General features: G+C 36.5%; 2 protein-coding genes across 2 annotated transcripts; one reads left to right on the forward strand and one right to left on the reverse strand.

Annotated features, from left to right (window-relative positions):
* The first annotated feature begins 23,255 nt into the window (after positions 1-23,255).
* LOC104120632 (protein DETOXIFICATION 40-like) lies at positions 23,256-29,858 on the forward strand. The gene is made up of 7 exons (XM_009632438.4): positions 23,256-23,639; positions 24,423-25,054; positions 27,170-27,226; positions 28,116-28,354; positions 28,637-28,755; positions 28,851-28,937; positions 29,530-29,858. Exons 1-7 carry the CDS (start codon positions 23,298-23,300, stop codon positions 29,593-29,595), a joined length of 1,542 nt encoding a protein of 513 aa, XP_009630733.1. The 5' UTR covers positions 23,256-23,297; the 3' UTR covers positions 29,596-29,858.
* Positions 29,859-48,167: 18,309 nt separating this feature from the next.
* On the reverse strand, positions 48,168-48,611 carry LOC138893622 (uncharacterized). Its single transcript, XM_070178266.1, has one exon. The coding sequence runs from the start codon at positions 48,609-48,611 to the stop codon at positions 48,168-48,170; it is 444 nt and encodes a 147-aa protein (XP_070034367.1).
* Positions 48,612-72,089: the final 23,478 nt, after the last annotated feature.

Consider the following 72,089-nt stretch of genomic DNA (forward strand, 5'->3'; position numbering starts at 1 on the left):
CTTAAAAAAGGAAGAAAATATTTTTGGATTTTTGGTTTCAAAAAAAAAAAGGAAGCTTCTAAAGAAGTAATTAAAGGAATATATCTTTTTGGATTTTTTAAAAATTGGGGGCCGAAACTGATGAGGTTTGCCTACGTATCTCACATCCGGTGAAAATCAGACACGCGTAGTTCGGTTAAAATTGACTATGTACTTTTTTTTTTTTAATATGTAAATTAATCTTTAAGAACCATATGCACTAAACCACATCATTTTTTCTCTCTTCGTTCAACCAATATATGCTAAAGTCGGTCGACATGCAAGCCTCCCAAATAATGCAACAAGTAGCACATAACATGATATAATGGTTTCAACAAGGTACCTGTCCTAAAACAGAACTCGGCCCATGAGTCGAGCGCTGCTAAGTCAAATGCACATGATGCAAATAAAGCATAGCCTACTAGGGATATTTATTGCTTGTGGCTTGTTCTTCTAAGTTTGTAAATCCTAGAGGAGATAGTATCTAGACCTGGCTTACCCGGGCGGACAACCCGAGCCGAGGAGCGTCAAGCGTCACCAGTAGTAGAACAACATTGGCTAGCTAACGGCTCTCCCGCTTAAACACGTGTGACTAAATCCTTCACCAGAAGCTGGTAGGCTAACTGGCTTTATCTCAAGACAGAAATTTTGTGATGCTGGTAGGCAAACACAACATAACTAATTATCAGAAGACTCAGAGGGATGCGAGAGAAGATACAATTTATATGTACATTTCAACAATATCAAAACGGTAAAAACTCGACGAGTAACACATTAGGCCCAAGTAAATCACAATATATACAAAAATTAATAAAGCCAAATAAAGTCAATGTACAAGCTCGAATTCTTGAAGTCCCCAGCAGAGTCGCCAGAGCTGTCACACCTCTTTTCTACCCCCAAAAGATATATATGTCATATGGATTGGGTTAAAGAGTTTTTCCAATTAAAGTGACAAACTTGAGTAGGGATTATTTTACTTACAGAGTCGCCACTTGAAATTGAGTTTTGGGGTGTTCCAAGTCACATTTTATTTGAATCCCTAGTCAAAGGAAGGTTTGACTCTATTATTATTGGTCTGCGAAAATAAAGTCCGGGTAAGGAATTCTGTTGACCGGGAAGAAAGTGTAAAGCACTCCCCGAATCCCGTGGCTCTAGCACGGTCGCTTTATTGACTACATTTGACTTATATAATTTTTTGGATAAACTGTGATTTATTGGTTTCTATGTTTTATCTATCCGCTTTTAAAATATGGAATTTTTTTTAAGGGAATCACGTGTGTGAATTCGTTTTGTTTATTGTGCCAAAATCATGTCACGCGTACGTGTACACAATTAATAGTATTTTTATTATATTAATATTGTTTTGGTCAAAGTTGCGCGAACATATACTTCGATTTTAATTTTGAAAATCACAATTATGTCGCGCGAACGTATACATAATCACGGTAAACTAATTAAAAGCGCGCCTAAAGCAACTATAATGATGTTCATTATTCTTCCTAAACTTTGAGATTATTATGAGGCCATGACTTATGAATCAAATATTATTGTGGGAGAGATGGTATGTGATTGTGATATTATTGGGTTGGACAAAGTCTATTTTGGACCATACTACTTTAAATCATAACTTAAGTGTAAAGTCCAACAACTCCCAATTTTAGAATAACTTCTCCATGGCCTACAAATCTTTATCTATGGCCCAATTCTAGTTTCAATCCATTTAGAAACTGAATCATGCAAAATTTCATACTCACAATCATAACTTACTCATACTAGGAGACAAAATTAAAGCAACCAACTTCTCATACTAAACTCAAGCAAGAAACGAGAATGTGATGTTTACTAACACAAAAATATTTACTGTATTGAAACAAATTAGCTAGATTCAAAACGCTACAAAACTCATGTCGCGCAAACAACAACCTTCCAATGCATTAGGCAGCCAAACGACACAGATAAAATAAAACAAGTGAGCAATTCAAGATCAATGTGCCCAAGCAGAAATCAGTAATTTGCAATTAAAGCAAGTATTATAAATATTTGAAATCATTAAAAAGAGACTAGATAATGCTAAAAATGAACCTCAAAACCTTCCAATATATTGATAAGGGAACTTGTGCAGCAAATCGCTTATTAAGTGAATGGAATGTGAAACCAACGCCGTCGACCTCGAACGGAACCTCACCGGCAACCTCAAAGCTCGGCCGAAACTTTTAGAGAAGTGGCTGATTTTGAGCTAGAGTTTGGTGTATTTTTACTGGTTTTTGGGCCTGCTTTGAGACTATTTCAAGATGGTTTTAAGAGCTGGTGTATAGAGGGGTTTGGAGGGTGTTAAGCTGCTGTGTTTTGGAAGTTTCATGTGGCTTTTTGGGCTGGTTCGGGGTCAGTTTTTAGCTCGTTTTTGGAGCGTGTTTTGAGGTCGCTTTGGGGTGAATTTTAAGCTCCGATTTAGCTAATCCTTGCTGAGTTTTGGGGTGTTTTAATGGCTGAAGTTTCAGCTGGTTTTCATGGTTATTGAGTGAGGAAGATGAAGTTCTTTTGAGGTTGTTTTTGAGCAAGAAGGTGGACAGCAGCTGCTGCGTTTTCTCTTCTTCTTTTTTCAGATCTCCTTTCCTCTCTTTTTTGTGTGTTATGTGTATGTTTTTAATAGCTGAAAATGGGGTATGGGGTTTATGATAGGGGAAAAGCATGGGGGAAAAGGAGTGGGGACACGCTTGGGAAGATGGGAGCGGGAAATATTCAAGCACGGTAAAAAATTAGGTGTTCACACACGCCGCAACAGAACTGAATGTGGATATATTGTGAGAGCGGGTTGCACGCTGCAACAGAAATAATGGAAATAATAATTGGTTATGACTACTGAGTTACCTTTATTTATTATAAATGAATTACCTGATTGATTTCTATTATTGTTGTTGTTACTAATATTGCGTACAGGTTAATGTAAATGAACCGCCTTAGCCTCGTCACTACTTCGTCGAGGTTAGGCTCAACACTTACCAGTACATGGGGTCGGTTGTACTGATACTACACTCTGCACTTCTTGTGCAGATTTTGGAGTTGGTCTCAGCGGCGTACCATAGACTTGATCGGATTTAAGCTATTAGAGGAGACTTGAGGTATAACTGCATGTCGTTCGAAGTTCTGAAGTCCCCGCCTATTTTACTTTAGTTGTGTGTTTATTTTCAGACAGCTTTATTTTATTCAGACCTTTATTTGTATTTATTCTAGAAGCTCATGCACTTGTGACACCAATTCTGGGATGGTATTTAGATACCGTTATTATTATGGATTATTTCAAAATTGCTTCCGCATTTGCTTCCTTGTTATTAATAAATTTAAAATTGGATAATGTTATTCTAACGTTGGCTTGCCTAGCAAGTGAAATGTTAGGTGCCATCACGGTCTGAAGGTGGAAATTTCGGGTCGTGACAGTAACACACCATATAACTCTTCATATAAAGAGAGGTATGCTCATTTGAAGTTAGGTCTTGTGCGAACTCATTTGAAACTTTAGTCTATTATGAAATTTTCAACTTCAACATTCAATACTGAAACCTATCAAATAAAGTCCGTTTGACCTCAAATTTTGCACACAAGTCATAAGTGACATAACATACATATTTCAATTTGCATAATCGGATTCCAAGCTCGTTATCAAAAATTCAACCTTCGATCGAACTTTCCAAAAATCGTCTATTTTCCAACTTTCGCCAAAATGCGTCGAATTGTCCTACGGATTTCCAAATCCGAACACGCGCCTAAGTCCAAAATCACCATACGAAACTATTGACATCATCAAAATTCTATTCTGAGGTCGTTTGCTCAAAAGTCAACTCTTTGGTCAACTCTTTCCATTTAAGCTTCAAAATGAGAATTTCTCTTTCAATTAAATTCTAAATTTTCCGAAAATCAAACTCGATTACACCCGCGGGTCATAATACATATTATAAAGTTTCCCGGGACCTTAAATCGTTGAACGGGCTATTAATTCTTAAAATGACAAGTCGGGTCGTTACATTCTCCACCTCTTAAACATGCGTTCGTCCTCGAACGTGCCAAGAATCCTTCTGAGGACTTTAAATTACTGAGTGTATTCTTACACACACACTTGTGGGTGATTCTACGTTCCTGAAATTTAACACGGGTCCGACGATACCATCTCAATTGAGGTTATTTCTTTTCTCCATTCTTATAAGCTTTAAAGCAAATTCCTTAACTCTCCAATCATTTCCAAAAGGCCTGATTTTCAATTCGACACACGGTATTAGTCTCAACTGGCTATAGTAACTCGTGCCTACGCACACATCAACTTTCTTGATAATGTTGAAGTACTTCAAAAAAAAATCGGGTTGCTACATTCTTCCTCGCTTAGGATCATTCGCCCTCAAACACATAACATATTTATCTCTTCCTTTGCAAATTTCAATCCTCCAAATTTTACTAACTCCCAAATTTTTCAGAAATTTCGGCAAAGTCCTCCCCCCCCTGTAATTGGGCCTATCCACCTGCCAAAGTAACACCAAAACAACTCCTAACAACACATCCACAATCCAACAAAATACCACAAGGTATATATCAATAACACCAATCTCAGCATTACAAGCACTGCATTATCATAATGATATCAGGACATGAAGTACATCATATGTATGCTCATCACCACATCTCTGGTCTTAAAAGTTATTTATAATTAATTCCAGCATCATCAATTAATCTCATATTAATCACCACCTCATTTTCGAATTTTCACAACATTGACAACGGAATGTGAGGCATGAAGACCTCATGATTGCTTACTTGGATTGATGAGTCACATTTAACGCCACCTGGGCACTCATCTCATATGTTAAAACTCAATGTTTACAGCACGAAAATGGCTGAATATGCAGAGAAAAATATACAAGAATTATCAAATAAGCCTAACATGCATGACTCCCTATTAATACTATTGTACAATTAAATTTCACAAAGGAAAAATTTTAAACTCATAAATATTTTACCACAAGGACCTCATCCTTACATAAATTCCATCGCGGCTTGCAACCCGGTTTAAATATTTCACATCATGTACAAATGCAAGGATCACATCCTCAACTCCGAATCACAAGTATGTTGCACATTGTGCCAACTGAAATTTTCAATTTCCTTTCTTTCTTCTTTTCAATATATTTCATAAACAATTTTCACAACATATAATGAACCCTCATACTGGTAGGGCATATAATTCATAAATGAAATCAATTATTCTGAAATCACATCAAAACTCACAGTAGTGAGAAATAAAAAGTCACGTTTGGACTTATAGCCCTCAATGATGTACAAAATAAAAATGATAGACACATGCTAACATCATCAAACCTCCCAACAGGGATACACATGTGAGTGGTTCACAAAATTTCGAAGCTTACCCATAAGCAGAGCATAATAGGAGGACTCACCTCAATATTCGGATCCATATCAAATTAAGGGAAAATATCCTTTTTATAACAAATCGGGATCATACGTGTAACAGCACTATCTGGTATATCGGCCTCAACCAAATTATAGCATTTATAACAACGGGTCGGGCCTCCACCTCTTAGGCGCCCACTACCCGTTTGTCCTCCACCTCTAACTGACTGTGCACATGAAGTATTAACTGGAATAAAGCTTGTAGTTGGAGTGTTATGATGAAATCTACCCCTCCCAAGTCTGGAACAATTTCTCTTGATGTATCTAGTATCACCACACTCATAACAACCCCTCTGCGGGTTCGGCTTCTCATACTGAGTTTGTGCCGGATAACTGGAATAACCATTATAGGAACCCCATGTCGGTAGTGCATTAAAAGAACTTACTGGAACACCTCGAGTATTCTGGAATTGTTTCTATGACCCCCTTGATACTGAAATGTAGAATTATTAAAGACGCGGGAATACCGCAAGTCCCAGCATCATCCCATACAAATCTCATCTCTTAATCATATACAAGTTTCGGAGAACCTTTCAATACAACATAAATACATCTCAGGCCAAAATGCATATAACACATGACCCCGCAATCTGATCGTTGAAAGTGGACTCCCTCACTTGGCGTGAAGCCATAGGACACATTCCGATGATCCACAATACTAACCTTCATCGCTCGTAGGACATATGTCATAAGACACCTCAAGCCATTTATTTGGCGCATGCCATCCTCGTGATAGTTAAACTCGCTTCCTCCAGTGCCTTTGTTGTGTATGTACCCTCAGCTAAATAGAAATCCCATACGAACTACATAGTTTCTAATACCACCAACTATTTCATATCTACATCCACCACGTGACCCTACCACAATTGTGATGATTAGGCAATTAATTAAATCTTTTTAATATCATACTTATCAACCAGATGTCAGAACCTACTGCACCTCAATGTGCACAACTGAATGATCTCTCAATACTTCCGCATCCTCGACCTGGACGACACGTTGTAATAATCGTTGAGCAACCCTGGCCCCTTTATAACCCCTCTATAGTATCACAAACTTTTGGCACATAGTTAATACCGAGTACGCAATTTCATACACGAGTGGATGCAAAAGAACATAAGATATATGCTTCAAGGTGAATAAATGCCGCACGATAAGGAATGAAAGAAGTGAAATTTCCTAACAGTTCTGTAGCCTCTCGAAGATAAGTACAGACGTCCCTGTACTGATCCGCAAGACTCTACTAGACTTGTTCGTGAGTCGTAGAACCTATGAACCTAGAGCTCTGATACCAACTTGTCACGACCCAAAATCCCACCACAAGCGTCGTGATGGCACCTAGTCTCTAAGACTAGGTAAACCGACATCCATTACATTTTGAAGCCATTTTGTTTTTTTTAATAAACGAAACCAACAACGGAAATAACTATAACAACCTCCCAAGACTGGTAGTACTGAGTCACGAACTCTAACATAATACATGAAATGATTTCAATGATCGAATACTCAATACTGTTTGATTAAAAATTAATAGTACAATGAAATGAACAGACTCCAAGGGACTACGACGACCAAGCAGATCTACCTTGAATCCTTGCGATCACACTCTAACTCTGTCCAGGTCCGATACCTCAAATACGTGGCTCTGTACAAAAATATGTAGAAGTGTAGTATGAGTACACCACGGTCGGTACCCAGTAAGTATCAAGACTAAACTCAGTGGAGTAGAGACGAGGTACAGTCAAGACACTCACTAGTCAAATAACATGTGCAATATAATATACAAAATAATAGGAAGCAGATAACAATAAGGGCTACATAAAATAACCAGTAATATGCACAAGAGACAACAAGAATACCATTAATATCGCTTAATAATTAATAAATATAATTACACATAATAAATCAAATCCTTCAAATAAATATCTTTCACATATAATTCTTTCAAATAACTCTCTTTCAAATATAATTTTCTCAAATAATTACCTTTCAAATATAATTCTTTCATATAATACCTTCTACATAAAAATTCTTTCAAATAAATATTTTGAATATAATCCTTTCAATTAAAAAGTCACCATGTGACACCTCATTTCATAATCATAAAAATACGGGTCTTATCCCATTTTCATATTTTTCGAAAACACGGGGCTCAACTTATTTTTCATATTTTCACGGCACCTCGTGCCCATAATTAAATCATCATATTTCCTCTGGCACCTCGTGCCCTCATTTCATATCACAACTGCACGGATAATTCACGTGCCAAAGGTCATTATCATTTAATCACAGTACCCCGTGCCCACAATTCATATCACAATTGCACGGACAATTCACGTGTTAATATTCTCATTATTTACTCACGGAACCTCGTGCCCACATTTTATTTTATAATCTACCTGGCAATAGCCACAAGCTCTCAATTTCAACATAAATCAGATTGTCATCAATTTACCAACAACAAAAAAAATTGCACAAGGTATAAAAATAAACACAAGAATATCACGACATCACATGAAAATTATCAACCCCACATTATCACATATCGTCCCTGACAATAGCCACCATTATCGCTCTTATCGCCACCCTTATCACTCATATAGACACCCTTATCGCTCCGCCCAGACAATATCAATAGCCATCTTTATCGCTCATATTGCCAACCTTATCACTCCACCCAAATAATATTCCAACAAACACAACCACAATAAAATGCCACCCTTATACCCACATCATATCAACGGTGAAATGTCACCCTTATATCTTCAAAATAATAATTAACACAACACAACAATTTACACGGGAAATTATCATGGCAACATAACAAAATCAATTCATATCACAATTTGCCCAATGGCTACAACCAAAATTCCAAAGATACAATCAAGTCAATTAATTTTACAACAAATAGTCGAAAGCTCCACACAATGTGTACAATACCCAAAAATAATCAACAGAGATAGAAATTACTCAACATAAAGCAAAGTCTTTATTAACTCCAAATTTTCGATAATTATATAAACACCTCTTCTTAAGCTCATTTAATTAATTATTTGCATAGGGGAAAATCTAAAATGAAATTAAATTTCAATAATTATCAAACCAGTAAATTCACGGAATTTCATAAATAATCAAATAACAATCATATCAACTTGTCATATAACAACAGAGTCAACAACAAGGATTTAGGCACGATAAATAGATGATTAAATATATGCCAACAATTATCTAATTTACTACACAATATGCTCAAGACTTTAACTCAATAAAATTTGCACATATAAATCAAGTACGTACTAGTCACCTCGCGTACATAATTTTCAATTACACAAAATTGCACATAAGACTCAATGTCTAAGGGAAAATTCCCCCACTCGAGGTTAAGCAAGACACTTACCTTTTTGAAGTTAGGTCGATATTCCAAAATCGCCTTCTTGCTTGAATTGACCTTCGGACGGCTCCAATATTTCTTGAGCCTTCCTTACATTACTACGAGGTTCCGAAAATTCTAGTAACTTCAATCTATTTAGAAGCATAACAAAAGTGAATCATAATTAGGAAGATTTTCATGGTTTCAGCTCATTTGAGCATTTTATCAAACACTAGGTGTGCAAATTTGGTTACAAGGTTCTTTTACAAGATTTTCTTCATTCCACAACCCAATCTTTACTTATTTGATCTCAACAATCTTCTCACAAACCTTATTGGTACAAGAATATATACATAATACTCTTACACCCCAAGAATCATACTCCCAATCACCAATCTTTTACCCCCAAACTCGAAATTAAAGACTAGGGGTTGAATCTTACCTCTTTGATGAAGATCTTGTGATTAGCTTCCTTGATTCTTGAAGATTAGATGATTAGAATGTTAGGTTCCCTCCCTCTCTCTCTAAAATTCTCTTACCTCTCTCTAAAACACTCAGAAAAATACCCCAAAATAAGCCCCAAAGCCTATTTATCAAAATGGGGTCGGGTTATAAAAATAGAAAAATTAACCCTCCGAAAGCAGGTCTGCGGTCACATAATGGACCGCAAAATTGATCGCAAAATCGGTGCCCAGAACTGGGCTCTTCTGGTCCATTCTGCGACCAGTTTGCGGTCGCAGAAGCAGTTTTGCGATCGCATAATTGGTCGCAAAATTATATTTTTCCATCCTTTGGTAATTTGGTCATAACTTCTTGTGGGAGTATCCAAATGACGAACGGTTTAAAGAGTTGGAAACTAGACACATAGACCTTTCTTTTGATAGGTAACACAACATATAAATCTTCATAGAAAGAGAGATATGCTCGTTTGAAGTTAGATCTTGTGCGAACTCACTTGAAACTTTAGTCTATTATGAAATTTCCAACTTCAACATTCGATGCCGAAACCTATCGAATGAAGTCCGATTGAGCTAAAATTTTGCACACAAGTCATAAGTGACATAACAGACCTATTCCAATTTTCAGAATCGGATTTCGAGCTCGTTATAAAAAATTCAACCTTCGATCGATCTTTCCGAAAATCGTATATTTTTCAACTTTCGCCAAAATGTGTCGAATTGTCCTACGGACTTCCAAATCTAAATCCGAACATGCGCCTAAGTCCAAAATCACCATACGAAACTATTGACATCATCAAAATTCTATTCCGAGGTCGTTTGCTCAAAAATCAACTCTTTGGTCAACTCTTTCCATTTAAGCTTCGAAATGAGAATTTCTCTTTCAATTAAATTCTAAATCTTCCGAAAATCAAACTCGACCACACCCGCGGATCATAATATATATTATGAAGTTGCCCGGGACCTTAAGTCGTTAAACGGGACGTTAATTTTTAAAATGACAAGTCGGGTCGTTACAATAACATTCAACATAAAAGATTTTAATAATAATTAATTAAATATCTAAGTAAAATAACCAATGTACCTAAAAAAAATATTAAACCAGTATATTCTATTATTAAAAATATGGTGTATTTTGTAACTTAGAATTAACATATAAAACAAACACTAAGAAGATAGTATTATGTGACATACTTGACGGATAACCCAAGACGTAAAATATGGAAAAGACAATAAACTCGAACTTAGACCTAAACAAGTTTCAAATTTACCTATTAAAAACAGACTTAAACTGCATATACAATTAGTAGGTAAGACCACTTCTGGTTGATAACATTTCTTTTGTGAACTTCACAAAATTATCTCACTTCCATAATTTGATTTTTACCCTTTCATTTTAATTTATGCGACATAGTTTGGTTGAGCATGTAGTTTCAGAAAGAAAGATTTATTTTCGAAATTATGATCTTAAATATATCATAACATTTGTATAGCTATAAAAAATTTAAAATTTGTAATTTTAAACATGTCAATAACATTTGTGTAAATGTAAAAGCTTATTATTAATAATAAAATGAAAAGTAATCTGCGGCGTATAGTGACAAAGCCAAAAATTTCGCTAAGGGTGTTCAAGATTTAATATGCATTTATAAAAAGTAATTTTTGATTTACGTATATGGTATAATTTATTATATATCTATATTATTATATTAAAATCACGAAAGTCCTTAGCTAAATGTCGTTCGCCTTTTTTACCCTTTTAAAATAGAGTTTACATTGGACAAAGTAGTCATTTAATTATATTCCTAATATTTAGCACTTTAAATCAACTAAAATTTTATTTAATATATTTTTTCTTATTTGAACTATGTAAAAAGTACTAATATTTAAAGCTTTAAAATCAATTAATTAAGATTTTACCTTTTATACTAACCATAAAATCATAAAAGATCACGTTGAAAGGAAAACTATTTTTGTAATTTGATCACCATTAAACTTGTATTTAAGTAATACATTTTAATGATCAAATCACTATTTTCACTCAAGTTCGATAGGTTTGGTTAGTTGTGGTTTCTTTTCTACTTTGTTTTGCCTTTTGTTTTGGTTGTGATTCAAGCCTTATTCGTTGTAATCTTTCTTTTTGCTTGCTTTCTTTATTTGTTTTGTTAATAGTTTTAGTCTCATAATCCTATGTTACTCTAATATAATTGATGAAAAATCCAAATCTATTACTTTTGAATTACATAATTGAGTATTGTTTTTGATTTATTTTTTTGCTGGTTACATTGTATTGAAATATTTTCTTTATTAGGTCTTTCAAGTTCTGCCCTTGATAGAAATTATCAATTATAACTCACAGGTTCTTGGTTTGAGGGTTTTTAAGTACTCCTTTATGCCATGAATGTGAAATCCGACAAGATTTGATTTAATCTGAAAGAGTATTACAGATAAATTGAGGTATTCAATCTCATCTAACGAACATAGATATTCTTAATTAGCTCAGTCTTCCAGTATGCTCGGGTGTTCTTTACAAATAGTTCAATCACATAGTGCTCTCTTTTGTTTGCTAATTACAATAACTTAGTTTGTTCCACGATGTTTGGGCAAAGAGTCTGAGCCAGCTCGGAGCTCTAACACCGAATTAGGGTAGAAAAACTCTAATTTTCGGTATTTCACTCTAAATATAAATATAGAAAACATACCCATAACACATTTGCATAACTACAAAATTCTAAAAGTTACACACTCTTTGGCCGTTTGATGATTTTTTAGAAGTCTACAACAGTTAACAAATTCGAAAATTTATCTTCGATTCCCACTTCTTTTAGCCATTGCTTTCTCTTTAAATTTATATCGTCATATTTCATAATGGATAAAACTATACTCATTATTAGTTGTTATGAAAAATATTTAGTTATTCGAAAACAATTATGCATATGGCACTTTAACATCACAATTATAGAATTTTGACTATTTAAATAAACAAAAAGAAAAAAAGAAAAAGAAGCTAAAGTCGAAATTTTATTTTAAAAAATGCTTTTTATTCACGCCAAGGCTCTTTTCTATTAATTTTGTTTGGTGTCAATTAATGATTGTTCTTCAAAAAAATAATTGTTGGATAAAATTGTGCTAACACTAAAACCTCTTTCTAACGAAAATTTATATGGAACTCTAATACCAATTCATTAGTGTCCTATCTACTGTTTGACATTTGGAAGAGATATCAATTCAAACATGAATAAGAACACTTTTAACTACCTCTTGCAATTAGATGCGTTGTGTATACTTTTCAAACTCTTTATATGCATTTTTTAACCTTTCTCTTTTCATTTCAAGATTCTAAACTTGGAAGCTTCAAACTAAAAGGATAGACCATTTCTCATTTGGGCCCTTAATTTTGCTTTCTCTCTTTTACATCTTAAACTTACTAACCAAATTAGTGTTGCTTCCTTACGTTCGTGTCTTTTGCATGTTAATTTCCATTTCAATTAGGTGACGGATTTGCCTTTAATCTTTATTTTATAACTCAAATAATTTTTTTTTATAATAATTTAGTAATTTTATTAAAATATGTACTCATTGATATGAGGTACACGCGTAACGCGCGTACTTTAAGACTAGTACAATATAGTTTTTCGATGAAAGGTATTCAATTGACCATCATTCATTATATGTGGCTACACCACTGGTGGCGTAACCAACCAAGGTTCTATCGGGAATCCGAATGACTAATTTTTTGTCTCGAAAACCGCACTTAAAGAAGTTCAATGTGGAATTGGATATTGAAGGTTCTTTTTTAAGTTAAATTGCTTATAAATTTAATAAATTATTATTTTTAGGACGGATTAATAAAGAATACTATTATATAAACTGAAAAAGTAGATTATAAAATCCAAAAATTTCACATCGATAGTCATAAAAAATTGACTAGCAGAATTAGAACGCTAATCTTCAATTATTTTATGACTTTATGTGGCCAAGTTTTTAATCTCAATTTGTCATCCACATAAGCACTGACGTTTGTTTTTTATTTTTATTTTTTATCTCTATATAAATACACATCAATAGAACACTGCATTTCAATTCTCTTTACATTCTTTTCAACTTTCTCTTTCCACTTTCCACTCACTGGAATCTATGGATTCTATTAAAAACAACACTTACCAGCCATTTTTAGAAAACAATCGAACATCTAATTTGTCACCTCAGTTATCTGAATCCCACAATTTTGAATCAAGTAATAATCCCTAAACTGCAGACTTTTGTAGTCTCTGCGCTTCAACTTCCTGTCAAGGTAGAGTTTATTTGCCTCTTTTTGTTACATTCAAAAAAGTAAATGGTCCCATTTTTTAAAAAAGAAACTGAATGCTTTTTCTCTCTTAGGAATTGAAAGCTTTTTTTTTTTTTTTTTTTTCGAAATTTCTAGCCACCTATACTAGTTATGCGGGAATTATAATGCAAAGATTATTTATCCGATAATTATTACTAAAGGAACTATTGTTATGCAATGAATAATCATGAGTAGATTATTACATATAAGTTTCATGATTGTTTACATGAGTTACTTACTTTAAAAGTACATACTATTTATTTTTAAATAATTTAATTCCTACATTGCTAATATATGTATTTTTATTTTACGTTCTATTCCCATAAAATAATATATCAATTTTCACATAATTTAAGGTGGATATTATTTTTATACTGCCAACCAAATGCAACACTAGTTAAGCGTCAATTAGTTTTTCTTAAACAACCAGCTAAACACTTTATTATATTATGTAGAATTTTATGTTGATATTAATTATTCAAATACCATCAATCGACCGACCCTGAACTCATAGCAGATGGTTCTTACGAATTAAGAGTTTCAGTCTATTGGTGAGAACTTCACTTTATGTCACCTAAGTGTATCAATCTAATTTCACTTAAAACCATTTTTATTCTTCTCAACCACACTATTCTTGACTCAGTCCCAATCCTAAAAACTTCCAAAAAGAATACAAATAAATGAATACACTATTTCTCCCTTTTTGAAAAAAGGGAAAGAGGAAAAACAGGCAAAAGGGATTGAACAAAGAGGCAAAGAGCTATCAATACAATTTGCAACAACTTGACCAATTTATTATTGGATAAGAAATTTTGAGGTCGATGTTAGATTTTTGGTCAAGATATGAATCGAATAGAATAAAATCTTGGCCATACCAAGCATTCATTTCAAACTGGACGCTTTTAAATGCATCCCCAAAAATATCAAGGAGCAATACTCATTAATTACCTTGGATATTCACATCAATTCAATAAATAAATAACACATATTGTAACAAACCAGTTATCAATACTTCTATTGCTTCACCCTCGAAAGAAAATTACAACTCAACTCAAAACTATTATAGGAATTAGAGATGCTAAACAGAAATACAAATGATAGAGAAGAAGGGATGAGAAGCTCAGACTAAGAATGGGGATGAGAGGATACAGACACTCGAGAATGAAGATGAGGAGAAGCAGACATATTAATCAACAATATACATAATTCTTGAAGCCGTAGGCCACTCTCCTTTTAAACATTTGTCACGTCTTTCCCTACTCCACCTGGATCCCAAACGGATCTCTTGTTGGGTTGTCTTGTCCTTGGGCTTCTTTGTGGTCTGGCCCTTGGCCAACTTTCCAAATAACTGGCCCACATGTATTATCTAAATTATTCATGTTCACAACAATACTCTCCCCCTGAATTGAGAACCTTGCCCTCAAGGTTCTGCAGTAGAATATTCTGTTGGTTAGGCTAGTTATTGCAACACTTGAGCGTAGATATACGAGAAATTAGATATATTCGTTCAGCTTCGAAAAATTCAAATTTAAAGGCAACAACCCAAATATGCCGAAGCACTTTAAAAGGATCAAAGTATTGCCTTCCCAATTGATGATATTGTTGTAATCTCACGGAGTGCTGCCAATAAGTAGGAAGTTTGACAAAAATACAATCACCAACTACAAAGTGATCTTCAACTATACTCACATGCACGTCAAGCACCAGATGTGCTAGCTTAGCGGATAGATAAGAAAATATTACTCCTAGAATGCCAGCATAATAAGAGACAAGTGAATTACCTTCACGTTTAATAAATTCAACCATCTCCGTCGAACAGTCTATGAGTACCGTTAATTTGTGTTGCTGTTGAAATGCTCTGATTACTACAGTCAAGATCAGTAAACTAACGAATATCAGTCCACAATTATAAAAGCTCTTCTTCTGCCACTAACAAACTACACCCTCGTTATCCACAAAGTAACCAATTAGGTCCTCATAGTTGAAAATTAATTGCAACAATGACCACAATGATTGCACAATTGCAGCAAGAATTATGGCAAGATGTGACTTTCTCCCATGTAGCAATATTGTCATCCTATTGGATTTCCTTGACCGCATCCACAAACTGCACAAATATTTTGTGATCTCCACCTGTAAGGATTGAACTGGTAGCACTCGTGCAGGTCCTGCATCATCGAAAACATTCCAAAAAGCATTGCAAAGATTACAATCCTCTATAAAATAGTGCAAGGAACATTTGTAATATGGACAGGTTTGTAGATAAAACACTTTCGTTCTAGTACGAGAGAAATTCATTAACACGACTTGGCTGCTAGAGAGTGACGAACAGGAAGAAAATGCATATTCCTCACTCATTGGGCCAAACAAGAGTGATGTAAGAAGCTTCAGTTGCAATGTATCTGAAACATCTTTTTCCAATGCAAAATCAGATAGCAAAATGGAAGAATGCATACACCATTGCCGTCCAGTATCCCACACTTGAGTCATAGAGCTAGAAGCCATATACTCTGGATAACTTTTTAGAGTTAAGATCTCGGAGTTTATCCTTGCCGTGATAATATGCTTCCCAAGACAGCTCAACTCAATTTCTAGCTCAATTATAGGTTGGTTGATAAGAGTGTGAAGACTTAGAACTCGAGACCTAATAATAAACTCCAAATGATTCGATAAAACTTTTCCTAGATGTTCTGAATCCATCCTATGAGTAAGATTTTGTAAGATTGGGAAAAAATCTGCTAGAACCATTTCCTCTTTGATATTTGTAGTTCCCTTGAATAGGCTAGTAGTAAATAGCTTCTGTTGAACCACATTCTTTGAGCCTTTAACTTGCATATTGCCATATAAATAAATGGGCGTCAGAGGAAGTTTGAAATCATTAGATATGGAGTAGAAATAAAAATACCTCTTTACTTGTAAAACCCAATTCAAAGATTTCTCGTCGTTGAAACAACTCAGTACCATGTGATGACCCTGTACCATCGGAGCTTGAGATAAGTGAACCATGGTAGATAGAGTCCATATGAAGAGTCCAACATGAACAGATAATGAGTGTACAAAATTCAAATCTATAGCCAACATTTTATAGGGTAAAGTAGTATGGCGATGCGGTATTATGCAACCAAAAATTATAAGTCGAAAATGACATAGTGATAGTTGCTTAATTATTAATGCAAACTCTTCATCCCACACTAGTTCTTCATACCCAACAAATAAAATTTCATCAGAAATATACCTCGCAATATCTGAAACCTCATTAGCCAGCATAAAATTCTTATAAAAAATTTTCCACAGACATGGACTCCTGTGAATGTGAAGCAATATGACATTTTCAAATGCATGTGTGACTTCAGTAGTGCTCGCAATCTCTTTCGGCACTACATCCTCTCTACTAATCAAAGGTACCAAAAAATTAATTGTATTCGTTTCAGCTTCATTATCGCAAGCATTTGCCGCATCAGTTGGAGAGATATAGTTCTTGTCAACGGTTCGTTTGGGATGTCCATCAGGCACCTTGTCTTCCTCAGAATTGCCATCTTCTAAATCAGATTCATCAGCGAGTACCATGGAGCAGCAATTATGAGATATTTTGTCGAATACATGTCCTTCTTCTGAGAATTCCACCTTCTTAACCATCAATTCATTACCAATTTGTAGCTCTGTAAGAATCTCAACCTCAATATGACTTCCATCAGCGATATCGTACATGGAATCGACATCAATATGCTTTTCGGTTAACGCACTAGGTTCAACATCCGGTTCATCATCTTGTAAGGTTCTAGTTGCCTTATCCGCCATTTTCTCGAGCGCCTCGTATGCCAAGTTAAGGTTGTTGATGTCTAAGTGTTTATTCTAACACCGAGGCGAGGGTAAGGTGCTTATGTTGCACCGCGATGAAATAGCCACAGCTCGTGCTAGAAAATTTTCCTCTAGCTTTCACTAGTGGTGAACGGCTAATCATCCACTAGATGTTTCTCTGGTTCGAGTGCAAAAAATGCAGCTTCAGTTTCTCCTTAAAATGATTCAAATCAAAAAATTACTTATTTCGAAACAGCCAATCAAACCAAGCAAGAGCTTCGCCGTCAAGGTAGTGGTAAGGAAGAGGTAACCAGTCCTTCTCGGAGAAGCCAAGGTAGGTGAAGTACAACTCGGCTCGAAAATCCAACCCTCTGGGTTTCCATCGCTGAATCGATCTAACACCACCATTGTTGGAGTACGAACGATGAAAGCACCAATGTAACAAACCAGTTATTCAATACTTCTATTGCTTCAACCTAGAAAGGAAATTACAACTCAACTCAAAACTATTACACGAATTAGAGATGTTAAACAAAAATACAAATGATAGAGAAGAATGGATGAGAAGCTAAGACTAAGAATGAGGATGAGAGAATACAGACATTCGAGAAGGAAGATGAGGAGAAGCAGACATTTTACTCAACAATACGCATAATTCCTGAAGCCGTAGGCCACTCTTCTTTTAAACCTTTGTCATGTCTTTCCCTACTCCACCTGGATCCCAAACGGATCTCTTGTTGGGTTGTCTTGTCCTTGGACTTCTTTGTGGTCTAGCCCTTGGCCCAACATCTTGGCCAACCTTCCAAATAACTGGCCCACAAGTATTATCTAAGTTATTCTTGTTCACAACACATATTTTTACGGATATAGTTATCACTAGCAAGGGCGAATCCACGTATTAGTTACCGTTTCAATTGAACCATAACTTTTGTCCTAGACCTGGATTTTCAGTATAAAACTTAATAATATTTTTGAAAAAATTGAGCTTTAAACCCATAACTCAAACAAGGTGATGGGTGCAATGGTTGAAGTCGAAATCTTGAACCTAAATTAAAATCTTGGATTCGTCTATGATCACTAGACCATAATTAATAAATGGTGTACATATTTTTATTTAAATTATCGCTTAATTATGACAAAAGTGATATGGTTTAATATAAATATATGATACAATACTTTTTTAGCTTTACTTTGGTTAATTATGACAAAATTGATTATAAATTAAATTTGCACAAAATTCAGGCCCTTTTTTTTTAACTCATTAACAAATGTTTGTTATCAATCTTCTTGCCATTCCATAATGGCGTTATATAGCTGAAGGTCCAGAAATTGATGTCACAAACATTTGATTTTATCGTACTCAGTTGTTATAAAGATAATTTATTACTCTCCGTTCACTTTTACTTGGCACGTTTTGATTTTTCACGTCCCTTAAAAAATAATAAATGAAGTGCATAATTTACCATGATACTCATATTAATTGATGCATATTTTGTTGGATTTAAGAAAATGATTTGAAACAAGTAATAAATATTGTGAGTATAAGATGAAATTGTTTTTGTCATTCTCTTGATATGCGTAAAGTGACAAGTAAAAATAAAAATCTATTTTTAATATACATACCAAATAAAATTGAACGGAGGAGTACTATATTGCAACCCCCTCCAGTATAAATGCAGCAACTATTGATATTTACTTTATCTTAGTGTAAGCATAAGAATAGGCACGAAGGCTAGTAGCTTTTTCCTACTCATGCGTCCAAGTCTGCTGGTCCATTATACTAAATATAAATGTCTACTTTTACTCATCTAGTTTCGAAAATGAATGGATAATTTACCATTTTATACATGTTCTACCCTTATCATTTTCCAACAATTTGAATTGATAACACCCAAAGTTAGTTTTTAATAATAATAATTAGGTGTGATATAGTAAAATTATCATGTTATTTATTATTTCTTAAAGGGTGTGCCAAGTTAATAGCGGACAAGTAAACTTGGATGGAGGGAGTAGCTTGAAAGCGAACCAAAGACACATTTATAATTTAAATATTATGAGTTCGAAATTGAAATTCTATCACACTCCTAAGTTTAAGTTATTGATATTTTCAACTCTACAGTAGTTCTCCTAACGGAAAAATATTAATGTACATACTAACAAGCAACAAGTTTAGATTTTAAGCACGCTGTATAGAAAAATAATTACACGATTAGGTCACATAAAATTACCTATATGTAAGTGTATACAGTAACGGTGACTTCTTAATCTACACAATGTATTAATTTATTATAACAAATTAAAGTTTAGTGATAGTAGAATGTTTTTGTACTATTATATATCAATGTGTTATAATTTAAATTACAAAGTATATACAGGTGTGCTGGTTTTTTAATAAATAATCTAGCTGTAATAGTGGTGGTCTCATTGGCTGATATGGGAAAATAGTGGGACAATTGCATGTTTAACCATTCTCATGGATGATATTTAGAGATTGATCATTATTTATTTTGTCCTGAAATTTTAAACTAAAAATCTTAACTTTAGAATAATTCAGCACATTTTTGTCCCGAAAATTTCAATTGAAAAACTAAAATTCAAAACGCACCAACTAATTCTTAAATAACAACCCTTTAAAGTGGCTATGTGATATCATTTCTACGAAAATAATGGTGGTCTTTTAAAATGATTAAAACTGACTAAAATCTTATGGCAAATGTACTTAAAAAATGCACGACCGTAATGATTAATATTGAGTCCTAATCAGTAATTATATTATTGTGCTGCAGAACTAAGACAACAAAATTTAATTAGGAGTGTACGAATAAAATCGATAAATCACACCAATCCGATAATTCGAGTTAAATCGAAAAAAATTAATTGTGGTTTGGTTTGGTGTTGGAAAATAAAATCGACCATAATTGGTTTGGTTTTAACTAAAAAAAAGTCAAACAGAAACCAAACCAACCTGACATTACATTTATACAATTTTAAAAAATATTTTATGCATATAAATATTTATTGTAATATAATTTATAAATATTTTTTAAACTTGTTCACAGTTTTATCTTTAAAAGTATTATTTAAATTGGACTTAACATTCTTGAATGGTCTAATAAATTTTATAGCCCATAAAGTTAGTAAGTCAAATAAAGTTCAAATCAATACTAATGCTAACGAAGGAAATTCAATTCAACACTAAGAATGACAATAGTGTTGGATATCTATTTTTTAGTTTTGCATTGATTTATATATGTATTACCTAGTTTATCTTGTTTTATGCTTAGTTGTGTAATTAATATTACTTATTAGTTGTGCTTATTTTAGCACGACCTATATAGTAATTTTAGATTATGTTAATTTTTATTATAGTGTATTAATTAGTAGTAATATTTTCTTTGTGCAATTTTATTATCTATGTTATTGAATATTTTAGTGCAATGTTATGACTCATCTCATATTATTATTTTATTTTCTTGAAAAATACATTATATAGTTGTATCCTACTAGGACTAAAATAAATATTTGGAGCATAAATTATATATTTTGTGCTATTAAGACTTTACCGGAAAAAAATCCGAAAATCCTGACTTTATTGGTTTAGTTTGGTTTAAAAATTTAAAAACCCGACACCATTATTTTGGTTTGGTAATTGAAAAATCCGAACCAACCCGACCTACCCTAATGAATTTTTTTTTTCTTTAGGAACAACTCAAATCCCCTTAAAACAAATAATCTTGATTTAAAAATTCAAAAGTTAAAAAACATCTTTCCTTCACTAAATTTAGTGTGAGATAATAATGCAAGTATGCAACCTTAAAATCCTCTTAATTTATGATTAAGATGGTTCCTAGCTGCGTAAACCGAGGAATTGGTGTTGTCATGCGAAAGGGAGATAAGTACTATCTTCATTTATTGTTCTTATAAGATTGGTAAACGTTCACATCAACTATCTTTTCGAGAACAACCAAGGTTTGCGCTTCATTTTTAATTGAGGTTTCGGTCGAGTCTCGGGTATAGAATCACCTTTGTTAGGGAGCGTTATTTATGGTGTGGAACATTTCGACACAAATCCTATTTAATGAAACCTTATAAAAATATCAAACACCGAATGTAACCCCCCAAAAAAACTACTACTTAAGTAATTTTTTCGATTAGTAAATAGGAACGTAGTTTTCGAATTCGTGACACTGATTTAGGCTCTTAATCGCTGAACTGTCCCATGAATGATAAAAGTGATCATGATATAACTTTCGGGGGGTCGTTATTACCGGAATAAGAATAATAATCTCAAGATAGAATACGAAATTATATTTATCCCATATTTAATTATGACATTAGTTAGCTAATGCTGAGATAAATTTTAAATGAAAATGGTGAGATAAATTATCCCATATAAAAGCTCGAATAGCTATTCACCTGAGATATCTCAGCCTATCACATAACCTTGTCTATCCCACTTGGTAACGAAACCACCCAATGATTCATAAGTAGAAGAAGAAAGAAATAAACTGCTCTCATCCTTGTGAGGAGAGTTGTTAACCATCTTTAATTTCTAATGACACCTTCAACTTAGGATTTTGATTTGTACTTCAAAGTTTGAATTATACACTGTAGACCTTATTCTATTAGGTCAAAATCAATACTATGAAATTAACTAATAATGTAACCTTCGTTATTTCTACAAAAAGTTCAATCACAAATTTTAAGTAATATATCCCCGCTCTTGCTTTAAAAAGCGTAGCAACAAATTAAAGAATCCGAACCATCCAATTAAGGCAATAACCACCAAATTTTGAGATTCCAATGTCTCTCTGTTTTCTTTTTGGTGTGTGGTTGTGGAGAGGGTGAGGTGGAATATTTTACCTATAGTAGGTCAGATGGTTAGCTCCAAACGCTAGGTAGGAATAACATTCAAAATAAAAGATTTTAATAATAATTAATTAAAATATCTAAGTAAATTAAATAACCAATTTACATAATAAAATATTAAATCAGTATATTCTAAATTATTAAAAAATGTACTCTCTAACTTAGCATAAACATCTAAAACAAAAACCAAGAAGATAATATTATGTGACATACATGACGGATAACCCAAGATGTAAAATATGAAAAAGACACACTTGAACTTAGACCTAAGCAGATTTCGAATTTACCTAGTATTAAAACACACTTAAACTGCATATATTCAATTAGTAGGTAAGACCACTTCTGGTAGATAACATTTATTTTGTTAACTTCACAAAATTATTTCACTTCGATAAATTGATTTTACTCATTCATTTTAATTTATGTAACTAGTTTGATTGAGCACGTAGTTTCAGAAAAAAATTCTTTTTTTTTTGAAATTATTATTTTAAATATATCGTAACATTTGTATGACTATAAAAATTTTAAAACTTATAATTTTAAACATGTCAATAACATTTGTGTAACTATAAAAATTTATTGTTAATAATAAAATGAAAAGTAACTGGCAGTATAACCGAATCGATAGGTTCCTTATTTAAGTTAAATTATTTATAAATTTAATAAATTATTATCTTTTAGGACAGATTAATAAAGAATACTATTATATAAACTGAAAAAGTAGATTATAAAATCCAAAAACTTCACATCGATAATCATAAAAAATTGACTAGCAGAATTAGAACGCTAATCTTCAATTATTTTATGACTTTATGTAGCCAAATTGAAAACTTCTAGTGGTGGCCGCTTGTACTACTCTCAATCTCACTTTCTCATCCACATAAGCACTGACGTTTGTTTTTTATTTTTACTTTTTATCTCTATATAAATACACATCAATAGAACACTGCATTTCAATTCTCTTTACATTCTTTTCAACTTTCTCTTTCCACTTTCCACTATGGATTCTTCTAAAAACAACACTTACCAACCATTTTTAGAAAACAATGGAACATCTAATTTGTCACCCCAATTATCTGAAACCCACAATTTTGAATCAAGTAATGAACTTGAAACTGTACTTTTGGACACTGAAATACCATTTTGGAGTAAACTCCGTTTAGCTACATGGATTGAAATGAAGCTCCTTTTTTACCTTGCTGCACCAGCTGTTATGGTTTATATGATTAATTATATTATGTCTATGTCAACTCAAATATTTTCTGGTCATTTGGGTAATCTCGAGCTGGCTGCTGCTTCACTTGGAAATACTGGGATTCAAGTTTTTGCTTATGGTCTTATGGTATGGTTCACACAACATTTCTTGAGTACCTTTTAAAATTTATGGTAAAGTTGTCTTTATATGATACGTAGGTTACCGGTTCGAGCCCGTGAAATCAGCTACTGTCATCATCGGTCACGGATTCGAGCCGTGAAATTAACTATTGATGCTTGGATCAACGTAGGTAGGGGCGGAGCTAGAGTGCTGGTAGCGGGTTCAGCCGAACCTAGTAGCTTTGGTTCGAACCCTATATTTGTCTTTAAAAATTCAGTGAATATATGTAAATTATTAATTTAGAATCCAGTAGCTTAAAATGATTAGAATCCCGAACCCAATAAACTTGAAATCTTGGCTCCGTTTTTGCATCAAGTAGACTGCCTATATCACACTTCTTGAGGTGCGGCCCTTACCTGGGTTCTGCATGAGCGTGGGATGTTTCGTACACTGTCATGCCCTTTAAAATTTAGGAATAAGTGGAAATATTTTAAAGTTCTTTACTGTCTGATATTTGTTTGATATATTACCTGAATGGGAAACTGGAGTTAATTTCTGAGAACGAAAGAAATTGACACTGTTTGATGAAATAGGTGCTTTAACTTAAATTCTTTTTCTGAACAAGTTAAGAATAATTGGGTCCATTTTAAAGAGGAAGAAATTAGCAATACTAAGTGACATAGATTCTTTGATGTAATATTTGTTATTTTGAACAAATTTAGGAATAATTAGAGTCATTCTAAAGAAGGAAGAAATTGACACTCTTTAGTGAAATAAGTTCTTTAATGTGTTTGCTTTTGGAAATGACAGTTGGGAATGGGAAGTGCAGTGGAAACACTCTGTGGACAAGCATTTGGAGCAAAGAAATTTGATATGCTAGGAGTTTATCTGCAAAGATCAACAATTCTCCTAACTCTAACAGGAATTTTACTCACTTTCGTGTACATTTTCTGCAAGCCAATTCTAATATTTCTAGGTGAATCGGAAAGAATTGCTTCAGCAGCAGCCTTATTCGTGTACGGTCTAATTCCCCAAATTTTCGCATACGCGTTTAATTTCCCAATCCAGAAGTTTCTACAAGCTCAGAGCATTGTAGCACCAAGTGCATACATTTCAGCTGCGACTTTAGCGTTGCATTTAGTGATGAGTTGGGTTGTGATTTACAAGATTGGGCTTGGGTTACTCGGGGCGTCTCTGATACTGAGTTTGTCATGGTGGATAATTGTAATAGGCCAATTTGTGTATATTGTGAAAAGTGAGAGGTGTAGGCAAACATGGAAAGGGTTCAGTTTGCAGGCGTTTTCCGGCTTGCCGGTGTTTTTCAAGTTATCGGCGGCGTCCGCGGTGATGTTATGCTTGGAGACATGGTACTTTCAAGTTGTGGTTCTGCTTGCTGGATTGCTTGAAAATCCTGAATTGTCTTTGGATGCTCTTTCTATTTGGTAAGACCAAAAACCCCTGTCAATTGTTTTTGGTTCACAAGATAAGTTATATTTACAATCAATTGATTCAAGTTTAACTATCTTTAGTATACAAAGGGGCAGATTTATATGTGTAATTATAGGACACGTGAACACATGATATCTTCGTAAGATTAGATATTTTATGTACATATTTTCTAAAATTAGTATAATATTAACTGTTGGCACCCATAAAAACAATAAATAGTGCACTTGGTTGAATGTTGAGTTATTTATCAAGAGATATAAAGATCAATTCTCACTTGATATATTTTTTTTTCCTTTATTTACTAGTGCACCCATATACTAAAAATCATATATACGCCTCTGAGTATACTGTGGTAAAGAGGATATCGACATAAAAGTTGGATATCAATTTCATACTTATGATATTTTAGTAATTATAATCCCAGCCCTTAACTATTTAATTACCTCTAATTACTAAAGACCTGGTCGAAGTTCATTTTTTTCATTCAAGACTTGTCTTTTCGACCCAATTTTCCCTAGATAGTACTATCACTCTTTGCAAAAATTAGATTGAATTTTTGAATTTTTTTTGAAGATGAGTTTCAAGTTTGAAAAGTTGTTATTCATTTTTTCTCACAAAATTGTAATATTGTTTCAAGTGAAATGCATGTCCAAACATAATTTCAAATACCCTTTTTCAACTTAACTCCAAATACTATTTTTTTTTTACTTTCAAAAATCACAATTTTTATGTCCAAAAGCCTACTAAAATTCTGGTAGTTAACCTTGCATAGTAGTGCTGGATTTGTATGCAAAGACCTAATGTTTGTCCAAATTATTCAATGTTGCTAAAAAATTCCTAATTTTTCAATATGCTTTTATCTTACCTTTTACTGTTTTTATGTCACTGTCCTTTTCTCAAGTTGGCAGAAACTTCAACCTTTTCCCCCTTTGAGCCAACAAAAAAGCCGGAGATAATGCTTTCCAATGGAAAGTTTCCATATTCAGTCTATCCAATTTAATATGATGCTAATAAGTAACTGAACACTTTAAAATTATTAACTCACTTAGGACCCGTTTGTCCATAATTTCTTTTTTCCTTTTTTTCAATTTTGTTTTCAAAAATGTGTTTGTTCATGAAAATTTGTAAGTTTTTAAAGCCATTTCGAAAATGAGTTTTTCAACACCCAAACCACTTTTTCAGGTTTTTCGGAAAAAGTTTTTTTTCCACTCAAAAAACTGCAATAGTTTTTCAAGTGAAATGTATGTCCAAACATAATTTCAAATTTCAAATACCATTTTTCAACTTAACCCCAAATACTACTTTTTTCAGAAATCGTAGTTTTTATGTCCAAACGTCAACTTAGTTAAACATTAGTGGCAATGAAAGAAAATTATGATATTTAAATAATTTAGTAAGAGCATATTTTAGTGATTAAAAGTTATATATAATTATATTATTGGTCGAGTAGCTCCAGAATATTACTAGTAAGTATTATTTTTTCTTTATAGCATATATTCCCGTTCAGTTTCCAAGTTCTCAAGGCAAGATTTTTTCCAATAGTTTAATCCCTCTCTTTTTAAAGGGAAAAGAATGGTATGAGAATAGAATAACAGTGTTAAAAGAAGGCCTGCTTTAGTACTGACAATCTAATAGATATTATAAACTTGTTTTGAAAACACTGTTAACTTTTAGATTTGTGTACTGATTTGTACTGCTAGAGTATTACTCCCTCCATTCTAATTTATGTGAGGTTGTTTGACTCGACACAAGATTTTTAAAATTTGTGGTCTTAAAAGCTTAACGGGTAAAAGCTTTGCAGTGTCACAACATTTGTGTGTAAAAACTTCTCATTAAAGTTAAAATTGGTAAACTAGAAAGTTTAAAGTTAAATTGTTTCAAGATATAGAAATTTGTCATTCTTTTTGGAAGAGACAAATAAGAAAAGTGCATCAAATAAATTGAGACGGAAGGAGTATTATTTTCTTTGATCCCAATACTTTTCACATATTCCTGTTTATATTTTGAAAATTTTAAATCTATAATCTATATTATAAATAAGGTAGGTTACAAATTTTCAATAGCTAACCATTTTGCCTTTTCCTTTGTGGTTGGTGGAATAACTCAAGCATGACAATTTCTGGTTGGGTATTCATGATATCAGTTGGATTCAATGCAGCAGCAAGGTCAGTTTTCGCTTTAACTTATATTTTTCTCTTTGTTCATTTCTCCTTTAATTTCTCTGAGCCGGAGGTTTATTGGAAATAACCTCTTTACCTTCGCTTATACTAGGTTTGTTGTTGTCATTTCTCCTTTCTGTCATGCATTGATGCTTGTCTACATTTGTTATGTTGTAAAATTGAATTCTTCATTCAGATAATCTTGTTCTTTTTTGTGAACAAAATTCGTTTTTCCGCTAATGATTGTGTAATTCTATCTATCTTGTGTTTATGCACCTGGCAAAACTTTTCGGGCTGTACGTACTCCGTAGTATGTTTGCACTTTGTACTATACAAAGGAAGTGCAATGGCACTGGATATTTGTGCTGCATATTAGTGCAACACTATCTATTGTACTTGGTCCATGCATATCAAATTTAATAAAACATTTATATCTTTAACCATCTTTTTGCTACTAATAAAGGAGAATGCAGATATCTCTAATATACTATCTGAGGAAATTCGAAATATATATGGAAGAACTGATCAGTTTACAAAACATATAGAACTATTTTTCGTTCATCTTAATGGGAAAGGGGGTGGGGGAGCGCATAACCTCCTTCCACTTCAATTTTACCCTTTTTATTTTCTTGGTTGCCAAATCCTTTTTATTTTCTTGGTTGCATTTTAACCTAAAGAATTTCTTGCGCAATTCATGCCATTCTGTTTTTATGACTAGAAATTCTTTCTTTATTTTCATATAATATTGTTCTCTGGACTTTTTTTCAATATGAGGTGATCGTAATACAGTAGCTTCTTTAAGCTCCAAACTTGAGATATAAATATAAGGATAATTATGGATTGAAATGAAGTATCTTTTTTCTGATTTGCTTTAATGTGACATGCTGATGAACAGTGTGAGAGTGAGCAATGAACTAGGAGCAAGGCATCCAAAATCAGCAGCTTTTTCTGTTATTGTGGTTACATCGTGGTCTTTCATTCTCTCAGTGATTGCTGCAGCGATCGTTCTTGCATTGCGTAATCTCATCAGTTATGCCTTCACTGGTGGTGAAGTCGTGGCTGCAGCTGTCTCCGATCTTTGTCCATTGCTTGCGATTTCCCTCATACTCAATGGAATTCAGCCTGTCTTGTCAGGTAATTAGAATTTAGCATCATATCTTCGCCACCAAGTCTTTGATTATCCTAACTAGTTTGATTGCCAAAAACAGATCAGCTTCTGTTTGTTGGCTGGATATAACATTGTCATTTAAGCTCCTGCGACTATACTGTGTTAAATTTTTCTTTTTTCTTATGAATATATAGGTACTATAATGGATTTGAATCAGATTTAGGATCGATACATATTCAGTATGAAAGTAGAAATGAAATAAGCACCGAGATTAGATTATCTGATTAAATTGCATATAAATCTTGCAGGTGTGGCTGTTGGATGTGGATGGCAAACTTTTGTGGCCTATGTAAATGTGGGTTGCTATTACATTGTCGGAGTTCCAGTGGGTGTTCTTCTCGGCTTTCATTTCAAACTTGGCGCTAAGGTAATCACAATATATTCCATTAATATTCTCAAAACTAAATTGCTAGTCCAATCTATTATTATAGAAAAATGACTATATTATTGTGGTGTATGCAGGGTATATGGTCAGGAATGTTGGGAGGTACAGTGATGCAAACAATCATTTTAATATGGATCACTGCTCGAACCGATTGGAATAAAGAGGTAATTCAAATCTCTTTACTTTTTCTAATGCTTGTAGTTATCCTGGTAGAAATAGACACCATTCTTTCTAATGTACCATTCGGAAACATGCTCTCTACCTTCCCAAGGTAGGGGTAAGGTCTGCGTATACACTACCCTCCCCAGACCCCACTTGTGGGATTTCACTATTTCACTGAGTTGTTGTTTTTGTTGATATCGTCTTTTTACCAATCTATTATAGTTCATTTCCGGGAAAAATTGGTATAACTAATACACCAAGTTAAGATTTAAGTTAGTCATAAGAAGATATCCTGAATATTTCACAACATTCTTGTAAAGGATCTCTCTGCTTCTGTTACCAGTGATGCAATAAATCCAGAGGAATTTGGTCTTAGTACAAAAATATTGTGCAAACATTCTTTCCTTAAGCTAAACATGAATTACAAGTAGAGCCGTAGAGGCGGATCTAGAACGTGTTCAATGAGTTCAACTGATCCCGTTGTTTTCGGCTTGATCCATAAGCACATATGCAAAAAAAATTATATATATTTTTTTGTTTGTGTGTCATTCTGAATCCACTAACTATAAATTATGTATTCGCCTTTGATTGCAGGTGGAATCAGCTCAGTATAGGTTGAAAAAGTGGGATGACAAGAAAGAAGCAATTCTAGAGGAATAGAAGAATCTGGACAAAGAGGAGATTCATACCAAAGGGTTGTTCATGTTCTCTCACAAATGGGGATTTAGAAAGCTTAATGATTGAGGAATAATACCAAATTTTGAATGAAAATGACCAAGAAAATCATGAACTTGACATAGTGTAATATTTCCCACGCATTTAAGCTGATACTTCTCAATGACTTTTTGAGAATGAAGGCATATTTGTAACTTGTTTGCTATTTGTTTTCAAATTTGTTAATCCTTGCTTCTTTTTTTCGAAAATTATTTTTGAATTTTATCAATTGATATGTCTTAAGTTGACTTGAGACCCTCAAACATTATTAAGAAATGTTAAGAAATCACTATTGTTTAGTGGCTATTAACTTCCTATAGCTATCATTAGGGGTGTATAACACCCCTAATGAAACCGACAAACCGCATCAACCAGATAATCCGAGTCAAACCGAGAAAACAAACCCAACTATGGTTTGGTTTTGAAAAAACAAACCCGACCATATTTGGTGGTTTGGTGTTAACTCAAAAAAGTCAAACCGAAAACAAACCAACCCGACATTATATGTATAGAAGTTTTAAATATATTTAATACATAAAAATATTTATTGTAATGTAGTTTATAAATATTTCTCAAGCTTTTTTATAATTTTATCTTTTAATGTATTATTTCAAGTTTGAACTTATAATTTTTGGATGCTCCAATAAGTTTTATAGTTCATAAATGTTAGTAACTCAAATAAATCCTAAACCAAAATGAAATCAATACTAATGCTAATTAAACATTCAATTCAATTGTATTATGAATAAAAATAGTGTTGAATATCTATTTTTTAGTTTTTTCATGGTTTAGATAAAATGTATAACTTATTTTTCTTTTAATGGTTAGTCATGTAAATAATAGTACTTATTAGTCGTAATTTTAAATTATATTTATTTTCATTATGGCTTATTAATAATATTTATTTTATGTAATTTTATTATCTTTATTGTTGAATATTTTAGTACACTGCCATGACTCATATCATATTTATGTTATTTTATTGAAAAACACCTTATATAGTTCTGTCTTACTAGGATTAAAGAAATATTTGGAGCACAAATTTTACGTTTTGTACTGTGAAGACTTTATGAAAAAATTCAAAAATTCGAGATTAAAAAATCCGACTTTTATTGGTTTGGTTTGGTATTTAGATTTAATAACCTCATACAATTGGTTTGATTAATTGATTTGGTAATTAGAAAATTCGAACCAACCCGACCTATGTACACCCCTAGCTACCATATACATAATTACTTTCTATAGCTACTATTCGGTTGTTACGGTAGTGTATTCGCTGTATTCACGCTACTTAATTCATGAATACAGTAGCAAAAGTCGCCTAAAAATAGGGGTTACAACTATACGCGACTGTATTCACATGTATTCTCGCCATGTATTCATGAATACAATAACGAAAATCACCTTAAAATAGGTATGTTCAGTTGTCTAATAACGGAAATAGGATCAGTTACACTCTTAATATAACTCAACAAAATCAATTCTAACATGTCTCATTATCAACCTAATTAATTAGAATGATTTTTCAGTTGTATATAACTGTTGTATTTAACTTTTGTATTTAGTGTGTTTCAAAAATAATACATACAGAATATGCATGATTACAAGTGTATTCAGCTGAATTAAAAAAATACAGACCTTCGAAATACATAAATACATGCAAGAAAAATATATTTATACAAAAATACAATGTGTTTGAGTGAATTTGTACAAAATATAATGTATTGTATCAGTGTATGTGACTAAATAACAAAGAAGAGAAGAAATTTTGCCAGAGATGACGTTTTCCGGCCAAGGAGAGAAGAAAGTTCGTCGGATCCGTACAATAAATTTCTGATAAGAGTTCATCACATTGCTCCTTTCCATTCGAAAAATTTACTCTTTTCTGTTTCCTCGCTGCCTTCTATTCTATTCTAATATCTCATCGGCCATCAATACTAGGGAGTGTATCTTGAGTTGCTCGAAGAGAGAGAGATTCTAATGTCTCGTCGGCCATCAGTACTAGGGCGTGTATCTTGAGTTGTTCGAAGAGAGAGAGAGAAGGAAGAAAAATTCTGAGAGATAATCGTGTGTTAATTGAAAGAAAGAGAGAGCTAAAATATAAATAGCGTATTTCATGCCTCAATGGTAGTATATACCATAAATACCTATTTTGCTATAAAATATAAAAAATAGCTATAGAAAATAATATTTTAAAATAATTTTGATTTATAATAAATAAGTTGTATACCTTTACGAGATAAAATTTCAACATTATTAATACTCAAAATTGCAACCTATCAAAAAACCCAAACTAGGGTCCTTTTTAAAGGATCCAAAAGTAAGTACAAGCCAACGGATCCATAAGTTTAAATAAACTACATGAAAGAATTTTGTTGATCATGAAATGTATCTACTCAAATTTAACAAATGCATTTATAAACAAGCAATGTATGAGTATATACGTAATATGTTAAATATCTGTACTGGTGGATGGGCCAAGGGCCCAAGAGAGACCCAAATAAATCAGATAGAAGAAATAAAGTCTTTTAACAGGGGCTTTTGTATTTATACCCGATTTTGAGGTCACAATTGAACTTATACCCACTTTGCAAAAACGTTTACAAGCGTACCCACTTTACGATCAACTTCAGACTTATCGGGTCTGAAGTTAAAAACTATTAGTCTGAAGTGAAAAAATTGCACTTCAAATGCACTCAAGACCAAATAGGTCTGAAGTGCTTCATGCACTTAAGGCTAATAAGCCTGAAGTGCAACTTAAGGCTAAAAAGTGTGAAGTGAAAAATTGACTTCAGATGCACTTAAGGCCAAAAAGTCTGAGGTGCAATTCACTTAAGGCCAATAAGTCTGAAGTAAAAATTTGCACTTGAGATGCACTTAAAGCCAAATAGGTCTGAAGTGAAAAATTGCACATCAGATGCACTTAAGGCCAAAAGGTCTGAAGTGCAACAAATATTTTGCTACACTTAATGCCAATAAGTCTGAAGTGAAAAATTGCACTTCAGATGCACTTAAGGTCAAAAGGTCTGAAGTGCAACAAACGTTTTGCTACACTTAAGGCCAATAAGTCTGAAGTGAAAAATTGCACTTCAGATGCACTTAAGGCCAAAAGGTCTGAAGTGCAACCAGTGTTTTTATGCACTTAAGGCCAAATACGCATGAAGTGCAAATTGCCTAGAAACAGAAATTTGTTCTTCGATTTATAACAATCCAATATACGATTTAATACTTAAATCTACTCCAAATGAGTTTAAAATTGAAACATAACCTCCAAATATCATCGGGAACAAACCTCAATCATCAATTTGTCAAAACAACAATAAATCTAATGAACTCATTTTGCAATTACGAAAAATAAGAAGAAGAAACTCTAAGCAATGATAAAAAAATAAAGCGTCATAACAGCTCACCACTGTAAACATTATAAACTACCTTAAAATATGTTCACAAACACCATATAAAATCACTGTCATCCGAAGAAGAAGACAAAGGAGCAGGAGGAGAAAGAAACATGAAGTTGTTTAAAAAATGGGTACAAGTTCAAACTTTTTTAAAAAGTGGGTATAAGTTAAATGGAGGCGACCAAATAGGGTGCTTGTGCAATTTTTTGCTTTTAATACGTTTGGCCAATCAATTGAAAATAATTTCATCACTAGCCAAATATACAATATATATATATATATATATATATATATACACACACATATTAATATACGAAATATATATATTTTTTAGCTATTATTTTTTAAGGTGGCTATTCAATATAGATTTCCCAAAGAAGAAAGAAATAATGAACAAGAGGACCGTTTGTCACGCCCCGACCTCGGGGAGCGCGACCGACGCTCAACCGAGATAACCCGGCCGAGAAATCCTGTTAGATTTTCTTCTACCCAAACTTACCCGTGAATAAAGAGGATATATATTCCATTAATTAAATACTGAGAAGATTTCATAAACAATCCCAACTCCATTACCATTAGTTACTCTATTTTTTTAAGTCTCAAAATACAAACACTTTCATAGTTTGAAGTGGAATATGTAATACACATACGACATTACTAGCTTGACTTTCCCAACACCAATACATAACCCACACTATGTCTACAGAACCTCTAATAGATACAAAAAAGTACAATGATAGTGCCGGCAACAAAGCTCCAGCTATATCTCAAAACATAATACACATAGAATAAAAGATGCACGACCCTGAAATGAAGTGGGGCTCACTAAGTCAGATGGGAAGAGAGGGTACTGTTATCACTGGTCAATGCCTCCCGCTGTGGAATCACCTGCATCCATTAAAGATGCAGCGCCCCCGACAAAAGGGACGTTAATACATGTCGAATAGTACTAGTATGAAAACCAAAACACCTATTCAATGACTTGAAAATACAACATGAATATGATGAATCATGGTAACAATAAAAGATATTAGATAGTGTCACGATCAAAAATCTCACTTGTCGTGATGACGCCTATCTCAATACTAGGAAAGCCGACAATCTCAATAAACTCCCATATCTTTTATGTTTAAAAACAAAATAATTAAATCCAGCTAAAGAAAATTCATAAATACATATGTAAACACTCCCAAAACCCGGTGTCACTAAGTACATGAGCATCTAATATGAATACAAAGTCTGACTGACAAAATCACTGTCTGAAAATATAAAACAATACAATAATTAAACAGGAAGGGAATCAAGTCTGCAGACGTCAAGCAACTATCTTGATAGTCCCCAATAGAATTAACTTCGAAATCTAGCAGCCGCCGTATCCGGGAGCACGTGGATCTGCACACGAGGTGCAAAGTATAGTATGCGTACAACTAACTCAATAAGTAACAAGACTAACCTCTGGGCTGAAAATAATGACGAGCTCCGCAAGTACAGTCCAGTTTAAATAATGGTACAAAATGTAAACATGCTTTCAATTTTTAACAGTTAAACTCAGTACAAGTGAAATAGATCAATACTTCATGATATGAAGAACATGACATCTCAGTAGAAAGACCTCATGTAAATACTGGTCACAAATTATCCGGTCACTCGGTTCTGTTTATGGTCAATCCAACCCAGGGGTGTTCCAACCCGTATATATATACACATCGACTGACAGTCAGTCATTCAGTAGCGTATAAGGCCAATCCAGCCCTGGGTTAATTTATCCCCAAATGTAAATGATACGGACAAGATCCATGTCGAGGTAAATTCATTACAATACAAATAAGTAAGGCAAGTTCATGCCCTGGAAAAATCCATCCTGAATATATATATATAATCAGTAAGTAAGGCAAGTCCATGCCCTAGGAAGTCCATCCCGAATATATATCATCATCTACGCTCACTGGGGTGTGTACAGACTCCGGAGGGGTTCCTTTAGCCCAAGCGCTATAAATCAACCGCGCTCACTGGTTGTGTGTGCAGACTCTCGGAGGGGCTCCTTCAGCCTAAGCGTTATATAAAGCCGATATGGCCTACTGCAGGCGGGCAGTCCCAATCCGTATAATAATAAAGTCAATAAGGCCTGCTGCAGGTGGGCAACCCCGATCCATAAAATAGTAAAGCCTATAAGGCCTGCTGCATGTGGGCAACCCCGATCCATTTAATAATAATATTGTATAAAGCCATTCTGGCCTGCTGCGTTGCACAACTCAATCCCCTAAATATACTCACAATGGACAAATATTACTGAGTGTGAAATGTATATTTTTGAATAATTAATTCAACAACAACACGACCCCATGGTCCCAAAATATTGGCACGTAGCCTAAACATGATCTTTAATAGGAGCCTCAGCTAAATTTCTCTAACACGTGGAGAATGTTCAGATAATAACATGATTCATTAATCTTACAACTGTATAGGATTTATTCCAGACACGATTTATATAGTGCACGTTCACATGCTCGTCACCTATTATGTGTGTCACTTCCAAACAATTTATATCATACCAAATTCGGGGATTGATACCCTCAGAACCAAGTTTAGAAGTGTTACTTACCTCAAACCGTGTAATTCTTTACTCTGGTATGCCTTTGCCTCCAAACGCCTCGAATATAGCCACAATTAATTCGATTCAGTCAATAAAATTTATTGGAATTAATCCCATAAGAAAATACTAAGTTTCCAACAAAATCCGAAATTTAGCTCAGAAATTCGCTCGTGGGACCCACATCTCGGAACTCGACAAAAGTTACAAAATCCGAAATCCCATTCAACCACGAGTTTAACCATACCAGTTTTACCAAAATCCGACCTCAACTCGACCCTCAAATCTTTAATTTAAACCAAGAGGATTTTCTAACTTTTTAAACTTAATCCACCCATTAAATGATGGATTCAAGGACATAATCATGGAAATTAATCAAAACTAGATAAGAATCATTTACCCCAAACACCCACGCAAGAATCTCTCCAAAAATCGCTTTTTACCGAGCGCCCAATTTGATTTTGTGTTATGATCTCAAAACCCTCGTTTTGGAACTTTTAATTCTGCCCAGAAATTCCTTCATCGCGTTCGCGAAACACAAAAAATGTTCTTCCAAGATTCCTTCTTCTCGTTCGCGATATCCTCATTGCGTTCGCGATGTCTTTCGACCTCTGCCCTTCGCATTCGCGAGACACGAGCCACGTTCGCGAAGTCTTAACACCAGGCAGGCCCCCAACTCCCTTTCCTCTTCGCGTTCACGTCTGCCCACTCGCATTCGTGTAGGCATTCCCAGCTCCCTTCTTCGCGTTCATGTCTTCTTCATCGCATTCGCGATGGGCAAATCCCAGTTATCCAAAATCCTTCTTTGCGAACGCGTGAGACCTTTTGCGTTCGCGAAGAACAATACCAGATATCACTTCCACTAGTTGTAAAACATGGAAAAATGATCTGAATCCGTCCCGAAACTCACCCGAGGGCCCCGGGACCTCAACCAAATATACCAACAAGTCCTAAACATCATACAAACTTAGTCGAGTCTTCAAATCATATCCGACAATACTAAAAATACGAATCACACATAGATTCAAGCCTAATGAACTTTTAAACTTCCAATTTTTACAAACGACGCCGGAACCTATCAAATCATGTCCGATTGACCTTAAATTTTGCACACAAGTCATAAATAACATAACAGAGGTATTTAAATTTTCAGAATCGGATTCCGACCCCGATATCAAAAAGTCAACCCCCGATCAAACTTCCCAAAATTTTAACTTTCGGCATTTCAAGCCTAATTCCACTACGGACCTCCAATTAATTTTTTCAGACACGCTCCTAAATCCAAAATCACCATACAGAGCTATTGGAATCACCAGAATTCAATTCCGAGGTTGTTTACTCGTAAGTCAATATCTGGTCAACCTTTCCAACTTAAGTTTTTAATTATGAGACTAAGTATCTTATTTCACTCCAAAAATTTTTCGGACCCGAACCAACTAACCCGATAAGTCATAAATTAACTATAAGGCATAAATTGAGCAGTAAATGGGGAAACAGGGCTTAATACTCAAAACGACCGGCCGTATCGTTACATTCTCCCCCACTTAAACATGCGTTCATCCTCGAACGTGCCAAGAGTTGTTTCCAAGCCACCAAATCACTATTCTATCTTTCTACGCACGTACCCGGGGTGATCCCACATCACCCTATTATGTGTAAATTGTATAGGCCTGACAACACAACATAATTGGAAATCATTACTTAAATCTTAGCCCATAAACCTTGGAATTCAATTTCCAACATTCAGAATACCTGAATCTCACATCTACACGTTGTATGAGTTTGAACAACCTGTATCAAGCCATAACCATAACCCTAGATATAATCACTTTCTAAGCCGAGCTTCAATATTATCCTCCCAATATACCGGAATCAAACCTGATAGTATCCGTTCTAGGTCCAATGACCTTATATTATTAAACACAACTATCCTATTGACATGCCACCTCAATATAACTCCAGCCACCACTGCGCAATCCGTGTACCCAAATATGGGAGATGTCTCAAGGAAGAGAACCATATTGCAAGTTCAATAAGCACCACTACAACTGTAATGCTATAAGCTCATTATATATAGTAGAACCAAGACACACAAATTTAATAACAGTAACCAGTTCTTCTAGAGCTCACATTAACATCACTCGTACGGACAACTCATGTGCTATAGTATCAATATCTAGACCGGCACGGATAACTCACGTAATAATAATATAAATATCTGGACCCGCACGGACAACTCGCGTGCCAAAAGTATCAGCACATGGATCCGCACGGACAACTCACGTGCCAATAACATAATCCTCCTGGCATGGTCATAGTCCTCTAATCCAAGCATATCATACATGAGCAATCAAATAAGTACACATGAACCATCGTAACTGATCACAACTCCAGCACTCGTATGGCTATCACATCCTTCATGCACGATCATCCCACTAGGAATATTTCCATAATTCCTCCGTGCCACATATCAACAACTCGTACATCAGTAGTCTATTAACTAGATGCGTATCGCAATACCGATGACATCCGAAAGCCAGAACACAATGCGCCTTTTGAAATATGTACCCTTTTCAGGGATTATCGCAGAGTTATATCATTCATCTAAATATCTAAAACTGACCATGCTGTCCAACATTCGTTACCTTCTCTTAAAGACTGAATTGTCACCTTGTACATGTGAATCCTAATCCCGCACAACACATCACATCTATTATGCCATCATGTGACAAGCACAAGAATTCCATTACCAACTCTGAGTCACCAACAAATTACATACCCGGTTAGTTAGAAACCTTCTTCTTGCTTCCTTCCAGGAGAAAATCACAATACGTAACACGTTTCCCACACCAGTAGAAATTATCTGGTTCAAACCATGGTAGAAACCATCAAGAACACATTGAAATCCATCTGCACATAACTAAGCTATTAGAACTAAATTCCTCTAACTCGACCAAACTACGTAGGTCACCAAAACCCAAGAATATTGCCACCAAAACATCTGTAGAGTCTCACCACATCATAAATACTCCTATATATACCACAACCAAAACACTCACTCTGAAAATACCTTATTTGATTCTAAGGCTGTTTCATTCACCTTCCTGATATCAAAATATAAAATCCATAATGATATACAAAAATACCACAAGTCTCGATACCATCCAACTTAAATCTCATATTTTAGCCATAAACAAATCCGCCAAAAATTCTCAATTGTTACATATTAATCTCGAATCCATTAGAACTTTTTCGAGAGTCACCCCCTTTGTTCAAATCCACATTACACCGCCCATATGGGCCAAAAGACGTGTGCCCTATTACCATAACAATACTCAAAGAAGTAATTATACTTTAATATCACCTATCAAATTCATACTCCGTGCGCACTACATAATTCACAAATAACAACTCACTCATCCCACGATTTTCATATACTCATAAAGCGCAATATAACCCGTATCTAGAAATTTTCTTACTCGAGTCATCCCCGATCTCAACCTCTGTAAGTCATAACTAATCAACAAGTATGCCTCGGACCAAAACCAATACCACACCTAATTGTGCAATCAAATCGTAGATAGCAGATTTCCCCACTTGGCTTAAATCCCCATAACAAAACATCTGATAACTCACCATACCCAAGATAACATCTAAATGAAAGATCAACTCTGGTCTCTAGTCCCTCACTTGATTAGTATGCTTGACCATACTAAGCAATGAAAGATCAATTCTGGTCTCTAGTCCCTCAATAATTACCACACACAACCGATACACATGGTCCACAGTAATAATATCGCCTACCGGTGTAGATACACAAACAGGTGAAACTAAGGACTCACGAGGCATATACAGATAATGAGCAAGATACGATGATACATATGAACTAGTGGAACCAAGGTCAAACAATATAGAAGCTTCCATGTGGCACACTAAAACAATACATGTGATCACATCATCTGAAGCAACAACATCTGGCATGGAAGGAAAAGTATAGAATCGGGCCTGTCCGCCACCTAATCGGCCTCCCCCTCTTGGGCGACCCCTAGCTGACTGAGCCCCACCCCGAGCTGGCTGGTCGGGTGGTGGAACAACCGGTGCAAAAGTCATAGTCTGACTCCTCTACTGAACTGGACCTCGTGTAAGGCGGGGACAATATTTCCTCACATGACCCAGCTCCCTACACTCGTAGCAACCCATCTCGAAAAATAGTTGTAAGTTCAGAGGCGAACCTAGAGAGCTAGAATAATTTCCAGGAGAACCTGGTATAGATGAACCCTTAACTAATGGTGCACGGGTCATACTTTGGGCTGGAGGTGCACTGAGAGGTGACTGACCCTGATGGGAACTGTATGAACCATGACCGGATGATGCACCACAGTGAATTGGACAACCCATATGAGCGTGTCTATAAGGACGACCTTTGCTATGGTAGGAATGCCCTCCAGAAGGTACCCCACTAGAACCGCCCGAACCTCGAGGCCTCTTAGCCTCCCTCTTACTACGCTCCTGGCTACGTACCACCTCTATCTGTTGAGCAATGTCGACCACCTCGTCAAACGTGGCACCAGATACCCTCTCCCTAGTCATAAGCAATCACAACTGATATGTGGGGCCATCAATGAACCTCATAATCCTCTCCCTATCAGTGGGAATCAACCAAATTACGTGACGAGCCAACTCAGAAAATCTTATCTCATACTGCGTCACAAACATGCCATCTTGACGTAATTGTTCAAACTGTCTACGCAGCTCCTCTCTGCGCGACTGCGGCACAAACTTCTCTAAAAAGAGAACGGAAAACTCCTGCCATGTAAGTGGTACTGCACCGACCGGCCTGCGCCTCCCATAAACCTCCCACCATCTTAAGGCAACCCCAGAAAAACGATAAGCAGTGAATGAGACCCCACTGGTCTCCAGAATACCCGTTGTCTGAAGCATCCATTGATACTTACCCAGAAAACTCTGAGCATCCTCTGACTTAGCACTGCTAAATGGTGGAGGTTGAAGCCTCTCAAATCTCTCAAGTCTCCTCTGCTCATCATCTGCCATAACAGGAACCACCGGGGCCTGAGCAGTTGCAGCCGGCTGGGCTGGTAGTACCCCCGGTATCTGAAGTCCTTGTACTACCTGGTCTGGAGTACGGGAAACAGAGGTATGAGTACCTCCCCCGGCTTGAGAAGTTTCAGGGGCAGCCTGAGCTGAAACCGCCTGAGCAAGGCCAGTGCAAACTGTCAATATCCGGGTCAGAGCCTCTCGAAGGCCTGGAATCATAATGGGAACAGCTGGTGCCTGAGCTGGTCCCGCTGGCTCAACCATATCTGAAATATGCTCCTGAGCTGGAGCAACTGGTGGTACTACATGTGCTGGTCCAACTGTGGTACGAGCTACACCTCGACCTCTACCTAGGCCCCAGCCTCTCGCGGCCCTAACTGGTGGCTGACCGTCCGATCCGGTAGTATGTTTTCTCACCATCTGTGAGAGAATAGAATGAGAGAATTTTAGTTTTCCGAAATCAACACGTTCGCATGATAGAATACAAGAAAGTGAACTTTTCCTAAGGGTTCAGTAGCTTCTCGAAGATAAGCACAAATGTCTTCGAACTCCACAAGACTCTACTAAACTTGCTCATGACTCGTAAGACCTATATAACCTAGGCTCTGATACCAACCCTGGGGTAATTTATCCCTAAATGTAAATAATACGGACAAGATTCATGTTCAGGTAAGTTCATTACAATACAAATAAGTAAGGCAAGTCCATGCCCTAGTAAAATCCATCCCGAATATATATATATATATATATATAAAATTAGTAAGTAAGGAAAGTCCATGCCCTGGGAAGTCCATCCCGAATATATATCATCATCTACGCTAACTGGGGTGTGTACAGACTCCGGAGGGGCTCCTTCAGCCCAAGCGCTATAAATCAACCGCGCTCACTGGGGGGTATGTGCAGACACTCGGAGGGGCCCCTTCATTCCAAGCGCTATATAAAGCCGATATGGCCTACTACAGGCGGGCAGTCCCGATCCATATAATAATAAATCCATAAGGCCGGATGTAGGCGGGCAACCCCGATCTATAAAATAGTAAATCCTATAAGGCCTACTGCAGGCGGGCAACCCCAATCCATTTAATAATAATATTGTATAAAGTCATTTTGGCATGCTGCGTTGCGTAGCTCAATCCCCTAAATATCCTCACACTGGACAAATATTACTGAGTATGAAATGTATATTTTTGAATAACTAATTGAACAACAACACGACCCCATGGTCCAAAATTATTGGCACGTAGCCTAAACATGATCTTTAATAGGAGCCTCATCTCCATTTCTCTAACACGTGGAGAATGTTGAGATAATAACATGATTCATTAATCTTACAACTGCATAGGATTTATTCAAGACATAATTTATATGGTGCACGTCCACATGCTCGTCACCTATCGTGTGTGTCACCTCCAAACAGTTTATATCATACCATATTCGGGGATTCATACCCTCAGAACCAAGTTTAGAAGTGTTACTTACCTCAAACCGTGCAATACTTTACTCCGGTATGCCTTTGCCTCGTGAATTAGCCTCCAAGCACCTCGAATCTAGCCATAATTAATTCGATTCAGTCAATAAAATTTATTTGAATTAATCCCATAAGAAAATACTAATTTTCGAACAAAATTGAAAAATTTAGCTCAAAAATGCGCCCGTGGAGCCCACAACTCGGAACTCGACAAAAGTTACAAAATCCTAAAGCACATTCAATCACGAGTCTAACCATACCAATTTTACCATAATCGGACCTCAACTCGACTCTCGAATCTTCAATTTACACCAAGAGGGTTTTCTAACTTTTTCAACTTAATTCACCCATTAAATGATGGATTCAAAGACATAATCAAGAAAATTAATCAAAACTGGATAAGAATCACTTACCCCAAACACCCACTTAAGAATGTCTCCACAAATCGCCTTCTACCGAGATCCCAATTTGATTTTGTGTTATGAACTCAAAACACCGTTTTGGAACTTTTAATTCTGCCCAGAAATTCCTTCATCGCGTTCACGACCATAGCTTCGCGTTCGCGAAGCACAAAAAAATGTACTGTCAAGATTTCTTCTTCGCGTTCGCGATATCCTCATCGTGTTCGCGATCCTTTCCTACCTTTGCCCTTCGCGTTCACGAGACTCGAGCCGTGTTCGCGAAGGCTTAACGCCAGGCAATCCCCCAACTCCTTTTCCTCTTCGCGTTCGCGTCTGCCCACTTGCGTTCGCGTAGGCTTTCCCCATCTCCCTTCTTCGCGTTCGCGTCTGCTTCATCGCGTTTGCGATTGGAAAATCCCAGCCATCCAAAATCCTTCATCGCGAACGTGTGAGCCCCTTCACGTTCACGAAGAACAATACCATATATCATTTCGAGTAGTTGCAAAATAAGAAAAAATGATCTTAGACCGTCTCAGAACTCACCCGAGGCCCCGAGACCTCAACCAAATATACCAACAAGTCCTAAAACATCATACGAACTTAATTGAGTCTTCAAATCACATCCGACAACACTAAAAACACGAATCACACATAAATTCAAGCCTAATGAACTTTGAAACTTCCAATTTCTACAACGACGCCAGAACTTACCAAATCATGTCCGATTGACCTCAAATTTTGCACACAAGTCATAAATGACATAACTGAGGTATTCAAATTTTCAGAATCGGATTCCGACCCCGATATCAAAAAGTCAACCCCGGTCAAACTTCCCAAAATTTCAACTTTTGGCATTTCAAGCCTAATTCTACTACGGACCTCCGATTAATTTTTCGGACACGCTCATAAGTCCAAAATCACCATACGGAGATATTGGAATCATCAGAATTCAATTCCAAAGTCGTTTACTCATAAGTCAATACCCGATCAACCTTTCTAATTTAAGTTTTTAATTATGAGACTAAGTGTTTCATTTCACTCCGAAATCTTTTCGGACCCGAACCAACTTACCCGATAAGTCATAAATCAACTGTAAGGTATACATTGAGCAGTAAATAGGGGAACATGGTTGTAATACTCAAAACGACCGGTCGGGTCATTACAGATAGTTGTTACAGCCAAAGAAAATTTATTAAGAGCTCCCAATAACATTTATAAATTTTAAGTCGGGGATCCTCTGTAACCACCTTTACACAAAGCGGCCATGCTGCCTCACCCCAATATATGCGGGTGGAGGTCTAATCACAATACCATAAAATCTACACAAAGCGCCTTTGCCGCCTCACCCTAATGTATGCGGGTGGAGGTAAAATCACAATACCACAACTCTACACAAAGCGGCCATGTCGCCTCACCCCAATGTATGCAGGTTGAGATGTAATCAAAATACCACAATTCTGCACAAAGCGGCCATGCCGCCTCACCCCAATGTATGCGGGTGGAGGTGTAATCATAATACCACAATTTAGATTCCCAAAACGATAATAGTTTGTACAAAAGAGTTTTCTTCCAATCAACCGTTTGGCACCTTTGGCCTTAGCAAGTGTAAGTTCATAAGGTTTCATCATATGAGAAATAAGTGTTTGATCACATTGATTTCATACAATATTTTCTTCCCAAAAGGGATATAACATAATTAAGCCATAATAGAAAATCTTTAGCACATGAGGATTCGGGCACATTATGCAATTTGAGAATCAATTTACTAGCTTGAACATCCCACCTCAACAATGTTTCAAGTTCGACTACACATGATGGAGTTTTGCAAGGATTCGGGAATTTCGATACTAAAAGAAGAATTTAGCCTTCATACCTCGAAAGAGCTTTCCTTAATGTAACAATAACGTGTCGACACTTCTAATGATGTTAATCTATAAAAGAGGAGAGAATTGCAAGTATGATTTTAGGAATTCGTATGGCAAGAGCTGCTACACTGATGACCCAACCTTCCCCCAACTAATTTAAGAACAAAACCACCCAAGATTGTCCAACAACTTTCCCACAGTCTCTATTAGCTCATGCATGTGATAAATCTACCCTTATCATCCATAGTCAACCGAAACCCGAAATTGAAGAATTGGGGGAAGAAGTTCTCACCTTTTTGAAACCCTAGCAAGTTCCTTTTGATGGAATTACAAGCTCTTTCTTCTCTCTAAAATGTCAGGTAATCCCCCCAAAATGAACCCTTAAGCTAGATAAACAAAATGTGGGTCGGGTTATAAAAATAGAAAAATAAACCCCGATGCAGATTTGCAGTCACATATGTGACCGCATAACACTTCTATGGTCCGCAAAATGGACCGCATAATGGCCTTCCTGAACTGGCATTCCTTCTTCACTCTGCGACAGGTCTACGGTCCGCAGACCAATTCTGCGGTCGCATTGTGGACCGCAGAGCCTCCTTCGGAAATTTCTCATGCCGGTTCTGCGATGGGATTTGTGGCCCATAAAATGGTTCTGCAGCCGCATAATGGTCCTCAAAATTAGCTCAAGTTTTTGCTTCATTCCGCGGCAGATCTGCGGTCCGCAGATCAGTTCTGCGATCGCAAAATGGACCGCAGAAAATGTCCTACACTGCCAAATTTTATTTTCAAGTCCCTAATGCACTATTCAACCCACAAAGTCCGTATTGCAGCGAACTTGCTCGCCGCTAAGAATCTCTATTATCATTAACACATAAATCTACCTCGACACCATGAAACCTCGGGTTCTAGGTAAAATTTCACGGGGCCTTACACTGTTCCGATCGGTTATTCCATTAGTTGTTTTTTCCATCCAGTGTCTGTACCGCGTCAAGAATTCCCCGTCTTAGATCTCTCTTTGTAATGCATTTTAAATCTAATACTCTCTTTCGACATCTATTTCAAGCTAGCATGGACATTTGAAGCTCGATGTCAAGCATATCTCAATCGGTCTAGCTTAGTGAGTAGGAGTGCACATAGGTCGGGTTGGTTTGAATTTTTTAATTACCAAACCAATCGTGTTAAAGACAAACCAAACCAATAAAATTCGAGTTTTTTAATATCAGTTTTTCTCGAATTTTTTTGATTTTCGATTTTTTTTAACAAAGTCTTCATAGCACAACATATAGAATTTTTGCTCCAAATATTTCTTTAATCCAAGTAAGACAGAACTATATACGATATTTTTCAAGAAAATAACATAAAATATGATACGAGTCATGACATTGTACTAAAATATTCACTAAATAAAGATAATAACATTGCATAAATAATTTTTTTATTAATAAGCCAAAACAAAAATGAACATAATCTAAAATTTCTAAGTTGCTAAAATAAGTACGACTAATAAGCATTATTATTTACATGACTAAACACTAAAAAAAACGTTATGCATTTTATCTAAACCATGAAAAAACTAAAAAATAGATACCCAACACTATGGTCACTTCTAGTACAAATGAGTTGAATGTCTGTTAGTATTAATATCGATTTGATCTTGGTTTGGATTTTATTTGAGTTACTAATGTCATGGGGTATAAAACTTATTGGAGCATTAAAAAATTATAAGTCCAAACTTGAAATAATACGTTAAAAGATACAACAACCCAGTAAAATCTCACTAATGGGGTCTAGGGAGGGTAGTGTGTACGCAGACCTTACCCCTACCCTGAAGGATTAGAGAGGCTATTTTCGAAATACCCTCGGCTCAAAATAACAAAAAGACAAAAGGACAAAAATGAGACAATATTAGTATCACAACAACAATCATTAGAAAAATAGGAACACCATGAAATCCAGAAGAAAGATGCAAAGCAAAGGGAGACAATATTAGTATCACCACAACAATTATAAGAAAAAAAGGAACATCATGAAATCTAGAAGAAAGATGCAAAGCAAAAGCGATAGTTAGTAAATAGGACCTGCACTGAAAAGCGAAATAGTAAGACACAACATTGTCACTAGCTATCTTAGACAAAAACCCTACATGGCTAGTCCCACAATGGTACAAAGTAAGGCACAACTCAATTACCTCCTAACCTACAACCCTAATACTCGACCTCCACATCTTCCTATCAAGTGTCATGTCCTCGGAAATCTGGAGCTTCGCCATATCCTGCCTGATCACCTCTCCCCAATACTTCTTAGGCTGCCCTCTACATATTCTCGTGCCCTCCATAACCAGCCGCTCACACCTCCGTACCGGAGCATCTGGGCTTCTCCTCTGAACATGTCCGAACTATTTAAGCCTCTCTTCCCGCATCTTGTCATCAATGGGAGCCACGTGCACCTTCTCCCGAATATCATCATTCCTAATCTTATCTATTCTAGTGTGCCCGCACATCCACCACAACATCCTCATTTATGCTACTTTTATCTTCTGGATATATGAGTTCTTAACGGGTCAACACTCAGCCCCATACATCATGGCCGGTCTAACCACTGCTTTATAGAACTTACCTTTGAGTATCGGTGGCACTCTCTTGTCACACAGGACTCCAGATTCTAACCTCTATTTCGTCCATCCTACACCAATACAGTTTGTGACATCCTCGTCGATCTCCCCTCCCCCCTAGATAACCGAACCAAGGTACTTGAAGCTACCTCTACTCGTGATGACCTGCGAATCAAGCCTCACATCTACGCCCACTTCCCCTGGCTCAGCGCTGAACTTACACTCCAGGTATCCCGTCTTCGTCCTGCTCAGCTTGAAACCCTTAGACTCAAGAGCCTGTCTCCAAACCTCCAGCCTCTCATTAACACCGGCTCGCGACTCATCAATCAAAACTATGTCATCGGCGAATAGAATGCACCATGGCACATCCCCTTGAATATAGTGTGTTAACGCGTCCATCACAAGGGCGAATAAGAACGAACTCAGCGCAGAACCTTGGTGTAACCCCATTACAACCGAAAAATGCTCAGAGTCGCCTCCTACTGTCCTAACCTGAGTCTTAGCCCCATCATACATGTCCTTAATCGTCATAATGTAGGGAACCGACACACCTTTTGCCTCCAGACATCTCTAGAGAACTTTTCTAGGAACCTTGTCATACGTTTTCTCTAGGTCAATAAACACCATGTGCAGATCCTTCTTCCTCTCTCTGTACAGTTCCACCAACCTTCTAACAAGGTGTATAGCTTCTGTAGTCGAACGACCTGGCATGAACCTGAATTGGTTGTCGGATACAGACACTGTCATCCTTACCCTCGCTTCAACCACCCTCTCCTACACTTTCATGGTATGACTCAGTAATTTGATACCCTTATAATTGTTGCAAATATGGATATCACCTTTGTTCTTATACAATGGAACCACCGTACTCCACCTCCACTCATCCGACATCCTCTTCGCCTTAAAAATAACATTAAACAACCTAGTCAACCACTCCAAACCTGCTCTCCCTACACACTTCCAAAATTCCACTGGCATCTTGTCTGGCCTGGTCGCTCTACCTCTACTCATCTTACGCATAGCTCCCACGACCTCCTCAACCTTGACAGGCCTGTAGTACCCAAAGTCACGGTGACTCTCGGAATGCTCCAATTCACCTAGCACAATATCTAAATCCCCTTTTTCATTCAGATATTTATGAAAGTAAGTCTGCCATCTCCTCTTAATTTGGCATTTTCCATCAATACTCTACCATCTTCGTCCTTGATGTATCTCACTTGGTCCAAATCCCGAGCCTTCCTCTCTCTCAACCTGGTCATCCGGAATAACTTCTTCTCCCCACATTTCCCCCCCAATTCCTCGTACATACGACCATAAGCCGCAGTCTTAGCATCCGTGACCGCCAACATAGCCTCCTTCCTAGCTGCCGTATACCTCTCCATGCACGCTCGTCTCTCCTCCTCACCTATGCTCCCCACTAACTTCAGGTACACCGCCTTCTTTGCTTCCACTTTACCTTGGACCACTTCATTCCACCACCAGTCTCCTTTGTACCCACCAGAGACGCCCGTAGAGACTCCTAACACCTCTCTCGCAGCCTCCCTAATACAGTCTGTTGTCGCTGACCACATAGTGCTCGCGTCACCACTGCTCCTCCAAGCTCCCATAGCTGACAACCGCCCCTCCAACGCTTGGGCTTTATCCTTAGTTAAGGCTCCCCACCTGATTCTCGATTTTCCTCGAGTAGACCTTTTCCTCCTCTTTAACATAATACCAACGTCCATCATCAAGAGCTTATGCTGCGTCGCGAGTATCTCATCCGGAATCACTTTGCAATCCTTGCACACCCCTCTGTCACACCTTTTGAGGAGGAGATAGTCAATCTGAGTCTTCGCCACCACATTTTGAAAAGTAACCAAATGCCCCTCCCTCTTTCGAAAGTTAGAGTTCGCAATCACCAACCCAAAAGCCTTAGCGAAGTCCAACAACGATGTACCTTCTTTGTTCCTCTCCCCAAAACCGAACGGAGGAGGTACATCGTTGTTGGATTTCGCTAAGGAAAATTATAAAAAAAATTAAGAATATTAATAAATTACACTACAATAAATAATTTTATGTATTAAATATATTTAAAATTTCTATACATGTAATGTCGGGTTGGTTTGGTTTCAATTTGACTTTTTTTAGTTAAAATCAAACCAAATCAATTATGATAGGATTTTTTACCTCAATATCAAACCAAATCAAAACGAACCATAATCAAGTTTTCTTTCTCGATTTGACTTGAATTATATACAGTTTGTCGCTTTCCTTTGTGCCCTCTATCAGTGAGCAAAGGTGCGAATAGTGTTAAAACAGCCTTACAAAAGCCTTTTAAATTCAGATTACCTGGGAAGAATATGATTACATTTTTATGCTATAATTAGTCTGATTAATGTCAACTAACAACTATTACAAGCACGAAATAACAAGAGTACAATTATCATATTCATACCATAATTAGTCTCATTAAAGTCAATCAACAACCTATTACAAATACGCAATAGCAAGAATACACTTAGGGGTCGTTTGGTATAAGGTATAAGAAGGTATAGTGATGGGATAAAAATTGAACACCACATTAATACTTTGTTTGGTTAGCAAACCTGGTATAAGTTATCTCGGGATTAAAATTAGTACCGGGATAACTTATACCTTGTAGAGGGTGGGTAATTAGTGCCGGTATAACTTATACCTTCTTCTTAAAAATTATGCAATTGTCATTTTTGATACAACATACCAAACAATGGATAAAAAATAATATCAGAATAACTAATCCCGACATAACTAATCCTAACATAACTTATCACAACATAAGTCAGTCAGTATTCAAACATAAACGACCCCTTACATTTTTCATGCCATAATCAATCTCATCAAAGTCAATCACCAATCTAATACAATCACCAACCATAAGTACTTAAACACGTCATGATCTCAATATCCGCTCTGGGTTTTCTGTTGCGTAATGCCAATGTCCAGCCTATGTCTAGGTTAATATTAGTGGCGGAGCCATTTTAGTCTAACGTGTTGCAATTGATACTGTCTCTTCATCAGAAAATTATACTATATTACTAAGTCAGAAATTTATTTTTATGTTTTTATATTCTATGTTGTATTCCCTTAATTTTTTTGTATGTTTAATTTTTGTATTTTGATATTCCTTTGTGAAATTTTTAATTCTGCCACTGATTCAAGTGATGGATCAAGAATGGTTCAGGTCTGAATTATGATCGGACATGAGGCTTGTTTAATGCGATTGGTTTAGAAATAAAGTTGCACCATTACTGTCACATGTAACTTTTGATAGATAGTAGCAAGCGCTTGATCCAAATTACACTTTCTGTGTTTATATTTTTATAATTTTCCTTTTCTTTCAATTTCCTTCATCTATCTTCTTAAGGATAAACGGACTTGAGCATCGAAGTTTCTTTGGGCTTTAGAGGACCACTCATTCACCTAGGCTAACGCGAAATCGGCCCACCAATATGTAAAGATAGGAGAATTTCAAAAATAGCCAGATTTACAAGTGATAATTAAAAAATAGCCACAATTTCAAAAGTAATCGAAATTTAGTTATTTTTCATGTAAAGATAAATCTATACGAAAATATTGTTTAAAATCCGGAAAATATTCCAGTACCATATACTGGAGTTCCAGTATATTATACTCCAGTATAATATGCTGGAGTTATGCTGGAACTCCAGCATAATATACTAGAGTTCCAGTATAATATGCTGGAAGTTCATACACATGTGCTCCAATCTCCAGTATATTATGCTGGAACTTTTCGCGTGTTAGAGTTCCAGCATAATATGTTAGAAGTTCATACACAAGTGCACCAATCTCCAGTATATTATGTTAGACTGGTCCGTATTGTAGCAAAATAGTGGATATTTTTCAATGACTTTGCAAATGCTGGCTATTTTTGAATTATCAGTCCAAAATTGTCTAGCCCGTGCTATTTTTATTGTAAAGAGTTTAATCAGGGCGTTTGGCCATAAAAAACAATTCACTTTTTTCCCGAAATTAGTGTTTGACCATGAAAATTTCAAATTTAATTTGAAGTTAAATTTCAGAATTTTTCAGAAATTTGAAAGAATATCCAAAAAACTATTTTTAAAAATTCACTTCAAATTACTCAAAATTAAAAAATAGATCTAAATTGTATTTATGTCCAAACACAACTCTAATTTTCAAATATAATTTTTACTTGACTTTTTTTCTCTCATTCTTTTCCGGAATTTAACAATTCTTATGTCCAAACGCCCACTAAGTTTGTGCATTTAGAAAAAAGAAAATTTGTGCATTTACCGTATTTAGATTCATTATACCATCATTAAGTTAATCTACAATAATAATTAACAAGTAAATTTTCATAACAAACCTAATAAAATAAGCCGTTAAACACTGATAATGATGCAACAAAAAAATGCTGTAAAAGTTTATATAGAAAAGTTTTAGTCCTAATATGATTCGGATACAACACCAAGTGCAATGTTTTAACCACTATTAGCAATATTGGAAAGATTATAAACGTTTAATAGAGTAATGTTAAATTCAGCATAAATTCAAAATTAGCTACACAGTAGAAAGGAAATTAAATACAAGTTGAGTTACGCACATTTTTGGGGAAAGGATGATTAAAGAAAGTACTCATCAAGTACCACTACGTACAATACAGTTTCCTATCTGAAGAATTTATTGGAATTCGCTGTTTTAATTATTTTGCGAATATATTTGTTATTTAAATGCTAAAACAATTTTAGGCTCCATCTTTTGTATTATTAAGGTGGAAATTTGTTTCAAAAAAGAAAATTGAAAAAACAGCTTTTGTAAAAATAAAATAATTCAAAGTTTTGCAAAAGTTGGGTTTCAACCAAATTTCATCAAAAATTTTTTTATTGATTTTTTGTAAAACCTCAAAAACCTTTCTTTGGTAGAATTTTGTTGAAACATAGTTTTCAGAAAAAAAGGATTGATTTTTTTATTTCCAAAAACTTTTTTCCAATATTTTTCGACGCAAATGCCACCTAGTTGCTTGATACCTAAAAACATAAGGAAGAAGCAACGAGCTTTCTTTATTTATTCCCAAAAAAAAAAAAATCACCATGAAACATCTACATGTGTGCACGCACATGGGACATTATTAAAATTAAAATTCCACCTTAGTATATATTTCTTTTTGATTTTTCACTCAATGTCTAATACAAGTCACGATTAAATTGAATTTGCGTCGCATAAGCTTGTTGAGATATATACTATTAATCATGTGTTTGGTTTAAATATAGTTTTTATTATGAAATAAATATTTATTTAGTTTTAATAAAATTTTACATAAATCATATATTAGTCTGTGTCATTTGCTTATATAGTAGATAATTTAGTGTATAGAGTTTAGCGTATACACGAAGGAATAAATCATCGGTTCTTATAAGTATAAAGTTTGAGTTCACAATCTAATGATGAAATTTGACAAACCATCATGGATGATTGTAGCACAAGATTAAATATAATTTATCTTGATTATGGGAATGATTTAATTCCAACTTCTTGTGCTAGTACAGTTTGTATGTATTGAACGGACCAAATAGAGATAAGTATTTTATAATGACTTAATAAAATAAACTCTCTAGCCATTAAATGTACATATACTCTTAATCTTGATATAATTATTATTAGATATGTATATTATTATTGTTTTGATTTATTGAAAGGCGAGATTCTTTTGTGGGTCAATATGCCTGGTAAATTAGATAATAATAATGTACATTGGCGAAATAATAGTTAGTTGATGGAATCCATGTATCGGTTTAGAGATTGATGATACACCTTTATGAAAGCTTATAAGTTTTCATGTGTAATCCCGACCGGTGGATTTTGTATCCGACGCATGAAATAAGTTAAGCAAAAGTCTAAAGGAAATAATCAATAAATTAAATCGTCAGTAATTTAATTTAATTGATTAGTATCCAAATCTTAACATGGGGAGTTAAATAAGATTTAATGGATGAATTTCTCAATTGAATAAAGAGTGCAATTACGAATTTTTAGTGAAATAATTCGTAATTAATTATGGTGGATGTTACTTTCAAAAATTACAAATTAATTCCATAATTGGAAGCCTTCTTAATTAATTTTGTGGTCCATGCTGTGCCTAAATAATAGAAAATAAAGGAATCATTTTTCTGGTGGAAAGGAAAACCCAACAGGTTTTGGAAAAGGGTTTTAACCCTTAAAATTTGTGCTATAAATATATAAGGTATTCCACCTAGAGGAAAAAGGGACATGGTGGCTGAAATTTTCAGCCATATTTTCCTAGAAAATTCGCCCATACAAAATTACTATTTTCGAATATTACTTGGGTAACACAGTAGAAGATAATGGAACGTTCAAGGATGATAATTGTGCGGGTGATGGAGAATTCAATTGAGACGTTATGGAACTGAAAGCTCACGTAATAGAAGAGATTTGTTCACGCTTCAACAGGTAACCCGTGAAACTCCATATATGCTAGCTGTCTAAATTACATGTGATTTTGATACTAGGATTGCTTCCGCTGCTTATAATAATCCATAAATTGGTATCAGAGCCCACTCACATCTAATTAGATATCTAGGTTTTTCATGAAACAAGAATATCATGTTTATGTGCGTTTTTGAATTACATAGATATGTTGTTTTCTAAAAATCTGCACTGTTGTTTTGTGAATTAAATGTGCAAAGTTTTTGGATTATTCTTGTAATCATGAGAGATATATTTTTTATTTATTGATATTTGATTGGGATGATCTGAATATTTTTGGGGTAAACCCTAAAAAAATGCAAAATTCAATTTCGACCGAATTGCTGGTATTTTCGGAGGTCAACGAACTTGACAGACTCCGATTGAGCCGAAATTTGGTGGGTACATCGGAAACGGCGTGGTGAGAAAACCTCATTGCTATGTAGTGAATGAAGGCGCTTAACGCCGACGTCAGACAAACCAACGTTTATTTATTAGTTTATTTAATCATTTTATTACTTTCAAGATCATAATCTCCATTACTTAAATATTATAAAATTAAAGTTATAGGGTAAAAAGATAATAACTACGTGAACTACAATAACGAACAATCAGTAGGAACCCCCAAAACCCGGTATCACAAGTGCATGAGTATTTTTCTAAGGAGTACAATAATAATACAACATCTGTCCCGAATGTAGTAAGACAGAATAAAATAAACAGTGCGATGGAGACTCGGTGGACTGCGGTGCGTAGCCTGGAATGCAGCTCACATAAAGTCTCCTCAACAGGTGCACCTACGTGCCAAAGTGATCATCAAATGAACCTGTCAGATCCTGAACATTTAGTGCAGAAGTGCATCATGAGTACGTAAATCAACGCGTATCTAGTAAGTATCTAGCATAACCTATAAGAAGTAGTAATGAGGGGTCGACATCGACACTTACTAAATTTCCAATAAAACAATGTAATAAAAATATGAGCAGATATGAAACATACGATAATGATGGAGTAAATCTGTAAGTTACATAATCTTCCAATTACTTCCTATAAAGCAACAATTTCTAAATCTTGTATTCTACCTTAACAGTTTAGAAAATAGCAAGTGTCATTATCAAATAAATAAGGAGTACCATCTAAATGCTGGGCATCATTGGAAATATTAGCTCGTGAATATTCGGACTACTAGTGATATAACGCACGATTCTGCCGAGGTCGTTCGGCCTGATCCAGAATTATGTGTACACTGCCGAGGGTCGAACGACACGAACCATAGATGAATCTATATACTGCCGAGGCGTTCGGCCTGCTCCACAAGAAAAGGAAGGAAGTTACCAAATCACAAGACACGTGTTTACAATACCGCGCATGAGCACAAAATGAATATAATCTATACTGTTCCTCAAATAACTCGCCCACAACTCAAAGTGTTAAGGCTTGGCCTAGTGTACATATATTTATTTCTAATTCAGTTTCAATTATAACTTCAATTAATTAAGCCAGCGGAATGAGTTCAAATAATTCAAATATTACATGATGAGATCCTAAGTCTACCCAGACATAAACATGCTATAGTTACGTACGGACTCTGGTCACCTCGTGCATGCGTAGCACCCACAACTAGTTTCACATAACAACAAATATCACCTAGGGGGTAGTTTTCCCCCTCACAAGGTTAGACAAGAGACTTACCTCTCTCCGAAATTCCATAACCGACTCCAAGGCCTCTCTAACACCTCAAACTAATGACCGTCGATCCTAAACTATTCAAACAATGTGCAAAACAATTAAAATATATTCTAATACCCATAATTAATCAATTTAAACAAATTTCCAACTCCGCTCGAAAAGTCAATAAAGTCAACCCTCGGACCCACATGCCCGAATTCCAAAAATATTCGAAGATAAACCGCACCCATAACACCATGAACTCAAATACATAATTTATTCCAAATTCCATACTCAATTTCATGGTCAAAATAAAAAAGTACCAATTTTCTAGGGTTTCTACCAAAATTCCAATTTCTACAAATTCCCATGCTTAAATCCATATATAAATCATGTATTTAACTCACAATATGAATAAATCTCTTACCCCATGATAGTTGATGAAGATGGCACTCCAAAAGTGCTCCAAAATCGGCTCCCATGGACGAAATGAAGTGGGATTGAGCCAAACCCTCGTTTTAAAGAAACACACTGCCCATCCCGACCTTCGCACCTGCGGGCCAATAGCCGCTTCTACGGCTCTGCACCTACGGAAAATCCATCGCAGATACGGCTCCAACTCGACCCAGCAGCCTCCGCTTTTGCGGCCCAAATAGCACTTTTGTGCTCCCTCTTCTGCGGACAACAAGCGCTTATGTGCTCATGCACTTGCGTGCCAAAGTCTGCTCCTGCGGCCCTATGCTCTCTTGGCCAATTCCTGTTCTGCGATCTCCCCTCCGCATCTGCGGCTTCGCAGGTGAGGACATTTCCTTGAACATGCACTCCTGCCCAGCTCACCTAGAACCTCTTCTACGACCCTCTTGGCCGCTTCAACAGCTCTGCACCTGCGGCCAAAACCTCGCAGGTGTGATTACACAAGATGCCAGCTGCTTCAGCATTTCTCCCAAGTCCAAACTCGATCTGTTTTCAATCCCACTCACACCCGAGGTCCCTAGGACCCCGTCCAAACATACCAACACATCCCAAGTATAATACGAACTTAGACGAAGACTTAAAACCATGTCAAACAACATCAAAATTACAAATTGACGGCCATAACCTTTCTTTCAACTTTCCAACCTTCAAACTTCGACGAACGTGCCCTTTTCTTATCAAAACATTCCGGAATGACGCCAAACTTTGCGCACAGGTCATAAATTACAATACAAACTTATTCCAAGGCCCAAAATCCCAAACGGACATTGATAAAATTAAAATCCACTTAAGTCAAACTTAAGAATTTCTTAAAATTTTAAAATACCAACCTTCCCTAATAAGCGCCGAAATGCTCCCGGTGATCCGATACTCAACCCGAACACACGCCCAAGTTCAAAATCATCATACGAACCTATTAGAACCTTCAAATACCAATTCCGAGGTCGTTTACTCAAAAGTCAAAGCTTAGCCAATTCTTCCAACTTAAAGCTTTCAAAATTAAAATTTTCTTCCAAATCAACTCCGAACTCTCCGAAATTCAATTCCGACCACACGTACAAGTCATAATACCTGAATTGAAGCTACTCAAGGCCTCAAACCGCTGAACAACGTGCTAGAGCTCAAAATGACTGGTCAGGTCGTTATATTATCCCCTAGTTAAACATACGTCCGTCCTCTAACGTGCTAAGGACTGCTCCAAAGTTGTCCAAAATCACTGTTTAACACCTCGTGCACCTACCTGTGGCACCACAGTCTAGTTGATCACATTAGCTCGAGTCAGACTGAAAATCCTCCCGTTTATTTAGTTAATATGCCTTAGAACCAAATTCTAACCTTCGAATTTCTCTACAAGACTTGATTCTAACATACGAACACCGTACCAAAACATGATCATGCACCTATGCCGAAATCACACCATGCACCACATAAGTCGGTTGCCAATAATAACATCCTTCAACCACCATAGCTGCAATTTCACGATTCTGATGCTCGCAATACACTCCATAGCACTTATAAGCTTACTCCAATTCTCGCAGTACTGCCACGATGAAAGAGATGTGTAGAAACTCATAATCACCCACTGAATCAATAAATCATGGACTCTCTCCTCCGGACAAGAACCATCACATCATTCTGAACTGATTAACGATATTTTCTCTTTAACATACCCTTCATAACTCCGATCGCACTGATCCCAAGTCCAATAACCTCATCTCACCCAACACAGACTGCTCAGACAATAAGCCATCTCAAACACTACAAATAATCTCATATGACACCAACAATGTGCCAGCAAGCTACAAACTCGAATGCGATACATAAGGGAAAACAAACTCTGGAATAAAAGAACTACCCAGCCCGCATAACGAATAAAACGACTGGATATATGTTGTGAACCTACCTCAGGGATAAAAACAAGGCACACAAAATAAGTTTAAGGAACTATGCTCAACATCTCGTTGTTGCGGCTTGCAACCCGATTCGACATGATACTGTTGCGGCGTGCAACCCGATCCATATAACATGCCCGTAGCGGCGTGCCACCCGATCCAGACAATATACCCGTGGCGGAGTGCCACCCGATCCGCACATAACATAAAGAATAAAAACACACACACTAAGCTGTAACGTTTGTACTTACGAAATACCTAAATATCGACCACAAGCACGCGAAGTGCATAATACGAATCCCGGGGAGACGGATAGCGCCATACGCTACGAAACCCAAGAACAACTAAGGTGTAATGATGACCTGCATCTCGAGAGCCACCTGCTCAGATACACCACAAGTTACATGGGACCTCAACACGTGTGCGAATAATCAAGCCGCCTCATAACCCACATGGCACAATAGAGATTTACATGGAATAGCTAACAACGGGAATAACATCCAATGCCCGACGACTCCTCCGTAAGAAATGCTATGACGAATGAACACATCTGACTTGACGTAGATCACACACTCACATGGTCCACAACCCAAGGAACAGGATGCCTCTCAGGCATAAACTCTCGCATTTGCGATATTACCATAACCTCCATACTTGCTTTTAATCTTTAACAATCAAGTGACTAACATGCCACACTTATGCAAATCTCCCTGTGGGGTACGCTGCCACGGGCTTCTGTTCAGGTAGCAAAGTCCGCACATCTATACCACCAACCGTACTAATCCTGTAAGGCAAATCATAATCCGCAAATCAATACACAATGCCTCTTTCACAGAACATCATTCTCAGGCGACACTAAGATAAGGCCAGCTTACTCTAAACATCTGAATTCTTCCCTGCTCATCCGAGCTCGTGACATTCTTATCAATACCGAACCTCAACCTTGATCCTCAACTTCCAATTCCCATTCTGCTCACTGCACCCATCATGTCGCCATACGAGAGTACAAGAATTTATCACAACCCCTGAACTACTAGTAGAATGAACCCTTTATTGTCTAGAAACCTTTCACTTAACTTATTTCAGAAGAACCAATGCAACACGCAACTGAATTCCTAAACCGTAGAAAATACAAACCGCAAGTCGTGATCTAAACCGTCATGACTCTTTTGGAGTCCATATACACAATAAGGCCATTCGAATCAAATATCTCCCAAATCAATAAAGGTGTGGTGGTCGTCAAGCCCGCACATACAACCACAAACCACATGCATAACTTCATACCGAAAGAACTAATCATTGCCCCAATCTTGCTGATTCAACCATTACTAACCGACCTAACTTCTTCCAATTTACTCTGGAATTGCCTCAGAAATAATAATAATAGCTCCATTCAAACATACAAACCCAATCCGCACTCATATCGAGTGACCTGAATCGCGAGACCACATCGTCTCAATACTCATGAACCATCTCATACCCTACTTATGCACTACATAGCATCTCCAACTGGTACACCCATTCTGCAAGCCCTTCTGCGAATCCAAAGCTAATTCTTCCTTTCCTCCAATACTGCACCGCATACCCGATGATAACATAGAACATTCCAAGTCCCGTTCGCAATCCACTGTGAAGGTTAGATCCTTAACCACACAACAGACCCAAAATCCTTGGGCAATGCACTTTAATTCTTGAACCCACTAGAACTGTTGTTGAGAGTCACCCACTCTGACCTAATCCCGAATATCACCAAAATTTAACGCTCTGCTAGCACATGAACACACTCTCAAAAAAGCAACCAGGTGAATTACTTTCCTTGTATATTACATCCATAAGAAGCATAAACTCGGAGTCTTCCCAAATCCTGCACCTCAATTGATAAGGCGAAGTATAGCACATATTCACCGAGTTCCTTGTTCGACTTACTCCTTACATTTCCTTTCTCTTAGTCATAAATAATCCACCAATACACCGACAACCTGAAACCACACAAGCAGACACCCACGTGATCCAATCGTAGACGGTGGGCTCCCCCACTTAGCTTTAAGATACCACCACATAATATAGAGCCCATAACGATTCCTCCTTCTCAATTACCATGATCTCGCACCGTTAAACAGCCAAATTTCTCGAAGTCTTTTGTTAAGCTTTTCACGAACATTCTGAATCATCAGTCACAATCACATATTCGACCTCTTACCGGGTAGCAAGTAGTATTCTTCGCAGAAGCTTCATCAACATCACGCAACCGTTAACTTGCTCACAAGAGATAACCCACCTGTGGAATTCCTTACCGACATCTTCGAACGACGCTGCACTGGGTACAACTACCACGTAATCAGTAAATTCTCCTGAGCCTATGCTCGCCTACCGGTTGTATAAGTTTGTTCCTTCCCCTATTGACATCAACCGAAAGTTCGATAATACCCTCCAAACTCAAAGTCATGTTGCATTCGAAATAATAATCAAATCTTCACACCCCTCTCTATTTCAAGAAAACTCCTTTCTGCCATATTCAACCTTTCTCCGTACAGTAACCACTATCCCAAATAAAATTCGTAGACCAAATCACCTTCCATCATGGTTTCCAAACCATTCTACACTTCCTCAAGGCACGCGACTATTCCACCACAGAATCCATATGATAATCTGCCACTCGTACTTCGGTTAAATCATCTCCTTTAAGCAACTCCTCGACCTCTGTTGTTCGTACTTGACCTGCTAGAAGTTCAACTACCGCGAGACACCTCCCGCTATGTCCTTCCTCATACTTCGCTGCCCAAATGTTGCCTCAAATCAAATCCATACCTGTAGAATCAGAACTAATGAATTGTTGCCAACTCTAAACCTCCTAGAAGATCATCTTTCTTGAGCCATCAACATTAGAAATACCAATTCGATTATGAACCGCTGCACACCGCTATCTCTAACAACCATCCCTCAGGCACCCTTTCACGACACCCTACCTTGAAGGCAAAATTAAATAAGACCATAACACAGGTGAAACTTAATGCGTTCAAACAAGGACGAAGACACCGCATCACAATAAAAATTCCACCACACTTGAAAATACCAAGTCTCGTTACTTCATCGACCAAAACCTGAATATCCATAGTCCGATTGCCTTTCCTTTGCTGGATTTAAATACCGAACCTCTAAATCATGCACTGAGAAATCCTCATTTCTAGTCATTCACTGCCTCGACACACAACCAAGCACCTTACCATTACACCAACATTGTGCGTTAACAATGCATAGATATCGTAGCAATCCGTGCACAGTTTCGAAATCATAGAAAATACTGATACTGAGCTGGAACAAAAGAATATACTTCCGTAAGGCAACGATAATAGCCTGCCCTAACATGTAGGAAAAATATCCTGCACCACGTCTGCAGTACCAATACAACTCATGGACGTCCAAGTGACAACAAACGCTTCACGTCGCATAAGATTGACTAGGAAGAAAATAAAGGCACAAGCCTTAATGGAATCAAACCACACGATGAGGAAATCAAGATGGGAATTTCTCCTAACAGCCTTGTAGTCTCTCGAAAGTTTTGTACAGACGTATCCATACCGATCCGCAAGATTCTACTAGACTTGCTCATGACTCGTGAGACCTAAGTGAATCTAATGCTCTGATACTAAACTGTCACGATCTAAAATCCATTATAGGTCATGATGACGCCTAACATCGACGTTAGTCAAACCAACGTTAATTTATCAATTTATTTACTCATTTTATTTCTTTCGAGGTCATAAACTCCATTACTTAAATAGTATAAAATTGAAGTTACAGGGTAAAACGATAATAATTACGTGAACTACAATAAAGAACAACCAATAGGAACCTCCAAAACCCGGTGTCATAAATGCATGAGCATTTATCTAATGAGTACAATAACAATACAAAATTTGTCTCTAATGTAGTAAGACAAAAAAATAAATAGTATGATGGAGACTTGGTGGACTGCGGTGCATTGCCTGGAATACAGCTCACATAAAGTCTCCTCAACAGGTGCGCCTACGCGCCAAGGTGATCATCAAATGAACCTGTTAGAACCTACACATTTAGTGCAGAAGTGTAGCATGAGTACGTAAATCAACGCGTACCCAGTAAGTATCTAGCCTAATGATAAAGGGTGAAAAGTGCATGTTTTGAGTGTGTTTGTGTATTAATTCTCGTGTGAGTTGCGGGAGTTCACACCGCTTTTGAAGTGAAAATATGCTCATTGCATGTTTCTTATATGTAGGAATAAACTTGCACGGAAAAGGATCAAATGGGGGAAAAATTAGTGAAAAAGAGCTGAAGAGAAAAGTCCCGAAAAACGAATCGAGGGCCACTTCGCCAGACCGGGACCGGAGAAAAAGAAACTAGAAAAGTTCCGGACAGCTAAGCGAGGGTCACTTTGCCAGACCGAGACCGGAGTAGAAAAATATCAGCTTTTCCAATCCGAATTAGGAAAAGCCAATTTCGGCCCAAATAAACCCTAAACCATATAAATATGAGAGTTAGCCACTTTTTAAAAGAGAGAAGACCCTGGGAAGGCAAGAACACACTTGTAAGCAGAGATAATCCATAACAGAGTTCGAAAATCGTGGAATTCATCTTGAGTTCTTCTTTTTCCCTTCTATTATTATTTTTTATGTATTCTTGGGAATTAATTGAGATTTCCACCATGACTATGTGTGGCTAAACTCGTTCATTCTAGGGTTATGGTTTTACACGAATGTTGATATTCGAATATTGATTTGATGATTTAATTTATCATGTTGGGTTGTTTATTCATATCCCGAGCCTAATTATTTTACTGCCTAGCTAACAGTAAAATACTATATATGAATCTTGAGTTGAACTTAAAAGAGGTAATTCTTAATTGCAATAGGATTGGATAGAGTGCGATCTTGAACCTAGTCATTGGGGAATTGATTTGCGAATACAGATAAAAATATACCTATTTATCGTGCTTACCCAATTGTGCAAGAGATTATTAATACGTTCTTTTTATCTTTAATCTTATATAAATATAGGGTTTAGAATAAATTGAATAGGCGAGTAGAAGTTGTTGAATTTCTACGAGTATTATTGTCTTTGCAAGTTAATAACCCAGATAAATTAATAAGTCAAGTTAATTGAAGAATTCGACAGGATTGTTACATAACCATAACCCTGGAATATTATTTCTCATTGAATTAAACTTTTCGTGCTAAGTATGCTAGTTAATTAGTTATTCTCTTAATCGTAATTTTAGTTAGAAGAATTAATCAAAACAAATCGCCATGAAATTGTTCTTGACTCAATAAATTAGAAATTACTTGATTTAGTTGATAATTGATCACAAGTCCAACGATACACTACTCACACTTTATTACTTGATTGAACGTGTATACTTGCGTGTGCGATTTAGGGCAATAATTTTTTGGCGCCGTTGCCGGGGACTTAAAAATTAATTATTTTTGCTACATTAAGCTTTTACTACTCATCGAGTTTAGTTTTTTAATCTTATTTTTGGCTGGGTGTTTGATCTCAGGTACCTTGCTTGAATGCGACTGGTTAGAAGCCAGGATGGACTACATGCTTTTGACCCAGAACCTGAGAGAGTATTTTGTAAAAGGTTGAGAGAAGCTCGAGAAGCAAATAATCTACAAGCACTCATCCAACTTCCTGTGAAAATGGCGGAAGAACACCCATTGGCGGTACAAGAGGTGGCTATGCCTAGCATTGCTAATGTCACCTCAAGTATCGTTAAGCCTATGATAATTGTCTGAATAACTTGGAGTTGGTGCTAGCACGCTGTGAGGAAACTAACCTGGTGCTTAATTGGGAGAAGTGCTACTTTATGGTTCAAGAAGGTATTGTATTGGGACATCGAGTGTCCAAGCAAGGAATTAAAGTCAACAAGGCCAAGGTGGAGGCAGTGAAAAGACTACCACCACCCATCTCTGTTAAGGGCATCCACAACTTCTTGGGACATGTAAGTTTTTATAGATGTTTCATTAAAGAATTTTCAAAAATTGCTAATCCCTTGTGCATGTTGCTAGAAAAGGATACCGCATTCAAGTTTGATGATGCCTTTCTGAAGGCATTCAAGGAGCTGAAATTGAAGTTGGTATCTACACCAATCATTATCGCACCTGACTGGAGTCTGCCCTTTGAGTTGATGTGTGATGCGAGTGACATAGCAATTGGGGATGTGCTTGGATAGAGGAAGAACAAAGTGTTTCATTCCATCTACTATGCCAGCAAGACCCTAACTGATGCACAACTCAATTACACCACGACGGAAAAAAAATTATTGGCAATTTTCTATGCTTTTGATAAGTTTCGGTCCTACTTAGTGGGAACACATGTGATCGTGTACACGGATCACATGGCGATAAGGTATTTAATCTAAAAATAAGATGCTAAGCCGAGACTGATTAGATGGGTACTTCTTTTGAAGGAATTTGACTTAGAAATCCGTGATCGGAAGGGCATAGAGAATCAGGTGGCTTACCACTTGTCATGGCTATAAAATCATGAGTATGTGGAAAATGGAGGGGTGATTAAGGAGATGTTCCCAGATGAGCAACTTTTTGCAGTCACACATGATCCACCGCCATGGTATGTAGATTATGTAAATTTCACAGTGAGCGGAGTATGTAATACCACATGATTATGTAATACCACATGAAGGGAGGAAGCGATTCTTACATGACATAAACTACTATTTCTGGGATGAGCCATTCTTATATCGGCAATGTGTTGACCAACTGATAGGGAGATACATTGCGGAGAAGGAGGTGGAGCAGGTTTTATACGATTGTCACTCCTCACCTTATGGGGGACATCATGGTGGTGATAGAACAGTTGCAAAAGTTATGCAGTCGGGATTTTATTGGCCGACTCTGTTTAAAGATGCCCATTCGTTTATGAAGAAGTGTGATTAGTGTCAAAGAACATGGACAATCACTAGAAAAAATGAGATGCCACTCAAGAACATTCTTGATGTGGAGATTTTCGATGTTTGGGGGATTGATTTTATGGGACCATTCCCATCATCTAGAGGGAACAAATACATCTTGTTTGCAGTGGACTACGTGTATAAATGGGTGGTGTCCATTGCTTTGCCTACTAATGATTCGAAAGTTGTGGCTAATTTTGTCAAGAAGAACATTTTTACACGTTTCGGGACTCCTCGAGCTCTAATAAGTGATGAAAGTACGCATTTCTGCAATAGACTTTTGAACAACCTTCTAGCGAAATATGAAGTCAAGCACAAACTTGCCACCACATATCACCCTCAGACGAGTGGGCAAGCACAGGTATCGAATAGAGAAATAAAGCAAACTTTGGAGAAAACGGTCAGTGCAAATAGGAAAGACCGGGCTGCAAGGTTGAATGACGCTCTATGGGCGTATAGGACTGCATATAAGACACCTATTGGGACCTCGCCTTACAAGTTGGTCTATGAAAAAGTATGCCACCTTCCAGTTGAGCTAGAACACAAGGCCTTTTGGGTAGTCAAAAAGCTTAATATGGATATGGAGTTAGCAGGTGAGAAGAGATTGCTCCAACTAAATGAGCTAGATGATTTTAGGCTAAATACATATGAAAATGCCAAACTATATAAAGAAAAGACCAAAAGGTGGCATGACAAGCACATCAAACATCGTCATTTTGAGCCGGGCCAGTTGGTATTGCTATTCAATTCCAGGTTTAAGTTGTTTCCTAGAAAATTAAAATCGAGATGGTATGGACCTTTTGAAAAAATGTGTGTGACACCATACGGGGCTATAGAGTTACAAGCACTAAATTCGGAAAAGACTTTCTTGGTCAATGGGCAAAAAGTCAAGCATTATTGGGGTGGTGACGTGGATCGTCATAAGTCCTCAATTTCCTTAAAAGATGCTTAAGAAATGGTTTCGTCATGCCTCGACATTAAATCAGACGCTTGTTGAGAGGCAACCCAATTTATTACTTTTTTCTATTTGTCAAAAAAAAAGGCGTAGAGGCAGCAGCTTGGAGCTCACTTCGCGAGACTGAGATCGAGAATGTTGCAGGGCATATTTTTGGGGGGCAGCGAAGTGTGTCTCACTTCGCGAGACTTGGACCAAAAGAGAGAACAAAAAAATAGAGTGGGTAGCGAAGTGCCCATGGCTTCGCGAGACTGGGACTGGCCACAACTGAGAGAGCAATGGGGCAAGTTGCACGAGCCTGGCGCGCCCCCCAAGTATTTGTTTTATTTTATTATTCTTTTTTTCCTTTTGTTTCTAGTTACAAAAAAAAAAAAAAAACCTCTCCCTCTCTCTTTCAAAAACACACAGTCCCATCCCCACCTTTCTTCCTCACTCTTCCCCATCGCCCCATATCCCATAGTAGTCCCCTCAAAAGTTTTGGTGAGGTTTAGTGAAGTCTGAGTAACTAACCTACCTCTATTAGCAATACGACCTTCTCTTAAGTGTGGGGTGGCCGTTGGATGTCTTATGAACTTCAATTGTATTCCTTCTATGACTAGTGTCATCCGCGACCGACTTAGGCACGACGTAGATGTTTCCTTCCCACTTGTTATTGAATTGTGCTAATTAACATGGAATAACTATAAATTTACTGACTGATACAGAGGAGCTTCAGACGGTTGATTACAGTGTTACTGATGGCACTATTGCGGAGGAGCTAGGACTCGTCGTCGTGACTGTAGTGGGTGTGGGGAATGTTGTGACTGAGGTTCCTCCTATTTGGGAGGGCGAGCTAATTGAGTCAGTTGACGCGTCTGGTGTCACGTTTCATTTTGTTTTTGTTTGCATATTAGTGGAAGTCTGAGTACCCGAAGTTAAAGCTGAGGAACATGTTTGAGCTTAAGTGTGAGGTCCTCCCGACCCTTAATATTGAGGATCATGTTGCTAGCTAAGCCCTAGAGGGTTTCAGGGAGTTTCTGACACCCACTCTACTTTTGATCTTACTTATTTTTATTTTTCTGATATTGTGCAACTGAGGATAGTGCACATTCTTAAGTGTGGGGTGGAGTGTTAGATTTTAATTTTTGTGGTATGTGCTTAATTGTTAGTGATATAGTTATAATTGCATGATCACACTTATGGTCATTGTAATTGTATAATTGTAGTCATTTTTAGTGGCTTAATCCCCGATTTTCTTTAAACCACGGTTCTTTCCCGAGATTTCATTTTCTTTAACCGGGCATTTTTAGGTAGATTTTGTTTTGTAATCATTATAAATTTTTTCCGACGATGGATTACCTAAACAGTCTTCTTCAGGGACTAAAGTATAAAGAAAAATACAAAAAAAAAAATTCTTTCTTTTTGAACTAATAATAGAATGGGAAGAACTTGAGCATCTATGCCATTGACATGTTTTATATCGAGGTTTAGGTTTGGAGCATTTGAACTGAGTACTTTCATCATGATCTTTATTTTACATGCCTTGATAATATGTGTGGTTTTCTTTTGACGTTTAAGCTCATTTGCTGACTCCTGTGATTACTTCCTAATTGTTGGAATTGTTATGATGACTATGCTCAGTTGTTTAACTTGAGAGTCGGGCCTGAGCCGTCCAAAGTGAATCATGTGCATTGTGTGATGTGAGGTCTTGATTACATTCTGTGCTATACTGTGTTAGTCTAGAACTTTCCCCGTGTGTTAGTTGAAGCAAAATAAGTAAGCTTTGTGGGTCTAGGAGATGATGTAGGCGTTTCTTTGATTGTCCATTGAGCTAGTACGCCACCATAAATAAAATTATCCTTAGATATCCCATTTGAGCCTATAAACCTTTTCTTTGGCACCCACATTACAAGTTGATTCCCTTTTGTTTTTGTTCTTAACTAGATATTCTTGAACCTTTACCTCCGAAAGCACTTAAGTTGCTAGAAGAGTAAGGTGAGAGTTGATGTAGCTTTTGAGTGGAACCATAGAAAGGCCAAAGGTGCACGCGTGTTTTGAAAGATCATTAGCTGGGCAACCTAAATGGAGAGAGTGTTGGAAAAAAGGTCATATCAAATACAAAAAAAGAAAGAAAAAAAGAAAGAAAAAAATAGAAAAAAGAAAATACACCTCCTATTCTCGTTATCCGGGCTAGTGAATGCATGGTTTTGCTTAAAGAGAAAGGCTGAATTGTACATGGTTTCGTGGCATTGCTTGGATTGGTCATGAAGAGAGTGTATTTGAAAGTTAAGTATAGTGTATTAAAGTGATTAGGAGGGTTAGTCATTATACCAAAATATATCCTACCCATTCCTTAGCCTACATTACAACCTAAAAAGACCTAATTGATCCTGGACTTCGAAAGCTTAGATTAGTAGAGACATACACTACGGACAAGCCTATGGTACGACCTCGGGATGCACATGAATTTATTTGAGAGTGAGCGAATTGTTTTGATTTTTCAATCCTTAAATTATACTTGAAATGTATATTTGAGTGTGTGGACTAATTTATATCTTTGATTTGTGGTGAGGGCACATGATTTACATAGGATTGGTAAAGTCCAGGCACTTTGAGTTGGCACAATAAGTGAGTTATAGTAGGGAATGTATTAGAGTCATCTTTTGAGGTTAGGATGTTAGAAGAATCACACAAATGTTTTAAATAGTCTTTGCATGAGCCTAATTTTGAAGAAAGATGTCAATAGTTCATATGCTGGATTCTAAGCGTTGATATAAACCATTGTCATTGGTGTGATACTCGAGTATGTTTTAAAATGGGTTTCTTGCCTATGCGCTTTATTTCAAGTTGCTCGAGGACGAGCAAAAGTTTAAGTGTGGGGTGGTGATAGAGGGTGAAAAATACATATTTTGAGTGTATTTGTGTATTAATTCTTATGTGAGTTGCGGGAGTTCACACTGCTTTTGAAGTGAAAATATGCTCATTACGTGTTTCTTATGTGTAGGAACAAACTTGCGCGGAAAAGGACCAAATGGGGAGAAAATTGGTGAAAAAGAGCTGAAGAGAAAAGTCCTGGATAGCGAAGCGAGGGTCACTTCGCCAGACCGGGACCGGAGCAGAAGAAACCAGAAAAGCCCCGGACAGCGAAGCGAGGGTCACTTCGCCAGACCGGGACCGGAGTAGAAAAATATCAACTTTTCCAATTTGAATTAGGAAAAGCCAATTTCGACCCAAATAAACCCTAAACCACATAAATATGAGAGTTGGCCACTTTTTAAAAGAGAGATGACCAGGGGAAGCAAGAACACACTTGGAAGCAGAGAGAATCCATAATAGAGTTCGGAAACCGTGGAATTCATCTTGAGTTCTTATTTTTCCCTTCTATTATTGATTTTAATGTATTCTTGGGAATTAATTGAGATTGCTACCATGACTATATGTGACTAAACTCGTTCATTCTAGGGTTATGGTTTTACATGAATGTTGATATTCGAATATTGATTTGATGATTTAATTTATCATGTTGGGTTCTTTATTCATATCCTGAGTCTAATTATTTTACTTCCTAGCTAACAGTAAAATACTATATGAATTTTGAGTTGAACTTGAAAGAGGTAATTCTCGTTTGCAATAGGATTGAATAGAATGCGATCTTGAACCTAGTCATTGGGGAATTGATTTGCGAATACAGATAGAAATATACCTATTTTCCGTAATGCATTCTTTTTTATCTCTAATATCATAGAAATATAGGGTTTAAAATAAATTGAATAGGTGAGTAGAAGTTGTCGAATTTCTACTTGTATTATTGTCCTTGTAGGTTAATAACCCAGATAAATTAATAAGTCAAGTTAATTAAAGAATTCAACAGGATTGTTAAATAACCATAACCCTGGAATGTTATTTCTCATTGAATTAAACCTTTCATACTAAGTGTGCTAGTTAATTAGTTATTCTCTTAATCGTAATTTTAGTTAGTAGAATTAATCAACAAAAATCACCATGAAATTGTTCTTGACTCGATAGATTAGAAATTTCTTGATTTAGTTGATAATTGATCACAAGTCCTAGTGGGAACGATACTCTACTCACACTTTATTACTTGATTGACCGCATATACTTGTGTGTGCGATTTAGGGCAACATCTAACCCCGGAGAAGTAGTGACGAGGGGTCGGTATCGACACTTACTAAAAGTCCAATAAAATAATATAATAAAAACATGAGCTGATATGAAGCATGCGGCAATGATGGAGTAAATCTGTAAGTAACATAATCTTCCAATTACTTCTTATAAAGCAAGAATTTCTAAATCTTGTATTCTATCTTAAGAGTTCAGAAAATGGCAAGTGTCATTATCAAATAAATAAGGAGTAGCATATAAATTCCGGGCATCAGTGTAAAGATTAGCTCGTGAATATTCAGACTACTAGCGATATAACGCACGATTCTGCCGAGGTCATTTGCCCGATCTAGAATAATGTGTACACTGCCGAGGGTTGAGCGGCACGAATCATAGATGCATCTATATACCGCCGAGGCATTCGGTCTGCTCCACAAGAAAAGGAAGGAAGTTACCAAATCACGAGACACATGTTTATAATACCGCGCATGAGCACAAAATGAATATAATCATTACTGTTCCTCAAATAACTCGCCCACAACTCAAAGTATTAAGGCTTGGCCTAGTGTACATATATTTATTTCTAAATTAATCTCAATTATAACTTCAATTAATTAAGCCAGCAGAATGAGTTCAAATAATTCAAATATTACATGATGAGATCCTAAGTCTACCCGGACATAAACATGTTATAGCTACGTACAGACTCTTATCACCTAGTGCGTACGTAGCACCCACAACTATTTGTACATAACAACAAATATCACCTAGGGGTAGTTTCCTCCCTCACAAGGTTAGACATGAGACTTACCTCGCTCCGAAGTTCCATAACTGGCTCCAAGGCCTCTCTAACACCTCAAACCAATTCCCGTCGATCCAAAAATATTCAAACAACGTGCAAACCAATCAAAATATATTCTAATACCAATAATTAATCAATTTAAGCAAATTCTCAACCCCGCTTGAAAAGTTGATAAAGTCAACCCTCAGGCCCACGTACTTGGATTTCGAGAATTAACGAAGATAAACCTACCCATAGCACCACGAACTCAAATACATAATTTATTCCAAATTCCATGTCCAATTTCGAGGTCAAAATCCAAAAATACCAATTTTTTAGGTTTTCTATCAAAATCCCAATTTTTACAAATTCACATACTTAAATCCATATATAAACCATGTGTTTAACTCACAATGCGAAGAAATCACTTACCCCATGATAATTGATAAAGATGGCACTCCAAAAGTGCTCCAAAATCGGCTCCCATAGACGAAATGAAGTGGGATTGAGCCAAACTCTCGTTTGGAAAGAAACACATTGCCCAACCCGACCTTTGCACCTGCGGTCCAATAGCTGCTTTTGCGGCTCCGCACCTGCAGAAAATCCATCGCAGGTGCGGCTCCAACTCAACCCAGCAGCCTCTACTTTTGTGGCCCAAATAGCACTTCTGCGCTTCCGCTTTTGCGGACAACAAGCGCTTTTCCGCTCACGCACCTGCGTGCCAAAGTCTGCTCCTACGGCCCCAGGCCTTCTTGGCCAATTCCGCTTTTGCGATCTCCCCTCATCATCTACAGCTTCGCAGGTGCGGACATGTTCTCGCACCTGCGCTCCTTCCCAGCTCGCCTAGAACCGCTTCTGCGACACTCTTGGCCGCTTCTGCGGCCAAAACCTCGCAGGTATGGTTACACCATATACCAGCTGATTTAGCATTTATCCTAAGTCCAAACTTGATCCGTTGTTAATCCGACTCACACCCGAGGCCCTCGGGACCCCGTCCAAACATACCAACACATCCCAAAGTACAATACGAACATAGTCGAAGCCTTAAACTACGTTAAACAATATGAAAATTATAAATCGATGGCCAAAACCTTTCTTTCAACTTTCCAACCTTCAAACTTCGACGAACGCGTCCGATTCTTATAAAAACATTCCAGAATGACGCCAAACTTTGCGCACAAGTCATAAATCACAATACGAACCTATTCCAAGGCTCGGAATCCCAAACGGACATCGATAACTTTAAAATCCACTTCATGTAAAACTTAAGAATTTCTTAAACTTTTAAAATACCAATGTCACGACCCGAAATTTCCCACCGACGGGGCCGTGATGACGCCTAACATTTCACTTGCTAGGCAAGCTAACGTTTGAGAATCATTAAACTAATTCTTTATTCCCATTCAGTAATTAATAATAATTAACTAAGATAAAATATAATAAGTGCGGAATATCATAAAACTGTATTAATTTCTACCACCCGGATCTAGAGTCACAATTCACGAGCATTCTAGAATTTACTACAAGTAATAGTTTGAAAGAAATACAACTGTTTGAATGAAAGAAAACAGTAGGACATAAAAGATAGACGGGGACTTGAAGGTATGTGAACACCGACAGATCTACCTTGAGTCTCCAGACAGCGGACCAATAGCAAAATCTCGATCAACCTGAGCCGGTACCAAAATCTGCACAGAAAGTGCAGAGTGCAGCATCAGTACAACCGACCCCATGTACTGGTAAGTGTCG

The sequence above is a fragment of the Nicotiana tomentosiformis genome, chromosome 6 (genome assembly GCF_000390325.3).
Source record: "Nicotiana tomentosiformis chromosome 6, ASM39032v3, whole genome shotgun sequence".
Taxonomy (NCBI): Eukaryota; Viridiplantae; Streptophyta; class Magnoliopsida; order Solanales; family Solanaceae; genus Nicotiana; species Nicotiana tomentosiformis.

Bases quoted from the DNA above. Each gene is read 5' to 3' on its own strand.
- LOC104120632 (XM_009632438.4), top strand. From the start codon at position 23,298: ATGGATTCTTCTAAAAACAACACTTACCAACCATTTTTAGAAAACAAT. The intron at 23,640-24,422 runs GTATGGTTCACA...TGGAAATGACAG, and splicing joins TTTTTGCTTATGGTCTTATG to TTGGGAATGGGAAGTGCAGT. The intron at 28,756-28,850 runs GTAATCACAATA...TGGTGTATGCAG, and splicing joins ATTTCAAACTTGGCGCTAAG to GGTATATGGTCAGGAATGTT.
- LOC138893622 (XM_070178266.1), bottom strand. From the start codon at position 48,611: ATGTGGTCAGCGACAACAGACTGTATTAGGGAGGCTGCGAGAGAGGTG.